We start from the raw sequence: 71326 nt of genomic DNA on the forward strand, positions 1-71326 counted from the left end.
AAGCATTGGAGGAAATAACAGAATATTTAAGAATTAATTTAAGCTAGTTTAAATAGTTACAATTGCAATGGTCACTTATTTGATTCAATTTTATTGTAATTAACTTTTAATTAATTTAACACTACAGACTTAAGAGACATTTTGCTTACTTTCATCTGGAAAAACAAAACAAAACAAAACAAACAAACAAAAAAAAAAACAAACAAAAAAACTCCTTGAGCCAGCAGTGGCATTAAAGTTGTTAAGCATCATAGGGTGTCTCTGCTTCTTAGGGTCTTTGCTGGAAATGATGACAGGGACAGAGGAATCCATGCCTTCCTCTTAGGACCAAGAGCACTGGGCATAGTCTGTAGTTTCTTCTGGGGACCATTTAAAAGGCAGACAGGCTTGACCCTCCTGTATTTCTATCGCAAAACTCCAGGTTTGTTGGTGGTCCTAGGGCTTGCTTATATAGTTCTGACAAGGAACAGCAAGGCGTGCCTCTGCTGCCAGACTTGGGTTTGGACAACACCCGGCCCTCTGTTGCTGTGTGGAGCTGGTGTTTCCAGGCTTGTGCTCAACCGAATACTGTTTGAAAGAATTGAATAGTGTAGGCAAACAGCAAAGCAGCAGGGATTCTATCCAAAGGTAGAGACAAAGAACAGAGCAGGGCATGGAACGATGGGTCATCAGCAAAGTGAATCCAGTGTGGACCTCCAGGCATCAGGTAAAGATCTGGGCGTGGTGGTTTGTGCCTGGAATAAATACTTGGGCCTAGAAAGCAGAGACAGGGGGCTCATGGGAGCTATCTGCCCAGCCAGCCTTGACAAAACGGTGAGATCCATGTTCAGTACAAGTCTGTCTCAAATAAATAAATAAATAAATAAAGGTGGAAAGTGATAGAGGAAGGCATCTGCATTGACCTCTGGCCTTCATGCAAACATGCACACACACAAACGAGCACGAGTACACACTTTATACATACTCATTACCACACACAAGTACAGGATGAAAACATGTCAAGGGGGAGACCAGCTTGAGCATGATTTGCTCAAGAGCCCCAGGTTCCTTTACAAGGCTTTTGGTGGGTCCAGCGGGAGGCAGAATTGGTTGTTAGGGAAAAGGTGTGGGTGGTTTTCTGCTGTGATTGAAAGGCTTGGGTTTTGTCAGCCCATGTTTACTGCACAAGCCATTTCCTGGGTTGTATCTGATGTAAATCATAGGTATGTTCAATCATCCATAAGGTCCAGACAGTAAGTAGGAATTTCCTCTGTAAGATCACTCAGAGGATATAGTTTGACTTACCATCTCCCTACTCCCCCAAACAAACCAGACTAGGCTAAAATGACACTCTGCCTCTAGTTCCCAGTGTGTATGATGAGAACAATGGAATTATTAGGGGCTTCTTAGGTGTCTTAGTTAGGGTTTTACTGCTATGAACAGACACCATGACCAAGGCAACTCTTATAAGGACAACATTTAATTGGGGCTGGCTTACAGGTTCAGAGGTTCAGTCCATTATCAAGGCAGGAACATGGCAGCATCCAGGCAGGCATGGTGCAGGAAGAGCTGAGTGTTCTACATCTTCATCTAAAGGAAGTCAGGATCAGATTGAACATCCTCAGGCAGCTAGGAGGAGTGTCTCCAAGCCCAGCCCTGGAGTGACACACTTCCTCCAACAAGGCCACACCTTCTAATAGTGCCACTCCCTGAGTCAAGCATATGTAAACCATCACATTAGGTAACTGTTAAGGTGTACTGACCTGTTAGCCTGTTTGGAAAGAATTGTGTGTAGCTCATTGGTAAAGGTTCCTGGCTGATTAGCCAACTGTCTCACCCTGCTTTGAGGCCTTGGGAGGTGAGTGGCTCTGTGAAGTTTGATACTTGGGGTTTGAGCAAGGGTGGTATAGTGGCTATTCCTGGTTATCAACTTGTCTATATCTGCAATGAACCACAATCCAGAATTGGAGGGCTTGCCTGTGATCTAGATTTTAAGGCTTGAAGACATAAGCTTCTGACCTGGATCTTGGAATGGAGATCTTGAGGCATATTGGCCATGAATCCCAGGAGACTAAGGCAAGGAGATCTCTGAGTTCAAGGTCATCTGGGACAAAGCAGGTCCCAGATCTAGGCGTGGTGGTTCACACCTTTAATCTAGGACACGCCTTCTGCTGGAGGCCTACTTAAGGACATTGGAAGAAGGAAGATTCATTCTTCTTTGCCTGCTTGCCTTGAGGGACTGAGCAACTGCTAGATCCTTGAACTTCCATTCACAGCTGATGTAATCGTTGTTGGAGAGTTGGACTACAGACTGTAAGTCATCATAACAAATTCCCTCAGTATAGAGAGATATTCCCTAAGTTCTGTGACTCTAGAGAACCCTGACTAATACAGGTGGGATTTCTTGACATAGATTCTGAGGTAGAAAACTATCATTGTTAATTCAGCGGGAGTGAAAGGAAGCAGAAGGCTTCGGGTGGGCTGTGGTACTTCTGGAGTAGAGTAGGCTAGGATGGCAGACGGCAGTTCACAGGGTAACACAACACCCCTCTTCTGTGGCCCCATGGCGGGATGGGTGTTCCATGAGGTTTTCTCTTGGGAATGGTTGGAGGAAGGAAGGAGGTCTACCCAAATTGAAGAGCAATGATAAATGGAAGCTGTGAGACAGAAGGCCACAGTCTGAGTTTTCGTTCTTTTTCTATGCATGGGAATGGTATTGTGGTGGTCATCTTGCCCGGCCCTGCCTTCCAGCTCCTCAGTCGCTTTATCACTCCTTACTATCTGTGCCCCAAAGCCAAAGAACATTCACGTGCAAGCGGGGATCTTCATCCGGTGAGGCAGAGCAGACAGCAGGCTGTAAATATTTTATGCTTTCCAGGATCATATTCTTTCAGAATATTAAGAATTCATGCCAACGTTTATTTCACAATAGATCATCCGAGAACTGCTTTGTGTTGTGAGCCATTTACCTTGGAGAAGGGTGACAGGCTCTGAGCCAATTCAGAGCAGAGACTTCAAACAGCAGCTGCATCATTTAACTGAGTCTACCCAGGGACAAAAATTGAAGGTGTCCCTGAATGACTGCTTTCTTGTAGCAGGTTTTTGGAACTAATTCCTTATAGCAGAAGTTGCAAGAGCCATGAGAGAGTTCTTTGTCCAATGGAATCTGGGAGCATGCTCTGTTATAATCCGTGGCACTGGCTCCTATGTCAACGAGAATATCCTACAAACTAGCATGCTCCTGGTTTTAGCAGCTAAGTTAGGACTCCTTTGCTCCACCACATTCAAGTGTGCAGTCTGAACTTTCAACTGCTCCTTAAGTGAACACATGTGGAGACTCACGTGAGATCAGACATCACTGGGGACTTTAACTCATTATGATTGTCCCCACAAGAAAAAGACGTTTGGGTGCAGCCAGAAGTACAGCTATCGAGGGCACAGTGCCAGGGAGAGGGGCCTTACAGGGAATGGGTTCTGCCACCACCTCCATCCAACGTCTAGTCTGCAACCTCTAGTGAGCCAGTCACACACTGTGCTGTTCTGCTATAGCAGCTCTGACAAACTAGGAAATACACACATGCCTGCATTCCAGTTGCCAGGAAACAACCCTGCTCAGAATCAGGGTTTTTATCTGGTAGTTGCATCTCTCCCGCCCCTTCCTGTTGGAACACTTTCTCGGTTCTATTTTCCTTGGGCTTTTAGGACCTTGGCCAGTCCAGTTGTAGGGTTGTAGTCCTGCACCCACTCCTTCCCTCCACGCTTGGGGAGGCAAAATGAGGGGAGTTTGGCACTTTCGCCCCAGCTATGCTGGGCCACAGGGAAGCCCCTCCGCTCCTCTTGGGGATGGGAAAGCCCGTTTGGGAGTCTCCAGGGCTACGAGGAGGTTGTGGCCCCTGAGGCTCTCAGACTCTTGGACCTCCTCACAGAAGAGCAGAAAAACAGTGGGGGCCGAGGTCCTCGGGATGTGCCTAGCCCGGGGCCAGGGAGTGGAGTGGAGAAAAGGAGAGCTCCAGCTTGTCCTGCAGGGATAATCCTAGGCTTGACTTCCGGTTGCCTTGGTGGTGGTTGTGACTAGGCTGGGAACACAGAGAGGACATCTGCAGGAGATTAGGCAGCAGCTCTGTAGGGGAAGGCCTTCTTCATGGCTCCCCATGGCAGATCTTAACTTTTTCAGGGAGGAATGTCTGGGAAGGGAAGCTTACTGGCAATGCCCTTTAGGCCTCTAGATAACTCATTAGCACAGAGAACTCTGTTTTGAGCCTATTTGACTAAGTCTTGTCTCTTTTCCTATTGGCTTAGTCTGAGACGTTAGGGATGCCTCATTTACATGTGAAGGGCTTGGGGCAATCTCCTTAGGTGACTGAGGGCCACAGATCTATTGGGCCTTGGCCACCTGACAGGGGCTTTGCTCCAGGAGCATTCGAAGGAAGCTCCTACCATCCCTCCAGAGTCTCTGGGGTTTTAGTCTTTAGCTAGACCTTACCAGGCTTCCTGTCACAGTTCACCACCTCACATCTAGTGTGTTGTAGTCTGATGCTGGGATGCTTGTCAAAGTTTTCCAAGCTTTGGCTGTCTTTCTTGAGCAGCTTCCTGTGCTTGACATGAAGATGATCTTCGCTCTTCTCCCAAACCCTGTCCTCCCCAGTCCAAGAATTTCTCAGTTCTCCAGGGAGCACTGATATGTACACATTGATGTGGAATTTCTACAGCCACTAGTGTGAACCAGCAGCTACGAGTTCTCATTAATATTTCCAGTTCAGGTCCAGAAATCTAGAGTTCAGATTGTTTGCTCTTTTCATATTTACAGCTCTCTTCTCTCATGTTCCTCATGTTTAGTAAGTGTTCCTATTGCCCCTCGTGTGTCCCCTCTCCAACCACCCAAACTCCAGCATGCCCTATAGTCCTTTCAGAGTACAGTCTCTCTCCTTGTCTGTGTTGGGATTCTGTAACCCCACTCCACAGTTACCTGGCAACACCAGGCATGCTCTTGAAAGACCCTCGTCCAGAGGACCTTTATCTGAGGGGACCCCAGGACCCAAGAATCAGCCAAGACCACTGGCTGCAATCAGCATGAGGGTTTATTTGATCAAAGTACACAGGTACCTGTGGGCACACAGTCTCTCAGAGGACTTGTGCGCCGGACAAAGGGGCTGTCCCCTTTTTATAGGGCTTGGGGGGCAGAAGCAAGGTACAGGAGCAGAAGCATAGCAACAGGGTTCTAATTGGTTAGTTTAAATGTGGCCAGGGAGTGAGCCCGAAAATATGGCTCTAAGGACACAGCTCCTGATACCAGCCGGGGTTAAGGCTTCCGAGAATAATTGCTTTGGGCTTATCTAAGTGTGGGAACTATGGCAGAAATATGGCTTTAAGGAGGCAACTCCTGGTACCAGTCAGGCTGCAGCTTATCTGAAAGCTGGGCTTGTCTGAGTGTCTTCTTTTCTTTGTCTATTGCTAGCTGGCCGCCCACCGGTATCTTGCTTAGCCACCTGGGACCCTGACCTAGCCTGCCCCGTGTGTGCACAGCCTTACAGAAATGGCATTTACTGTTGCTAAGCGGGGGTCTTTCATTCTGCCCCAGTGACCTGACACTAAAGGGGGCTGCGTGCTCCTCTTCTCTCTCTTTCTCTCTCTTTCTCTCTTGCCCTCTTGCTCCCCTACTCATTGTCTCTCTTCTCTCCCTTCCCTCTCCCTATGTGCTCATGGCCAGCCTCTGCTTCTCTACGCCTCTCTCTTCTCTCTCTCTATCCCCACTACCTTCTTAACTCTCCTCCCCGTGCCCTGAATAAACTCTATTCAGTACTATATCTGTCATGTGGCTGGTCCCTCAGGTGGAAAGGATTCCCAACCTGGATCCTCTAGAGGCATCCCTCTTGCCCCCAAGCCTCGCCGAACCTCCATGGAGCATATACCCCACCCCCACTCTCTTCATCTTTTTCCTAACAAGTCTGCCCCCTCCCCCATGACAACACATCCTGCTTGAGTTTTATACTACACACATTTCCTCCTTCAGAGATGGTCTCATCCTAGAAGGTTTTTGTTCCCATACCACCTTTTTCTAAGTTAGGAGCAAGTCTGCCCTGGGTCAAAATAATAGCTCCCCTTTCTTCATTTTGTTGACTTGACTCTTAATAACATAGCAAAGACTTCCATGAGTTAAGACTTGCACAGCATCCCATAAAATTTCACGTTTCCATGTCTCACTTAGAACCAGGGCCTAGGGGGAATCTAGTTAGTGTTTGAGTGGTTTCTTAGCACATGTAAGGTTCTTGGCTTGATCACTGGCACCACAAACAAAATAAACAAGAACCCAACAATAATAACAATTCCAAACTAAACCAAAACAATCAACAAGAGTATTTTGAGTTTGTGAAGTTGCTGGGAGACATTTACAGAACAGGCTTGGATCCTGAGGCTCCTTCCTGTGGTAATAGAAATTATCAGCTCCTCAGTTCTATGACTTCCAATAACCACAGCTCCAAGAAATAGCCAGCAACACTTCCTAGCAACTCTACACTCACAGGAGGTACCATCAGCCCACCAGGTCTTACCCCTAGGTAAAGAGTTGTTAGCAATTGATAGATGCTGGGGATGGAAGTGACAGTTTCTGGTTTCTGGGAGGTTGTTCATCCTTCATTGGACAGTACTGCACCATATACTTATGGTTGGCTTTAAGTCAGCCCAGTGGGTTATAAAGAAAAGAAAGAGAAGAGGATAGGAAGTTGGAAAGGAGCATGGAAGGGACTGGAGAAATTGTAGACTGGCTGTAGGGTCGTAGGTATGATCAAGATACGTTATGTGCATGAATAAAATTCTCAATGATCGATTAAAACAAACCTCTCCTAACTACTGTGCTCTGCCTGTGGTGGTTTGCCCTCAGAGCTGCCGACTTTATCAAGAACACCTTTGTGTGTCAGATGCTTTATATCGTGCCCACTGCCCATCCCTGTAACACCCCATCTCCATGAACGGAGTTCCCAGAAGGCCCATTGCTCTGTCTTCCCTCATTCTTTTCTCAGCACGTGTGAAGCACACGCCTGTGCTTCTGGGTCTCTTCTGCTCGATTCGCCTCTGATTCAGCTTCTTTGTTGTTTCTTGGGGCCACCATAGTGGTTAGGGGAATTTATTCTTTTGTAGTTCTGGAGGTCAGAAGTCCAAACTTAGCCTTCCGTGGCTTTGTTCCTTGTGAAGACTTCTCTTGGTTTGTGGATGCATCTTTAAATTTAACTGTTATTTCCTTTTATGAGTGAAGATGTTTAGCCTGCATGTATGACTGTGCACCTCTTGCATGCCCATGGGGGTTAGAAGAAGGCACTGGATCCTCAGGAGCTGTAGCTACAGATGGTTTGAGCTGTTATGTATGTGATAGGAACAACTCAGTTCTGGAAGAGAAGCCAGTGCTCCAAACCACTAAGCAACCTCTCCAGTCCCCACACGGTTTCCCTTTATCTGTGCTGTATCCTCTGTCTTAAAGATACTGTCACTGATGTAGTGCCACAGAATTCAGTATAATTTCATTACCAGTCTTATTTTAATTGCCCCTGCAAAGACCCAATTTACACTTAAGCTCACATTCTGCTGTCCTCTGTGAATCTGAATGTGGAGGGCACTGTGTAAGTGACCACAGAACCTGCGGGGAGGCTCGTCTTCTGCTTCATGACATCACTGTCCACTGTTGACTGAATAACAGCTAACAGTGCTCTCCCTCCCCCTCCCCCTCTGCTCCCCCTGCCCCTCTCTGCTGGAGCTGCAGAACTGCTTTGCTTTGCCACCCCCTTCTGGCACCATGACCTGAAACATTTGAAACCATGAGCAAACTCCATCTTCTCTTTTTGTCATCCCCCTCTTAGGTGCTGTATCAATGGCTAGAACCCAGCCCACACAGTAACCTAAACTGTTCAAAGCAGTCAAGATTTCTGAGAAGAAGGAAGGGGTCCAGGGGTGTGGACCTTTGGTTTTTTTTTTTTTTTTTTTTTGAGCTTCATATGGCCTGAGTTGTTTCTGGGGGTATTCAGAGCTTTCTGGGGGCTAGTATCCAATTATCAGTGACTGCATATTATTTCTGTTCTTTTGTGACTGGGTTACCTCACTCAGGATGATATTCTCTAGATGCATCCATTTTCCTAGGAATTTCATAAAGTCATTGTTTCTGATAGCTGAGTAGTACTCCATTGTGTAAATATACCACAATTTCTGTATCTATTCATCTACTGAAGGACATCTGGGTTCTTTCCGGCTTCTGGCTATTATAAATAGGGCTGCTATGAACATTGTGGTGCATGTGTCCTTATTGTATGTTGGACCATCTCTGGGGTATATGCCCAGAAGTGGAATAATTGGGTCTTCACCCACCAAACATCTTAAGCATCAGTTATTCCATAGGTTCATTGTCCTGAGTTTACCTTGTATCTTAGTTAAGGTTTTACTGCTGTGAGCAGACACCACAACCAAGGCAAGTCTTACAAAAGACAATATTTAATTGGGGCTGGCTTACAGGTTCAGAGATTCAGTCCATTATCATCAAGATGGGAGCATGGCAGCATCCAGGCAGGTATGGTGCAGGAGGAGCTGAGAGTTCTACATCTTTATCTGAAGGCTGCTAGTGGAATATTGACTTCAGGCACCTAAGATGAGGGTAGTAAAGCCCTGGCCTACAAGGCCACACCTACTCCAACAGTGTCCCTCCCTGGGCCAAACATATACAATTATCACACCTTGTCACTTAAAATGTGGTACTAGGAAGACAAAAGCTCTGCTCTGATATTTTCCATTCTCCCTAAGTATGAAAATTTTCAGATAAAAGTCATTTAAACTTGGAAGTGGTGGTTCACACTCATAATTATAGCACCAGAGACTGAAGTAGGCGATAAGGAGTTTAAGGCTAGACAGGACTATATATTAGCTTTTAAAGGAAAAATTTAAAGTAGTTAAAAGTAAAAAAAAAAAAAAAACAAAACAAACAAACAAAAAAACCCCCAAAAAACAAAAATCAAAGCAACTTGAGCAAGATCAACTGAGGTGGGGCAGGAGTGTGGGGGTGGGGTGGTGGTGAGGTAGACAGACTTCCTCTCAATGGACTACCATATTAAGAACCCATCTGAAACCTCACCACCCATTCCAAAGTTGGAAGAAACACCAGTGTAGAAACCCTACACTGTAGCTCCCGAGGATAAGGAAAGAGGTTTCTAGACCTTTCTAAAGCATAGAACACTTGTTTGTATGATCAAGACTTTCAAAGGAAAGGCCATGTTTAACAAATGCTCAGAAAACACTTCCAATAGAACAGGTTATATATTTTTGTTGTGAAATGTTCCTGCAAATATGTAAAATTAGAGCTTTGTTCAAACACATCAAAACACTTATTTGAGCCTCTTATACATTTATTCAATTCACTTATGATTTCCATTCTCCTGACATGTGAAGTATCAGTTCTGAAAGACATCCCTGGTGCACCAACAGTTCTGGGATGTCTCCTGTAACTCTGGCTCAGTTGCTCTAAGCTGCCTCAGAATGGGAAGTCTGACGTGCTGAGACCTATGAGGGTCCATGTATGTTGTGGCGAAGGTGGGGGGAGCCGTCCCCTGCTTATGCAGTGTGCTTTCTCCCTCAGCTCATGGGGGACAGACATTTATTCCCAGGATCATGAGTGCATGCAGCCCTTCCCCCAATGTATGCATCATCTGACTTACTACTCTTAAAGATTCCACATGCTTATCTCAAATTAGATTCCATAGTAAATAAAAATGCTTTTGACATTTTTATAGTTATATCTTTATTTGTAGATTATATAAAAGCCACACAATATTAAACAGCATAAAATACTGAAGTTTTTACTTATGTGGTGTATAAATTTTAGTAACAAAAGTTTATTATGAATGTAGAGCTGAAATACTGTCATGATTGGCAATTCAATATAAAATTTGCTACATTTCATGATTTTTCACAAGAAAGATCTGTTTGTCCAAACTTATGAACACCCACATTGCACTTCCTTTCTATGTGACATAATTTATTCTTGTTTTTCTGAACTAATTCTGAAGAGAGTTGTGAGGATCACAGTGAGAATGGATCTCTCCATTCTTGGCAGGAGTACCACTTTCAACTTTGTTGGGAACGGTTATCTTCAACAATGATAGATCTTGTAGGAGACACTTCCACAAATATGTATCGAAAATCAAACTGGCCACTCCCTGCATTCTGAAAAACAAGTAGATGTTATTACCCTCTCCAGAGCTCACTGGACCCCACTGACCCCGACTGACCCTGTGACCTGAGACTGGCATACCTCTTCCACTTCTGCATGAACCGTTCCATGCCTGCCTGGCTCAGAGCCCTCAATGTAGAATTTCACACGGATGCGTTTTAGCCCATTGTGTTTGTATTCAACAAAGCTGTTGAGAAAATGCAGTGATGCACATCCAAATCCCCTTTACTCAGAGATTACCCTAGAGTTCTCCTGGGGACAGCAATATTACCTGACATGTTGTCTCCGCCCACGTCTCGACATTTCCCCATAGCCCTTCACAGGCTCACCAAAGACACCGATCACCTGCAGGACAGAGACCACACTTACTTAGTGTGACCCTTTTCATGGCTCCTGTGTAAGTCAAGTCACACACTGTTTGCACATGCCAAGTGATTTAAGGGGGACAAAAGAATCGGTACTATGGGGGCCCTTGACTCAAACAAGGAAACTAGGAAAAAGGGCATCATGTAAAAATCATACTGTAAACAACTTAGGTAAATTGTTTCATGCATGGCAACAGAGACAGGTCACTTTGTGGTGTCACTTGTAGTTTTAGAATGATACGGGATGAGGGAAGCTCTCTCCTCTCCTTACAGGAAATAATCAAGCAGAAATTTGGAAGTATTTCTCTACTGACACCCACACTGAGAGATAAAATGAATGGGCAGTAGGTGAAATTATTAGCAGGTGTCTAGTATTAAAAGCCATGAGGTCAAAGTTGAAAATTTGAAGACCTGTGTACATAGAGTGAGGGCAAAGTATCAAGTAAAGACACTGTTAAAATGAATCAGGTGCAAATCTTTTCTTCCCAATGAGAAGATTTGTTTGCCATAGAAACAGTTTGTTTTGAATTTTCAAAGCAAATACTTTAGAATATGCTCTTAAAAACAAACTGAACATAAAATTAAACATACTGTATTTTGTCTTTTTGCTGAGTGTCCTTACTAGTGTAAGCATATATGAAAAGGAAAGTTGTCAGACACCTAAGACCTAAAAAAGGGAATAATATCCAAAGAATTTAAAGGTCAAGTCTTGCAGTGTTATATTAAAATCACCAATTGTAAGGTAGGCACATGGCCTCAAAAACTGGGGCAAAACCTGTTGAAGTCTAAGGACCAGTTAGGAAGCTATGATCCTAATAACACTCCATTCTTTCATGTATTCTGTACAGTTCTATTTGTCTTAATCTGAAAATGCCTTAGAGGCTGGCACTGCATCCTGACACAGTCGGGACGCCTGCTGGAGACCACACATAATCCCTGAATTCCTACTGACTGCAGCGAAGTGCCCTAAGTGTAGTCTCTGCCAACTTTTAACTCTCTCAGCGACACACTGTGGTTTAGGATGCCAGATACACCGACACAGCGGGGAGGAAAGCACATACAATGACCTTTGAGTGCCAGGGTCCTAAAAACAGAAAAACATGTCTCCAGCTGAGCCCTGTGTGAAGGCATGGACTTGAGAAGGGATCCATTCCTTCTCCCCAACACAATCACCAGAAAACTAACCTCAGGGTGTGTTCTGCATTTTCCTAAGGCTTTCCCATATATGATATTAGGACTGGATGAAGAAAATAGTTCTTTGAAGATTGTGTATAACAAGCCACCTGAAAGAGCAGAAAGAGGAGAGAGAGCAATGAACTGAAGCAGTGAGTTGAGAGGAGGTGGAAGATATTCAAGTGCTTGCTGGGTCTGTAACCTGTAATGCTGACTCCAAAGAGCACCACTATCAAGTAGGTGAGGTCTCTCCCAGCTTCTTTCACTGTGAAGAGAAAATGTCAATAGGTTACAAGTCTACCACAGAACCCTGACCCCTGGAGGCTTCAGGTGTTCCTAGTAGGTAGCAGTGGGGTCCGGATCCAGGGCACCATTCTCAGTAGCTCATCTCAAATGTTCCTGAGCTTCAGAAGAACCCCTCACCCAGTGTAAAACAGGCCTAGCTCCGCTTAGCTCCCAAGACCAGAAGAGAACAGACCTGTTTAGTGTGGCATGGCTAGGCACAGGGCTAGGGATCTCTGGATTTCTGTCACTGATTGATACTGCTTCCGTACTAGTAACAAAAACCCCTCAGTCTCTCAAGAGTGAGAATGGCCACAGATGAGGTAACATGTACACAGGTCTGTCCTGTCCAGATCAAGACAGGCAACTCTTAACCCACCCCAGAGACCACACTGACTTGTGCACAAAATCAAAGAACTGAGCTTGGAATTGAAATGTAGTTGGCTAGGAAGATCAATGAATCAAATAAACCCACAGACACTGTTTTCATTTTTTTCTGCACTAAGTATATGAACATATGAATTAAAGAGCAGTTGGGGGGTAAGGTAATCAAAGGGGAATGTATACAGACATTTACATAAATGCATGTTATGTGTGAAAAACTAAATTATCACAAGTACACGCTCACTAATTATGACAGTGCTTTACTTCTTAGGTACATTTATATGTATGCACAGTCATATGAGGAATCCAGATTTTTCTAACTTCAGACCTTAAAATTTTATTTTCCCAATAAATCAAAGTTTAACAGGTGGCATTTTTCCTTCTACTTTTTTTCACAGGTACAATGTAATATAATAAAATCACTTATTTAAAAGTAGTCATTACCATATTTTTGGTTTTCAGTACAGGTTTTGAACTTGAACACAGCATGAGACCCCAAACTGAGATCACATAACAGACTAAGACATGACCATATCTATTCCTGCTTTCCAAATCAGGTCATTGGGCTGGACGCCTCAAACTCTGTTCTGCAGTTCTCTGTCTCTCTTTGAATGTGTGCTATGCTGGGGTGTAGGCACTCCCAGAAGTGGGGAGCACGAGGAGCTGACAGTCTGAAGTCCTGGATATTTTTAATTAGTTTATTTTACCTTTCTGAGACCTTGAGACACCGGTTTCCTCTCTTTGATTTCTGTGAATGGATACTTGCTTGTTACCGTCTTCATCTGCTTTCCGGGGGTCCGGTCCTTGTGTCCAGAAGGCTTTCTGTGTGAACCCAAGGACAGTTGTAGGTTGCACTGTTTTCTTCTGCTCTCGCAGCCCCCATTTCAAAGGCTGGGTTTTAAAATACGCTTTGGCGAGCACCAAGTGTGGTAACAGCTGCCTGCCCAAGGAGCCGTGCAGCTTCTCCGCATGTTGTACAACTCGTAGGAAAGTACAAATCATGTTCACAAAAACTGAGGCTTCGGGCAAGCAACTTCTAAATGTTTGTATTCCACACACTCAGGCGGACAAGACATGAAACCAATTCATTCACATTACACACTGTATTAAGCGGATATCAAGATGAATAATGTACAACTAGATACACTTTTCTTTTTTTCTCTCTTGAATTAAAATGCCCTATTTACCTTAATACTGACATTCACATCTTGCCCGCCATGCTTTCGCAAAGCATCCCGGGAAACACCAGACGTCCCCGGGACTCGCAGTTTAAGGGCTTCACACTTTCCTATTTAACTGCAGGAAAGGAAGGGAGGATGGACTACATCTCCCACAATACCACCCAACAAGAAAGCGCTGATCCTTTTTTCCCAGACGCCTCTGCGCGGATCGCTGCGCGTGCGCGGTGTTCAGGATTTGGAGTGGATGTTACTGGTATCCCTGGTGTTCTTCCATGGCCGCGTGGCTTAAATAGAATTCGCGAAATCGGATTAGTTGCAATTTGTGTGTTCTCATGGCCTTTCTATAGAGTACTGTCAATTGGGAATTTCTTCATGTCGTGGGTTTGCCATAATTAAGAAAGTAACAATTTCAGTGTTTCCGTTTCTTCTCAGGAAAACAGCTAACAAACGTGGCTGAACTAGGCCACAACAGGCTCACGGACTAAGAACCAGCATCAGAATGGCCCGGGCGTGGGAAAGAAGGCGGGCCCCGGATCGTCCCGAACGTCTTCCACGCAGCAAAGACCGAGGTGTTCGCAGAGAAACTCAGTCCACGCATGCGCACGCCCGATTGCGGTCTTGCGCACGCGTGGGGGGCAGTGCCGCGCTTCCCCGTCGCTCCACTAGAAGGAGCCTTTGCGTCTCCATGGCGACCGGACGCGGTCGGATGCTGAGGTCGGGAAGTTTTGGCCTCCAGGAGCTGCGAGGGTCCCTTCGTGGTGGAACCACTACCCGGGGCAGCGCGGGGCTGGCTGCGGGGCGCTCCGGGATCAGGTGACTCTCGGGGCTTGCGGGTGGGTCTCTTCAGTATCCTACCCCACTGCTCTTTCTAGAATGTCTATCCTATTCTGACATGATACTCCTGTTACTTTTTAATGCGGGGAAACTTAAGAATAGCAGAGGGAAACCTCTCAATCCTGGAAAATAGGGTACCTCAAGTTAGGACACAAGTAAAGTTACTTCCTACGGAAGTAATGTGTATTACTACGTATTCCATTCATTCACTTGAAGGCTGTAAGGCGATTTCCAGTCCCTGGGAGACTACAGGAGAGCGCATGTGAAGACAGGCGCAGACCTACTGCTCGCACGGGATAAGGCTATCATGTAGTGCTCTTGCATTTTAATGATTTTAAAATGAGAATCAGCCATAGCCTTTAAAAACTTGGAATAGAATGTATACATCAAAACCTAATGCTAAACAGGACATTTTGTGCACCTCTCTCACCGTGCCAAGTGGTTTTCTAGACAGTCACATCTTGGTATGCAACTCTGTATTCTTATTACTATGGTTGTTCTGTCTTCAAGGTTAGTTTTCTATTTTTCTCAAGGAGTGCCTTTTAAACCAAAATATGTACCTCTTTTACAACGAGAGAACAGAATTTTAGGGCATGGGAAAAGGTCCTCCCTGAAGAATCTTCAGTCACCCAAATAAGTAACTTACTAAACTTATTTTCTTGTGACTGTTAAGAGCACTGTACCCATCGCCCAAGTCAGATCACCAGCTGGAGAGACAGTGCTAAGAATTTACTTTTTTTTTTTTTTTTTTTTTTTTTTTTTGAGATAGGATTTCTCTATGTAGCCCTAGTTGTCTTGGAATTCACTATGTAGACCAGGATAGCCTTGAACTGCCCACCTCTGCCTTGCTATTTCTGGGATTAAAGCCTTGTGCCACCAAGCCTGCCCTGCAAGAATTTACATTCCTGAGGATTTTTACTTTATTTCTAAGGCTTCTTGACTTACATGGATGTAACAGTCATGTCCTTTTTACTTTCTAAGGAGCCAGCCCCCTCAACTCCAAGGCCCTCTCCTATATCCTTTCTAGGTTACCCTGCTTTCAGAAAAATGACACTTCATTCTTGACTGAGTTTTCATAATGCTGGACAAACCGTGACAGAATGAATGGTGATAGCATTTGCAAAAGAAAGAGAAAGACTGGCCTTTAAATGGGACATTTGAACTTTAATTTCCCTCTATTCTTAAAATTCTTAGATTCTTGTTCTGTAGGACAAGATGAGTTTACTATGGGTCTCTCTGTTTCTTTGTGAGTTCAGTGAGCTTTCTAAAATGCTGGCATGGTGGTGGGGGACCTGCTCTCAAACAGTGGATGGTTCTTGTAGAGACTCTTATTGGTAAAGAAACGGCAGCTGCTAAGACTCAGATGACTGCCTGTGTTCTACCAAGTTAGTTATTACCTGAGTGTGGTCGATGCCTTTAAAACGAGTACTTGGGAAGTAGAGGCAGGATGATCTCTGAATTCTAGGCCAGCCTGGCCTAGTGAGTTCCAAGACAACCAGGGCTTATTCACTAGTTCCTCATTTAACACAAAATGTAAGCATTGCATGTTGTAAGAGATAAACATTATATGTTGTAAGAAATACAATAGAATGCATAACGAGTTAATTTATACCTTGTCTTATTTGATTTTTTTCATACTAAGGAATACAGTTTAAAATCATTTTTTATAAATATGTTGAACTTAATTCTAAGATACCAGGCCAAAATGTACATTCAATGTATTAACTGCTAGTCCCTTGTTCTTTGGTCTAGACCTTGAAACTTTAGTGGATTCTACACAGAGCTATTTGAAGGTATCCATGCAGCTCACTGATTGTTTAGTAGAGTGTCCTGTGTCAATGTGATGTCAGTGTTAGTAAGAAATGGAGATGTGCTTTTCAGTCATGCCAGCACTGAGTTGGTAAATATTTGAAATGGTAAATCGAAGCTCCTGGGGATGCTCAGCTGCCAGCTTGAGACCACACTAGCTTTAATTGTCTAGTTGGAGACATAGTGTGAAGTCTGTGAAATGAGAGGGGTTTTTTAAATTCAGAAACAAAAAAAGCCAGGAAGAAGTAACCATGTCATTTTTAGGAAAGTATTCAAAGCATGTCCATAGTAAAATACCCTTGACTTTTTTTTTTAATAATGTAGAATGCAATCAGTTTTAAAGCATTTAATACACTCCCTTGTGCAGTATATGTCATTAAGATGTATTTGAAGGATAAACTGGTAACTGAGCAGCAGTAAATGTTTTAGTCAAAGACAAACATATCTGTTTGAATAGGGAAAAGGCTTTTGTACCTTTTTCTCCTCTAAATAACTGGTCGTCTTTAATGAACTGGTTAGAGAGAGGATGGTTTTTGCACACATACTTACAAAAATGATGACTGCTCATGTCATGAGATTGTTGGAACAGGCTTATATAAATTGTTAGCAAGTGAGTTAACCTTGGTGTGAACTGCCTGGCTCAGGCTGCTGTGTTTCTTGAGAGCTAGGTATCTGGTAGAGTTGTGCTTCTCAGAAGCATGCACTCAGATGTGGGCCACGGTCATGGACATCCTCCTTCCGATATGTAGAATTAACACAAAGACTTTGGGAGGAAATAGTTAATGGTTTAAATAGAAGTTTTCATAAGACATATGTAGATAGAGTATTAAAAGAACATAGAAAATATACAGAGGCCTGCCTCCTGTACACCGCTACCAATAAACCTTGTTCTTATGACTATGTCTTAGCTATGGTATATTAGCTTTTCCTTTAGAGAAATAAAAAATACATTTAATATTGAACTGTGGCCTGCCGGGACCCCACCCTGACAGTCAGGTTTCAGTGGAAGGCAGCAAGAGGTGTGGGACCAGTGATACTGATGACTTCAATTTAGCCTTTTCTTACTATTCAGGGTCCAAAAGCTGATTCTGGCAGTTAACTGATTACAGCGCCGGAAAAGGGAAAGGAGACTTAGTTACTTGGGTTCTTTTCTCTTTGATGTAGTGACCTCCCACTGGCCAGGCAAGAGGCTCTGAGTTTGTTAGCTCCTCATGGGTCAGAGAGAGAAGACTAGAAGAGAAAAGAATAGAGTAGAAAATCAGACACATAGACACAGGCATCTTGGATAAAGCAGAAAAAATGACTAAATGTTACTTTATTGTTAAGATTTATTTATTTTATTTACATGAATACACTGTAGTTGTCTTCAGACACACCAGAAGAGGGCATCAGATCCCATTTATATACCGTGTGATATACATTGTGATATACCATGTGGTTGCTGGGAATTGAACTCAGAACCTTCAGAAGAGCAGTTAGTGTTCTTAACTGCTGAGCAATCTCTCCATCCCTGGGCATCATTCTTTGTTTCTGTTTTTTTTTTTTTTTTTTTGTGAGGCCAGCTAAATGGACTTGAAGCTTTTCTGCTGTAGAAATTGTTGTTTAAGCCCTGAGTTTGAGCAGAAGTGTGGAAGTATATGGTAGGATTCTTGAGTAAGCGGCTGGGGTGACATTCTTAGACTTTGCTCCCTTCTGCTCTCCAGAGCAGAAACTGAGAAGCTCTGTTCTGGCTAATTCAGAGACTTTGGCTGGAGAGAGATGAGATGAAATGCACACGGGGCTGCATTTGCTCGGGCTAGACTGCAGAGGCCATGGCCTTCACTCTGCAGCGTTACCTTCCAGGTTCTGGGAGAGTTGATCCAAATGTTCCAGCTGCTCTGCTTGTTGCTGACCAGGGGAGAGAAGTTCCTTGTGTTCCTGCTTAGACACCATGGGGCTGTTGCCTTTTTTAGCAAGGCAGCTGGGCCTGTGGAGGGTTTGTTGATAAGTAGTGGATAGTGTGTTGAACTCTTTGTCAGAAGGTATTCAGGCTACACCGCTGCCCAGTCAGCCGAGGTCTTGGTTAAGGATCTTTTGTTGCTTGTGCCTTCCAATAGTAGGGTGTGCTTGGAGTTGGGAGTTAGCATCTTTAATGGTCCATTTGGTATAGATTTTGTATAACAGCTTCCAGAGAGTTAATTAGCTTTCCATTGAAATTTGTAGGACAGCTCATTTTTGCTTCTAATTATATCCTTTTTTGATGTTAATCCAAATACATCTTGGGAACCAAGTTGATCCTGAGGGTGGTGAATGAAAATTGGGTAATAGGTACTTCATATTGCACCTTAAATTGCATGCAGGGTATGGGGGTATGTCAGTAGCTGATATATGTAAGTTGTACACTGCTCAAAAAGTAGCTTCTAGTAGGTTTTCTCTGTTGCTGAAACAAGCCAAGTCAAGACAGATTAAAAATGTAAAGTCAGTTTTAGTTGGGAACAGTTTTATTGGGAAGGTGGAGTGGCGTGGGGTGAGGTGAGGGGCACAGTCACAGTCAAACAAAATCAATCTCTAGCCATCCAGTATCTGGGAATCCACTTACAAACTTCTGGGCTCCTCCAAGGGCTTGAGTCACTTCTCCAGCTCTGCCCTTTGTAGCACACACCTTCTCTTCTAGGCTCCAGCTGCCGGTTCTCCACTGCCACTGCTGTTCTTGGTGGTCATCTCATGGTACTGGCATCTCCAAAACACCACTGTCAGTCCTGGGGCACTAATTGCCGCAGCTTTACCAATGGCCTTTCAAATCAGCTGAGGCTCCTTTCCCTTTGATGACTCCAGCTTGTGTAAAGATGACACACAAGCAGCCGGTGCACCTACCACACAGTTAATTTGCACCTTCTTTCCTTTCTTTACATTCTTTTCTCCTTTCCCCTTCTCTTTACTTTCAGATATGAAGTTTTATGTTGAATAATCTTTATAGTTTATTGACCCTTCAGAATATTGGAGAGGGGAAGAATAGTTTGCCTCATCTGATAATTGTACAACTTTCTCACTTTTACTTTCAGAAAGGATTCTGGAGTTAAGTCTGCTAGAGGCTCATCTGTCATGAGGCCGTATGCCCGGCGAGGCCAGCGCAGTGAGAAACCTTCCTCTGTCTGTTTTATATCCCTGGACAGGTAAATAGCCTGGTTCTCATGGGGTGATGGGCTTTAGGTATTGGGATTTTAGAGAAAATGACAGTGCAGCAGATACCAAGTTGCTGTTTTGAGCTTCTAAGAATAGGCTTGTGTAGGAAGAATGCGCAGCACAGTTTGACATGAGTCATTAGCTCGTCACCGTTATTCTCATGGAACTAGTTTTATGAAACTAAACTTGTAAAGGTGACAAGTATGTTGGATTTTCCTTTTATCAAATTGTTCTTGCTAATTACTCACTTCTCAGTAGATAAAGACTGGTGGAAAGCCAAAAGAAGATTTTGGTTCTTTTAAAAATGGACGAGTCTATGGGGTTACAGTTCAGCAGTTTGGAGCACTTTTGTCTCTCTGAGATCTCTGCTGAGACTTTTGGAACCAGAATCCATAGAATCTTTAAAAACATTGTGAACTTAAGCTAAGATGCCTATAGATGTGTGTTGTAATACCATCTGTGGGACACATAGACATAGTTAGTGACCTCTGAAGTCTTGCGATGTTTTTTTTTCTTCACGAAGAGACAGTTTTAACCCAGGATGCATCATTATAGTGATAATGTGTTCCCCATCCTCCAGTTTCTGCATTACAGCACAGGGTAACACATGCTTATGATGGAGGCATTGGCGTTCTGCCTGTTGATCATAGGCAGATGTGGTCCACATGCTGAGAGAACAAGTTCTCTATGTCGTTTGCTCTCTTAATTGGCCTATGCAGTGAGAACTGTAATAACCAAAAAATTACAATCAGGAAATTAATCAAGGATGAGAGAACAGTTTGCCTATTAAATGAGATGGAAACATCTGTAGCCCTCTCTTCAGAATGCATAGCCAGTTGTATTCTGGGTGTTTGTAGATTCAGTATTGGTTAACTTGTTTAATTTTTTTCTTTTCTCTCAGAATGCCCTCTGAAATCTTGCTGATTATATTTTCTTACTTGGATGTGGTGACCTTGCTGTACGTTGGATGTGTGAACAAACGCTTTTATCATTTGGCGAGTGACAAGTAAGGAAAATACTGTGTCATCTTTTATATGTGATACTAGAAATTGTAAAATTTAGTAGGCATCTTAGCCATTTTCTGAAAATTAAGAGAATTAATTTTAGTTTTTCAGACGATTTGCATTTGAGTATAAGATAAGGAATTCTTTGCATTGTACTAAAGATAAAGTCTATTATTATTGGGTTCTAGAGTAAAACTCTGTGATCCGGGGACCTGGGCTTGACAGATCCATTCACAGAGCCTCTCACCAGGTTCTGGTTTGCTGAGCACATGGCCTGTTCTCTGTACGTCATAGAGAAGAAGTGGCGCGGGGGGGTGGGGTGGGGGAGAGGTCCTTGTTAAATTGACTTAGATTTTCCTCTCAAATCTGTCAATCAAATAAATATACTTGCTATGTGGGAAGAGGGAAAGTAGGGAGGAGACTCAGTACTTCGGCCTTCCCTAGGGAGTCAGGAGGCCTCTCAGGTGGGCGCTGGGCCTCTACGGATAAAGAGAAGCCACTGTTTCTACTTTTCACTGAGAGCATGGCCTGTGCCTAGAAGTTCATCTTGTGTAGAGAAATGTACCAAGGACACACCTCAGCTTGGAGAGGGGTTCTGAGAAAGGGGTGCCTGGGGACGGTGAAAACAAATGACTTGAAGTCAAACTGTAGGTCCAAGCTGTTCGCTGTTTGCTTTCTCTGGAACTCTCCAGACAGCGCTCTCTTTTCTGCGGAAGACAGTACTGCAGCAGTTCACTGTTCTAACAGGTCCTCTGGATAGCTCATCGCCTGCAGGTCATAAGCCCACTCTTATTTTACATTCTAATCCTCTAATCCATTTACTCCAGGCTCCCATTTTTATTTTCAGTCAGCATCCCTTGACCCCAACCTCTTGATTCTTAGGAGACAGCAAGCAAACATTTTTTTTTCTTTTTCTTCTTTTACATTTCAAAAGAATTCAGAGATCTGTCTGCCTTTGTTAAGTACAGACAGTAAGCTAGCTGGGTAGGACCCCTTCTTGGAGTTACCTTTTTGGCCGAGCCTGGACTGAAATTTGCTTTGTCTGAGGCTGACCTTGAACTCAGGAATCTGCCTCATTTGTATCTGCCTTTGTATCTTTCTCACAATTTAGCCTCTGTTTCTTTATATCTGTGAAGATCTTTGTACAGTTCATATTGCATCTTCAGATTTTTGCATAGTTGAGAATTAGGTATTTTACAGCTCTTTCCACAGCCTTAAGGGCTCTCCTACAGATCTCAGCGTTTACCATTTTGCTGAGACATTAGCCACAGCTTTGCCTCCTGGACTCATGCTGTCTGAGGTTATCATGGAGTCACTGATGTTAACAGGGAGGACATTTCTTGGAGGACTGTGAAAATGTGTACATTATTACACAAACAGTCCCTACACCCACAACCACCGTCAGCCCTTGTGGAGGCCCACATCTTGCTGGATCTGTTCCGGGGGCAGGAGCCATGTCATGCTGTCTGTTACACAAGGCCAAGCAGGACATGGCAGAGGGGGAGGCACATTTTGTGTCCAGTCTTGACTTTTTAGGGTTCTTTCTTACTCAGTATCAAAAGATTATGCAAATACTGGCTTTATGCAGAACCCACAGATTGCTAGGAAAAACATGAAGAACATGAAAAAAAAAATGCAGGTCAGTTTGATTTGTAAGGTAAGGACATGGGGATGACTGACAGACTGAAGTGTAAGAGGAAGTATTATTCTCTGTGGTGGTTCTCAGACGCTAGGCAGTGAAAGACTATTTCACAATCACTTAGGAAAATGTAAATCTTTGGATTCTTACTCTGCATTTGTGAAGATTATATTATAATTCAGTGCTTTGAAAGATTGTACCTTAATGCTCTAGAATCAGTATTTCTGTAGTTTCTTCAGGTCTTAGTAATGAAAAATCTAGTTTTGAAATGACTGGTTTAATGCGTCTCTGATGCTCTGTGTTTGCTTTAAGTGAGGAACTCACAGTAAATGCTCTGACCTCACTGAGGCTGTCCTCTACCATCCTCACCATCCAAAGTGTCTGCCCTGATTAGGAAGGATAGTTTTTGTGTTGTAAGTTAAAAAGGTGCTTAAAATTCTTATACAAGAGGGTATATGTTTTATCTAAATCAACTAGTGGATATCATTTTTGACAATTTTGGAATGAATACAGATAATTTTTGCTTCATTAAAATACGTTGTATTCATATGCATATGCATATTTGAATGCACCAGTCTAGCTCAATTATGTCATCTACAATGGGGATGAAACCTAGCTACCTCCTGTGTCTCTTGGATGTGCTCAGTGAGTTAATGTGTGTGAACTCCTTAGATAACGCTGACAGATGTCTGCTTAGGAAAACAACTGTTGCTCTTAGTTTTTAATGATTTTAAATGTTCAATGTTAAAAATGTAAAACTAGGAAGCAAAATGGATGTATATTAAGTTTACTATCTTGACGTTTGGCACAGTGCTTCAGTGTATGTATACCCACAATAAACCCAGTTCCACTGTATAAACTTGTGACTTTTCTACAGTGGAACTTCAACTTAGTTATCTTGCAGAACGATAGTATTGGATGATCCTAAGTAACATGGGATTCTTAATTTAAACCTGACTCTGGGAGTACGTTTTCTTCTCTTTTTTATGTGTTTCTGAGAACAGTGGATCTAAAACATTTTGTTTCAGACTACGGTTTAAACACATATAAATATATTATAAAATATATGGACACTTACAATTTCATGAAATTGGACTATTAATTTCTAATGTAATATATTGCTGTTATAGGTTCTAGACTGATGTGTTCTTTTTCTTCCAGTCTTATCTGGGTCAAGATCTACTCAGCTGCATTTACACCACAAAGATCCCATTGGATAGTTACTTCAATGGAGGAGACAGCCAGACGTGTGCACTTACTGTCAGTTGAGGATAAAGAACTTGGATACTGGAAGAGAGAGTATATTATAAAGCAGATCTCATCTGTGAGGGCAACACTCGCCCACATTCTCAAGCCTGTCAACCCCTACACAGGTCTTCCTTTGAAAACCAAAGAGGCCGTCAGGTATGCAGACTTCTCTTGAACACTTGCTTCAGTGGCTCCTGGATAGAATCTTCCAGTCTCTAAGCAGATGCTGTCATCTGAAGGTGTCTTATGTATACAGTGAACTCACATGTCTTCCCTCAGTTTTGCGGTCTGAGGACTGAATGCTGTAGCAACATGAATACTATAACTGTACCCCTAGACCACACGAGCAGTTCAGAGGAAATGTCTTAGGTCTCATTATTATCATGATTTGTGATGTGGTGTTTTCAAAGTATACAGTATTTCGATACTGGCTTACATTTTCACAAACAGCAAAAGTAGCCTCCTGATCCTGGGTAAAGCTGGAGTGAGGAAGGCGGCCATCCTTGTGTATGAACTGCTAGGCATAAGACATCATAGACACTCTGGGAGGAGAGAAAAGCAGGCCTGGGCAGTGCTGAGGGTAAATGGAAATATGACAGATGTGTGCTGACGATTTTGACTTTTTGTACTTTAAGGAAGCTAGTATTATGGAAATGACATCTGATGTATGAAGTTGCTATTGTGTGTGTTGCTGAGTTCTTTCTTTGAAAGCATTTTTAGCTTTTCTTTCTTCCTCTAGAATATGTGGCTTAGGTTGGGCAATCATCTTAAGAGAAAAAAGCGGGAAAGAACACATCGTGCGGCATGTTGATGTCTCCTTTAATGAAACGTCTGTCACTGTTGTGTGGTATGGCAAGAACTGGCCACGTTTGTCCACATTGTCCACCCTGGACTTGTATGGTGTGACTCCAGTCTTTATGGAGCCGTATAAAGCCCCTAATACACACGGGTAAGTGCTGATTCAGCAGGTCATTGGTGAGGACTCCTGGAACCGACTGTTAGTTGGCATTCTACCGTACTTCAAAATGCCACTAGTGTATTTTAATTTGATTGTATCTTAGAGAACTTCCTGTCCTTCTGCATAGCTATGGAACAGAAGACACTGGGCGTGTTACACTTAGTATGTTGGGACCCAGTCTGTGATGGCTTTAAAGTCATTATCAGATGGAGCTGAGGTTTCCTGTTGAGTTCTCTCAAGTTTATACTTGTGTCATTAGTGCTGTGTTCATTTTCATCCAGGCAGATTCTGTAGGTGCTGCTTTTAGTTAATATGTCAGAGTCTCACCAACCATCTCTGCCATTGTCAGCATAAAGGTTCCTTTTGAGTGTGGTGCTGAGGACCCTGTCATGTGAGAGCGGCACTGTGTTCACTCAATACCTGCAAACTTTTAACTCATTTTCTTGAGTAAGCTCTGCAAACAGTGTCGCAGCACCTGAGGAACTTGGGTGCTGCTCTGGCTCTGCGGATTGACCTCTGAGATCTCACCTTTCTCCTTTCCTGAGCCACCTCTGCCTGTTCTCCTCATGTGCTGTCTGTCATGCAGTGACTTCTAGATAACATGCCCTTTGCATGGCTTTATTGAAGCCTTTCTGGAGTGTAGCGAAGGTATCCCCTACACATTCGAGTTTTTACTCTTGGGCACTAAGAGTTCTGTGTGACTCTTGCATAAAAACACTCATGATTTTTACTTAAATTCATTTTCTAATAGTTTTCACTGTCTCTCAGCTTCACTTTACAAAAACCTTGGAAAGAAAGGGACATTTACTCTCAGAGGAAGAGCGAAAGGGAGGGTAAGAAAAACACTGTAGGGTGAGAAACTTTGTTTCCCTTGTAGTTGTACAAGGTTCTATAAACTATGCTGTTTGGTTTGAACATTCTCATGTGTATAAGTTGTTCTTCAAAAGCATTTTTAGTTATAGTAATGTGACTTGACAAACAAGAAGACATATTTGAAAAGTTTATATCTTTCTCTTCTCTCTTGGCATGGTGTTCAAAGTCCACGATGGCTGTCTTTAATCGGAAAGTATGATTTGAGTAATTTAAATGAGTCTACTATGCTTGGCTGCGACAGAATTGTTCGGATATTCTGCCTAAATCCTGGCCTCCTGGTGGGACTGTGGCAGGTAAGATGAGCTCATGCACAGACTGTCATTTCCCCTTCACAGCCCCATGTTTGCACACTGCCTATCAGACTGAACATACACTCCTGGAACAGTTCAGTAGCTGTGTCTTGGTCTCTGACTTTTGGGTCTATTGAGTTGCTGTGCTCTCTGCTGATGTGGATGGCAGGTACCTCCTACCTTCCCATTTCTACACAGCGTCATTCTTTAATGTCAGGGCACCTTGCCACTTTCCCTCCTAGTCAGTCTATGAGCCACTGTTCCTTTCAAGTCTTCTTCTGCCAGAGTTTCTAATAGTACATGCCCAGCGTGGTGGAGGTCTATAAGAATGTTTCTGACTTGTGGGTGTAACATTGGATTGTCTGTGTATTTCTGTTTCACTAGGCCAAGCTGAGTTTTGATCCTTCTGGGGTTCTTTTTTGATTTTTTAATTAAAATGGAGTTCTGTCACCTGCCCCCTTGCCACTCATCCGGCAGTCCTCACAGCTGTTCCACCTTTGCCCCTTTTTTGCCCCCGCCACTCTCAATCTGACACTTCCTTATACTATTGTCCTCGTGTGTACACATGTCCACGTATGTGCACAAACATGTAAATACGGCTACAGAGTTCACTTTTATTGTTTGTATGCACATAGTTTAGGGCGTGCTATTAGATAAGCAACTTGGGGCTCGACCCCGGGAAGGTTAACTCTGTCTCTCAGCGCTCACTAGTTGCCTGTACTTTGTCTTGGCCTGGGACAATTCCCCACTTCCGTGTTACTATTTCTGTTGGTCCTGTTATTGATTGGTCTTGTCTGACAGCAGACTTACTGGTGCTCTGTCTTAGAATTTTTATGCTTCCTCCTCTGCGGGGTTCCCTGAGCTGGATGCTGGAGGTGTCATGTAGATGTTATCTATTAGGATGTAGCCAAGCAACCTGTTGATCTCCTTGAGTGTGTCCAGGTCCGGATTTCTGTCTCCGTTTGCTGTAAAGAGGGGCTTTTTTGATGCAGGGTAGTAGCTGTGCTTGTTTGTGGTTTGAGGATGAGACTTAGAATATAGTAAGGAATTACACTGCTTTAGCAAAGTGATTGTAGGAGATTCTTTTCTAATGTCCCAGACTTTTAGCCCTAGGAAGTTGGCTAGGTTTCTGGTACTTGGCATGATTTCCCTCCTGTTGCGTTTGCCTTAAGTTCAATTAGACAGCTGCTAGTTGCCACCCAGCATGTGAGCATCACATGTCTGTCCCTTTACAGATCTTACTGTGCTGGTCATTGTGGTTTATAGGTGTTGCATCTCTCCCTTGGCAGCTTGCATAGTATTCCCTTGGGAGATTGCATAGTATTTTCTGGTACCACAGAAGCTAAACCACAGGAAAGAGGCTTTTGGGTCTGATCCAGTACGAACCATTTAAATCCATGTGAGCTGTGTGTCCTAGGTGTGCAGTGTCTTCAGCAATTGAGATTTACCTTCAACCTTTGAGAGGTAACCAGAGGCAGCAGCAATAGTCTCTATTGTTTTGGGAGTCACTTAGACTTCCCTGACCAGCCATTCCACAGGTTTCTCATGGGACATTCTGGATAGTCTGGACAGCAGGGTAGTGTGGTGTACCTCTGTCTGCATCCACATTGGTTTAGCTTTGTGGCTTTGGCTCTCTAATGAGAGCGTTTTGCAGGTTAGGTGAGAGTAGCAGTGTGCCCCTGTGTACAGTGACTACACAGAATCACGTTTCCTGTTCTCTGCAGCATCATCCTCTTGTCCTTCGTAGCAGCTGACTGGTAGGTTGTTTCTTTCCTCTTTTAATCTCTGTGTTTGTGACTTGAGGTGAGGTAGCACTTTGCTGTCTGGTTTGCTTGGAGAGTGGCACCTTCAGGCTGACATTCAGGGTGGCTACAGCCATCAGCATCGGTTCCTACAATCACGTTTCTGCTGTTTAACCTGGTGGGCAAGTTAGTCATTCCCTCCATATCTGCCAAGCCACGCAATGCTTTGCAAAGGGAACGTCGTTCTGATGGGTCTCTGCGGCTGTGATAAGCACTAGGATCAAACAGGTCTCAGCAGATGAAAGGCACACTTCATCTCATCAAGCCAGGTCCTGCTGGCTCGCAAGTCAAGGAATGCTAAACCCAGTTACCAGTCAGAAAACTGCCCACAGACAGGCCCACAGTCAGATCCAGCAGTCCCTTAGTTGGAACTCTCTTGAGTAATCCTGGGATATATCAAGTTGATAGCTGAAGCTAACTAGAGGAAACATTATCTCATAATGTTCAATATTTGTGAAATTACCAGACATCTGTAGGGTCTTAGCAATATTCGTCATATCTTTGAAAAGAGGTTGAAATAGCCTGAATTCATTTCCTCCGCCATTCTCCCTCCTCCTCCTCTCTCACTTTTTCTCTCAAACACACACACATGCAAACTACATATGTATGCATATGTATACACACATACATGCAAATAACTTGGCAATCATTTCGTAGAATAGAACATTTTGCTATTTCACAAGTTCTAGGACATTCTTTTGGAACTGCATGCTTTGCGTGTTAGTCTTATGAGAACACTTTAGTAGCAGCAATAATGCATGTATCTTCAAGGTGATAAACAGTGATTTTCTCAATGAACTTGTGAAAAATTAAAATACTGCTATTCTAAGTTATGTTCTTTTAAATTAACTTTTCAGAAGGAGGACGGACTAGCTTTTGTCATGGCAAATCTTCATTTCCATCACCTTGTGGAAAGGAGCACATTGGGCACGACCACTCTGTATGTATCTGTATGTGGATGAATTTACTTTTGTGTGGTTGGGATAGAGGGTTAGAAGTCAGTTCCATGTTGGTATTCTCACAATAGCTATAAAAGCACTTTATCGTCAGTAGGCACCAACAGATACGATCCTGAGCCATTGCTAAAATAATTACATTATTTGTGACTATGTATTTGCTTGATTTATTTATAGAGGCAGGGTGATTTCATCTGTTACTGTGGTGCCATTCTCTACAACGTTCTCATACTTCATGTGAAGTTTTGAACTTTGAAAATGTGCAGACCTTTGGACCTCTGCTTGACTGTGTTTCTGTTGGTGTCTTCTAATATATTAGCATGTTTTTAGGCTGGAAACAATTTTTTTTTCTATCTCCCTTCAGCTTTTCCCTTTCTTTTTGGCCCCTGCCTTAGTCAGTTTTGTTAATATCTGAAAAGCTCCTATTTTTACGTTTGTTGCCTTCCGTGGTAAGGCTTTTCTTACTGAAACAATTGGTCGAGTGTGTTTGTTTACACTTGTTCACTTTACATCCTGGTCACTGCCCTCCCCCAATCACCTGCTCCCACAATCCTTTCCCCCATCTCCCCTCCCCTTCTTCTCTCTCTGAGGTGGTGGGGGCCCATGGGTATCCCCTCACCCTGGCACATCAAGTCTCAATGAGGCTAGGTGCATCCTCTCCCACTGAGGCCTTGAAGGCAGCCCAGCTAGAAGAACATATCTCACATATAGGCAACAGCTTTTGGGATAGCCCCTTTCCCCATTACTGTTGCTTGAGACCCACATGAAGACCAAGCTGTACATCTGCTACATATGAGCAGGGAGGCCTTAGTCCAGCCTGTGTATGCTCTTTGGTTGGTGGTTCAGACTCTTGAGAGCCCCAAGGGTCTAGGCTAGTTGACTCTGTTGGTTTTCCTGTGGAGTTCCTACTCCTCTGGAGGCCCCTCAGTCCTTTAGCTAGAGGTTTTGCTTGAGTCCCTGGTCTGTAGATCTGTGTTGATGCACCTCCTGCTGGGTGTCTCTGTCTTGGGCCACTAAAAACACTGAGGGCAGAGTGTTCCTTGTAGAACTAGTGTCCCAGGATCGATCTCATAGTCACTGTGGTAGTCTTATGGTTGCCCTTGGAACTCTCTGTATGTGCCAATTTTTGTAGAAGTTGGTGAGGACAAAGTTCTTTTGAGCTCATGGTATGAGGATTATGGAGATACTTTTAGCATGTCATTTGTGGGAAGGTAGTGTTTTGAATATATGACAATCTTTAGTAGTATTTTCTAGCCAAATATTTTATTTGTGATTTTGACCCAATTGTTCATGTTTTGTTTTGCCTTTCAGTCCCTTTACGCTCCATTTCCAACGTCCTCTTGTGGCTGACAGCCTGGAGTCTGGACTGCAAGGCTTTGAGATGCACATCGACGTGCACGGCGGTGGGGTTTTCTACCTCTGTAGTACCCTCCGAAATCCCTTCTCCAGGAGAGGTAAGCCTGCTGAGTGTTCCTCTCTGAAGTCAGTGGGTTGTAGAGAAGGGAGAATTATAATCTGTCAGCCCTGCTGTGCTCCCTGGCCCTTCTCTTTGCATCAGACTTGTGCAGCAGTGTTGGTCCTCCGCCTCTTTTCCCTCTCACTCTCTAGCCTCTAGAGGGAGGCTTGGCTCATCTTTTCTGATATTTCCTGACTGTTTTCCTTACTTCCGAATCTGAATCTTCCCTGCTTTTCCCAGGAATGTGGTAAATGTGGTCACAGGTGAAGGTCACAGCTGTACAGAGTGAGACTAAAATTAAACCAGTTTTTCTCATGTTTGCACTGCCTCATACTTAGCCGTTTGCTACATTTCCAAACCAAGAAAAGGTCTGGAAGCTCAAGCTCAGAATGCTCTGTCCTGACCCACCGCTTGTTTCCTTTCGGGAGTGTTTTGTGAATTTTTTAATTGAAGTCTAGGGTAGGTCTGCGTGGGCTCAGGCTTAACATGGTTGGTGAGTGTGTTGTAGGGAAAAGTGACCTGATTTAACATGGTTGGTGAGTGTGTTGTAGGGAAAAAGTGACCTGATTTAACATGGTTGGTGAGTGTGTGTTGTAGGGAAAATGTGACCTGATTTTGTTTCATTTTGTAAGACATGCTATGTCAGGCAGTCCTATCAGTAGTGTTGGGTTTTATCACTTGGCTAGGAGGCTCATTGTTCTTCCTTCTGTGTAGGCATGCTTTCTCAAACATAATGCCCACAATCCTCTTCCACTCGGTAGACTTGATAGCCACTAATGATCCTTGTCCAAATCAGATTTTTTTAGTTTTGAGTGTAGAAAATAACAAAACTAACCAACACAGGTGGCTATTGTGAATGTTATCTTTCCTCTGATTTGACAGTATATTTGTAATTGGTTTGCAGGAAGGTCATTGAGTTTTGTGTGCTAATTTTGCTATCTACTAAATTTGCTATTTGCTAAAAGTTTATCAGCTTTAAGACTTCATTTGAAGAGTCTTTAGGGTCTCATATATATATATATATAATATATATATATATATCATATATATATATATATATATATAAAATCATCTGCAAAGGAGATATATTAACTCCCCCTCCCATTTTTGTATTTGAATCCCTTTTATTTTCTTCTTTTATTCCTGTGGCTAATACTTTGAGTCCTGTATTCACTTGGAGCAGAGAGAGTGGGCACACTTGTCTTCTCATTAGCATGGTAGTGGTTAGAGGTTGGTTTTGTGTAGCCTTTATTATGTTGATGTGTGCTGTGTCCATTTATAGTTTCTTTTTTACTTATCGTGAAAGGCTGTTTGGTTTTTGCATCTACTGGGATGATCATAATCATGTGATGTATATTTGTGTCAATCTCCTAGGTGGGACCCTGTAGTATCTGCTCTGGGTGGCTGTCTTCAGGGCACAGGCAGCCCCTGCATGTGTCTGTTCCAGAGCAGCTGCTCACACTGCAGAGCTGGGACGACTCTGCTTTCACTGGGCCTCAGCTGATACCTGTGAACCTCAGTGTTCACCTCTGTCACATGAGGCTGTGCAGTTAAATCTCACCCTGGAATCCAGGTCTACACCGCTATACTCTGACCTACACTTTGTCTTTGGTGCTGACAGTGTTGGCAGAGAACTTTGTGTCTGTGTCAAGGTGCTTCCTTCCCCTTCCCAGCCAGTCCTTCTTTATCCATTGCCAGCATCCAGCCTATCCAGACCTGGCTTTGGTGACGAGTGATTGAGACCGGTGCCTTGTGAGGGATAAGGTGGGTTGCGTGGTCCCCAGAGTTCTCCTTCCATTGAACCTTGTGATCAATACTGAGGTCTGTAGGGTCCAGACGGCCTTTCCTGCCTGATGCCAGTACTGCCACCGTCCCTTCTCTGGCATCTGCACCGTCTTCTGCTGCGCTCTCCTGTGCCCACCCTGCTCTGGCAGTACTGACTTCCATGGTTCCGCTTCACGTCTGCAGTATTGCACTGCAGATCTCTGCACAGCCGCTCTCAGGCTCAGCTCACTGTCAGCCGCATGAGACTTGTTTATGTGCTGTGTCTGGAATCGCAGGCTTCCTAAGTTGTATTCAATTTAAACAATTAAGAATATATTAAAAGCTCTCCTGAATGCTGTGGTTTTTCATTTTGTGCCTAGCTATCTCCTAAAATGTCAGTCTGAGCACTGAGTATTTACTGTGTGTGCACACATGTGGTTTGAGATCCCCTTTCTTCATCTGTGCTGTCCTCATCTCCTTCTGTGAATGTGTTTGTGTGCATGTGGGTGTGGATTAGTGCTGGCTCCTGGAGGCCACACTGCTGAAGGGCTCTTTGAGAAACGTGTTGCTGTGATCCGCTTGTTTTCCTCGTCTCAGGGACTCTCGCTCACTGGACCACATCTCTAGCGGCAGGTCTTGTGCCTCCCTCAGCTCAGGAGGAAGAGGATGCTGCTGCAGTTTAGTGGCATTGCTGGGCCTCACAACAGAATGGCAGGGGTTTCAGGAGCATTCTGTGGAGGACGATTCTGCCTCCGCCTCTCTGAGCCAGGCAGCCTCGCAAGTCCAGTGCAGCCCCTCGGGTCGTGCCCTGGCTTTCTCATTTTCTCCTCTCCCAGCACACAGATGGGTAGAGCTGTTAGCTGCTTCACATGTCTTGCTCTCTAGAAGGAGGCAGTCCCATAGTGTCCCGAGTGCCCGGTTGTCTTGTGTCTGCCCACAGTAAAGTGTTTTACTACATGTACAAGTTCTTCACAATTTGCACGCAGCTCCTGTGTGTCGGTTTTGTCTCTTGCTTCCTCACAGCAGAGAAAACATCAGGCATGTGTTCTGTTGTTGACCTGTCATGACGTACACAGATTACCAACCATTGTATAAAATTTGTTTTATGCCATTAATTGCATTTAAAAATTTTAAAGCTCTAAGAATGTGACATAGTTTGACATTGAGGTCCAATATTGCCTGTGTGCAGAATCTACCAGTTTATAATTCCCTTTTCTTCCTTGTGATCCCTTATCTCCTGTGTGTGTGTCTGTATACATATACATATATGTATGTACAACTCCTCTGGCTACTGCTGATGGACCCGAGCAGTACTGGGACTATCTGGGAAGACTCTGAGCTGCAGAGAAGGAGGCTCCCACTTCCATTATTCTAAACAAATACAGCATAATAGCTTTCTCAGTCACGCATTGGTTATCCCTGAGATACGCCCTGAGTGTGCTACTGATCAGCTGCATTTGTGAGGACTCACTCCAGCTGCGGCTGCAGTCCCTCCCATGCCTTCAGTGAGTATCATGACACGATGAGAGAACCTTGCACTTCCTGTTCCTGATGTGGCATCTACAGTGATTAGCTAGCCACCTGTAAGATTACCAAAGGCCATCACATATGCGCACAGGTGCCGAAGTGAAGGTCCCGGGTACATAACCTCTGGGGTACGTTTGCATGTCAGTATACAGTTTAGGGTCCCTCTCCCCATCCCCCTCCCTTCCTTCCTCTCCCCCTCTCTCTAGTTGGGGAAGAGGGAGGATAGAGTGAGAGAGGAGGGAAGAACGGCTTGTTTGTCTGTAACTGTCTTTCCAAAGTCACTGGTCGTCTAGGTGTCATCACAGTGGGTCTGTTGTGCTGATGCTACAGTAACATTTACTCTAGCTCCCTATAGGGTGAGTAAATCCTTGTTCTACCACGCAGGAGTTGAAGTTAATGGAGGGAAGTGTGAGATCAGATAGATTGCCCTTCTAGGCTGTGTGCTCTGTGCTGTGCGTCTGCGTCTCCCACTGGGAAGGCTTTAGTCTATACAGTAGGAATACTTTCTCCTGTATAGATTCCAGTGCATTTCCTGTCTTCACAGGATTCTGTCAGCAGAGGGAGCTGTTGCCATCAGAGTGTATAGCATTTTTACAAGTACGAATGGATTGTCCTTTATAGTTTTTGAGAAACTCTCTTGGTACCATGTGGTATATTTAGTAAATTTTAGCTATGTCATTGAAGTTTGGATGAAATGTTTTGTCACCATGTCCCTAGAATGTAGGTTGCTCTATTCTCCATTTGTCCTCAGAGAGGCATGAGAGACCTGGTCTGACACTCATGACACAACCGTAGTGATCAGCATGTGGTCAGAGGGCAACTCGGCAGGTAGTGTCAGATTTAAGGACGAATCGGCACAGAATGGACGAGAGTTTACACGTACTCGCTGAGCCCGGTGCTTCTGCACACTGCGTGCTGAGAGGGCGCCTCAGGAGTCTGCAGCTCTCAATAGAGGCACCTACATGTTTTTATGGGGTGGGGGAGAAACAGGAGCAGTCTTATGTATCTAGGCTACTGCAGCCAGGGAAGGACATAACTCACGCAGCCTGAGCATGGCCATTGGTATGGCCGTTTCTGGTCTGTCTCTGAGTAGCGATGATGTGCATGTGTGACAGTTCATCCACAAATCAACTGCCATTATTTATTTAAAACTCTCAGTGGGAGTTTTAAAACTTTCAGAACTGAGTCTGAAATACCTTTGGAGGGGTTAGGATGTTGCTCAGTGGTAAAGCACTTGCCTAGAATAGGCCCATAGGTTCTATTTTCAACAGCACAGTGGACAGTTAGTTGGTAAGTAGGTAGGTATATAAATGAGGAAGTAAGTCCTTTTGGATAAAAATGCATAAATGGATGGGTGCAAAACTTGGATTTGTAAATTTAATGATGAACTACTAGAATCTTTTCTATACATGGTGTGGGTTCAGGCTTTAGATAATAAGATAATAGACTGTTGCCATGACAATTGAAGCCCCTGTGTGACCCTCGCTACTGCTGTCTGCTGTTCCTTCTGCCAGAGACAGCCATCTTTTCTGTATTAAGTTAACTTTCCTCTATCTGTTTTCTTTTTAAAATTCAACTTCTTTGTATTGTGAATTGATAACACTGAGTGAGATGGGTCAGCTTGGCATACACTAGCCACTGTCCTCCTGTCTCTAAGGACATGAGTAAGAAGAGACACTCCCAGTCACAGCTGATAAACCTTTACTTACATAACAACAGTCGTCACATTGTAACTAAGTGTAATATGGTAGTAAGACACAGTTGGGGGCTGGCTTTTCTACCAGTCAGCTCAACTTGCAGCAACCATGATATTGGGCATTTCTTCTTTCTTTTTGGTTTGTTGACTGTTTTTCCATGGAGCACGAATACTCATCTAAGGAACTGGAAAGCTGTCTTTCTGTGAAGGTGTGCAAGTGTGTGTGTGCTTGTGGAGGGCAGAGGGCAATGCTGTGTGTTGTCTCCTTTCTTCTTTACCTTGTATTTTGATACAGCGTTTTCCATTGAGCCTAGTACTCACGGTTGGCTAGAATGACTGGCCAGACAGCACCAGGAGTCCACTATTTATGTCTCTTTGGAGACACCGAGTTCATGCTGCTCCTGTTGGCATTTGTGTTGTTGTTTTTAAAGATGGATTCTGGGGATCTGGACCGAGAGGCACCTAGCCATTTCCCCAGCAAGACTTTCTTTGAGATTTTATGTGTTTTGTTACTTTGGCAAGTCATGGCTATAGTAAAGCTTTAAAAAAAAGGGATTTATATAATCTCTTTTCAAAGAACACTATGATCCCTAAACCTACATATAATTGATGACTGTTTTTGTATTTCCGTTTAAATTAAGCACAAGGGAAGATTAGGTGAGGATGTATTTGCTGTTTGAATTCAGTGAGAGGGTAAGAGAGGAAGAGGGATAATAATCATAGCATAGGAAATACCTCTAGAATAATTTTTTAATACTAGAGGTGAGTTTATAAAAGCATCTATGGGTTTTTCTATGTTCAGTTTGCTTCCTATTTTTTTTAAATTTTTTTTTTTTCTTAATTCAAATAGACCGACATCAGATGTGACTAGTTCTAGGATTATTGACTCAGTAGGACAATTCACAGTACTTGGAATATTGATGTATTAGTGAATACAATCAACAAAGAGGAAAGATATATGGGGTGAAGTTTTCAGTGGGAATTACCCAGTGCCTAGAGCCTTTTCACTGTTACCACGTAGGTATATCTAGTTCTCTCAGAACTGGAGAGCTGGTAAATCTTACAAGGAGTTCACATTTTTACTAGGGCTGGTATGTGGGTCTGTGTAACTTAGGTACTACTGTGACCTCATACTACTGTATTTCCAGACTCCTACAAGAAAACAGGTGCTTAGCATCTACAGCACAAGTGTTAAGTACAGTGAGCAGCTGCCTTATCAGCTAGGCAGAGAGATTCTCCTGGACATTCAAAGGCAATCCCTCTGAACAGACCTTGTGAGCTAATACTGCAGGACTCCAACCTGCTGTCTTAGTTCTTTTCTGTACCACTTGTCCATTAACATTTTGATTAGGTTATGGTACAGTCTGGTGAACAGTGGGAATAGTCCAGTTGTGTCTTTGAAGTGTAAATTGAGCTTGCCAAAGGGCCTTATCAGCAATGCAGAGGATAAAGGGATGTATACTTATTTGATCTTCCGTATCAAGCTAATTATTACCAATTTTCCGAAGCAGAAGGAGAAAGGTTTTGCACAGTATGGTATATTGTAGTCTTATCAGCATTGAGAGGCGTAGTTAGAGGAAAGCCGAGAGAAGTGATTTTAGTAGCAATGTATGCTGCCCCAGCCTTTGATTTTAAAAAAAGAATGCTTTCCTTTTTAGAGCATTTTAGGTCTGTAGTAAAACTGAGAGGAAGGTAAGACAGAACTACCCCATGCTAATACCTTCTGCCCCAATCCCTACCCCAGTACGCATCACCTTAGAAGAGCGTTAGTTACAGCTGATGACCACACATCAACATGACATTATTGCCCAAAGACCATAGTCTACATCAGAGTCACTTTGGTTGTGTGTTTTGTGGTTTTGGATAAGTTTTAATGGTGTGTATCTGCTGTTAAGTATTATCCAGAGTATTTTTTATTAAAAGTCTTCTGTGTTTTGCCTTTTGCTCCTTGCCTTTCCTCAAGGTCTGGCAATCTGTAATCCCTTTACTGTCTCTGTAGTCTGTTTTATCTGCACACATTTCACACAGAATGACACAGAGATAGAACCATGAATGCACACATTTAGTTAGGAATAAGTAAGGGTTTCCTTCTTCCTCTGTTCTTTGCATGATAGCCCATTTCTCAGCATTGTTTAGATATGCTAGCTTCTTCATTAATCTACTAAAGGATATCATATCTGTGTCGTGGATTGTCCTAGAGCTGCATGAATAATTATATCATTCACAAGGGTACCCTTAGCTATAGATTGGATCTGGTATGTTTCCTATAATCCCTATGCATTAAAAGCTTGATTTGGCTGTTGCTGTAGGAACATGATGTTAACTTTAAGAAGGGGATCCAGCGGGAGGTCTTGCGTCTACTGTACACATGCCCTTGCTGTAATGGGATAGTAGCTTGTCCCCCTTTTCACCTCTGGCCATGAGGTGAGTAGTTTTCTGTACTATATGCTACTGTTCGGATGCACTACCTTTCCCTGAGTACCAAGCACAGGGGCTAACCGATTATGAACTGGAACCTTCAACATTATTTGTCAAAATGAATCTCTTTTCTGTATAAACCATTGTTTCAGATATTTGCTATATTGATAGATGCCAGTGTATTTAATATTTCTTTTCCTTGTCTTTCTGTATTATCCCAGACTCCAGCAAGTCCTTTAAGTCTGCAATGAGAAGACACTCTGTCTTTTCACAGACCTTAGTGGGAATGGTTTGTTTCTCACTTTGTGTGACGTTAACTACCAGTGTTAAAATAACTTAGTTCCCTTCTCCTCTTAGTTGTTCATGGTTTGTCTTTTAATCATAAATGGGTGATACTTTGTTCTGGTTGTGTTAGTTTTCTTTATTGGCCTATTGATATGTAGATTATATTTGTGTTGAACCAGCTTTGAGTACTTAGAATGATTTCCATGTGCACATACTGTATACTTTCTGTTTTCATCGTCAGATTTTATATGTGATGCTTTCTCACAGTTTCCTATCTGTGTTCATGGGTGCTGTTTTTGGCCTCATGAACAGAGGGAGCAGAACACATTTGAACTATTAACTTTTTATGTCTTTTGGAAAAGCATTTTTTTAAAAATTGGCATAATTTCTTACATATTTTCCTATGAAATAATTTGATTTTGTGCTTTCTCTTTTGGAAGATTGTTAATTACTGGCTCAGTTCCTTTGGTAGTGATAGGCATAGTAAAATTACTTTCTCATAGAAATTCTAGTGGGTGATGTTTTTCAAGGATTGAACTATTTCACCTAGTCTATCAGATTTGTTCATAGTTTACTGCTGTTTCTGTGTTTCTTCAAGTCTGTACTGATGTTTCATTTTTCATATCTGATAATAAAATCATGTACCTATGTTCTCTTTTGTTTTCTTTGTTTGGTTAGATATATTGACTTTATTTTTTAAGTACCCCCGTTGGTTTCTTTGATTTTCTTTTAGTGATTTCCCTGATTCTTATTCTAATTTTTATTTCTTTTCTATGGATTATTTTGGAATTAATTCACTCTTTTGTGGCTTTCTAAAAGTATGTAGAAAGTGAAGTTGTTTCTAGTCTTCAGATGGTTCTTGTTTTCTAGTGTGAAGACTCAGGCTGCACATTTCCACTGAAGCCCCACTTGCCTTTCACTCTTGCCAGCTGTGAGCATCGATCATTGCCAACCTGTGTTCAGAGTCAGTGTGGAGGGTGGATGTGTCTGTAGGACTTTTCCAGAGGGGACATGTGGGTGATGCTCTGCATGTGCTGGACACCTGGGCAGAGTAAGGGGAGAGGAGAAAGCAGCATGGAGCAGCTGTCACCCTCTCTGCCTCTGCTTCCTTGTTGTACCACGAGCTGCTCTTCTCTACTGGCTGAACCTCCCTAGAAACCCTGCTGACGTCATTTTTTCTGCTCTAATTCTGTTGTTATTAGTAGCAGCCACCATAGCGTCCACACTTGCTAAACTTTGTTTGATGGTTTTGTGGCCCACAGCACAGCATTTCTTGGTGAGTGTTCTATGTGAGCGTGAGGGAAAAAAATCTGTACTTTGCTTTTTTTAGATGAAGTAATCTGTGGATGCCCATTATAGCCAGGCAATCAATGCTATTTAAGTATGCTCTCATGACTTTCTGGCTGCTAGGTGTGTCTGCTTCTGATAGAGAGATGTCGAAGTCTCCAGTTCTCTCAGTAGATCTGGAGGTCCATTGTGGTTGCTTACAGATTTGGTGCTATTTTGTTCAGAAATTATACTTTGAGGATTGTTAGATCTTTATGATCACTTTATCACTACCTAATCCCTACTTATTATCTCCTTTTCCCTCCCTTCCCCACTCCCTTTTCTTTTTCTAACTGGCTACAATGAGTTAGATCAAAGGAACTATAGAAAATAGGCATTTAGTATTGTGGTGTGTGTGTGTGTGTGTGTGTGTGTGTGTGTGTGTGTGTGTGTGTGTGTGTGTGTGTTTCTCTACTTTGGTAAAATCTCAGTTACCTCTTAGTTTTCTCTATCAACTGTTACGATGCTCAAGGAGGCTGTAGTTGATCTGTCCCTTTTCCCTGGGCAGACTGGGCTATGTTAAAACTTTGGTTGTCTTCCTACTGGGAGAACAGTTTGTTTGTTTATTTTGTTTAGTTTTTGTTTTTTCCCTCTGCTGTTGACTCCAAGAGGTGGCAAGGCTCCTGAGATAACAAATTGTTCTTGCCCAGGATGGATTTATCCTGGAGTAAGCTCAGGTTTGTCCACCCATCTCCAGCCATATATCAGCTACTGCTTGGGTTTCTAAGCTGAGTTAAGGACTTTCTGTAGTTAGCCTTGACTTCCTGTGTTCTCCTGTCCATTGTTACTTTGTAGGGAAGTGATATGCTCTGAGTCCTCTTTCCTTTTGATTTGTTAGTGGTTGTTTATTTTCCAGTTTGTTCACATGTGATTTTTAGGGCAGAATGCTGTCTTCCAGTGCTAATGCTGAACTGGAAACCAGAATCTCTTTATATTATCTGATTTCAAAATCTGTAGACATTTGTTAAAACGTAAATAAAACCCTCAAAGACAACTATTTGGCCCATTTTCAAATTCATAACACTTCTTCTGTAGAAATTATTTGGAAAATGTTTGCTGTTCCTCCTTGACACTGCACTGTGAGCATTTCCCAGTGTCACACATCAGTGTTAGAAAAGTTGTATGAATTCCAGTTAAGTTGATCCTGATCTATGGCCTATTCTCCCAGTTTGGCACTTCGGCCTTCATTTTTTGTGACTGGAGTACTTTTGTCATCTGGCTTCTCTTGAAAACCTCTAATAATCTGAGGTAAGAGTGCTCTCAGTTTAAATGAGGGTTATGCTCATTGTGGTGACCACATTGCAGACTCCTTGAGGAGGGAAGGGAGCTTAAGATCCAGCTTCACTACCATGTGGCTTTTCCTATTCACGTGAGTAGTTTACCATGGTGCTCATGTGGAAAGTAGAGCCTACTGATAAGACATTCATTGCAGTGGCTAGGGGGAGATTTTCATGTTTCTTTTCCAGTGGTATTCACTCCTTAGGTTTGGTTCCATTATTTTAAATGCTGTGATTTGTTTGCATATACTTGTTACAAGTAGTTCCTTCATTTTGTCTATTGCCTTTTAGTTTATTATATATAGATAGGTTTTCAATTAAATATAAGTTATTTTTTGCTATGATTGTCTTTTATAGAACACCTGACATCCTAAAATCAGACATACACTTGCTTTATTTCCTATTGGTTAATTGCTTCTCTTCAGTTCTCAACCTTTCTCTCAGGGTGATTGCCTCTGGCAGGGAAGCAGATAGTTCATTTATAAATAAGTGTTATAAAAATGCACGTACTCTAATCTAGTTAAAAATAGTGACTTATTATTATCTATTTGTGCTTATTACATTTACTCACTTGGCCATATTACCAAGTATTTTACAGAATTTTATCAGAGATCTGTTGAATTTGTACATTAATATAGAAGGAATTAAGGTTTTATTAAGATTGAATCCAGGGCCTTGATCATAATGCCTAGCAAGCACTCTACTACTGAGTAGAGTAGTATGTGCATTCCCAGTTCAAATATACTTCATTTTTATCTAGGGTTTATGTATGTTTCTTTCTTTAGATTTTACTGTATAATGTGTACTAGGATTCTCTAAAGGAACAGATAGAATAGAATAGATATAGAAGCACAGTAGAGGGGATTCACTAGACTGGTTGACAGATGTTCTGAGGGAAGTCCAGCATTACCTGTTTCACATCGGAGAGGCTGAGATCTGGAAGTTCAGACTATAAAGCTGAGTGCTTCAGTAATTGTAACCTCGAGGTGCAGGCCTGGAGGATTCCTGCAGACCTGCTGGTCCTCAGTCTGTGTTGGAGTCCTGGAGAATCCATAAGCAAAGGAATGCCATAGCAGGAGAGTAGAGCAGTGATTCTCAACCTTCCTAACATAGATCCTCATGTGGTGGTGACCCAACCATAAAATTATTTTTATTGCTGCTTTATAACTATAATTTTGCTACTGCTCTGAATTGTAATATTAACATCTATTTTCAATGGTTTTAGGTGACTCTGTGGAAAGGTCATTTGCCCTCCCCAAAGGGTTGATAATGTCTGCAAGAGATGACCTTGTCAGCAGGAGTAAGGGCGAAAGGCCCAAAGCAAGGCTTTCTTCTTCTCGATGTCCATCCTTTTATCTGGGCTTTCAGCCACAAGTGCTGCGTAGATTTGGGTAACATGGGCCATCCCGCTGTGGATGGTCTGATAAAAAAATCCTTCACAGGAGTGCTCGGCTCCTTGCATCTTACCTCATTCCAGATGCCAAGATTCATCACATCATCTTACTGGAAAGCCTTTTGATATTGATCCAGTACTTTCTCTCCTTATGAACATTTTTTTGTTGTTGTTACGAATAAGCTCTTTGGGATAATGTTTTCCTTTTATACTTATTAGGTTTGTTAAATATCTACATAGTTACTGTGACATGCTTTCTATTAAAACACTATGTAAAGCATCTTGGGCTTAGTCTATAAGACACAACAGACAATTTCAGTGAATTCAAAGAGGTTATCAAAGTTACAAATTCTCTTTTTTCCTTGTACCAAGAGTAGATTCTACAGCAGCTGAGAGTGAATTCTTTTGAAGTGTTTTTCCTTTGTAGATCTTGTGCATATATCATATTGTCTTATTTTTGTGGCCATGATCCTAAAAATAGGTGGCTTTTTCATTCCCTCTGTCCCTGATATTAATTGCTTGCTCTGTTTCTAGGTCAGGTTGCACTCTGTAAGCATTTGTCCTGACACGTGAGGTACTGGAAGCAGTGTTGTCCTTTCCGGGTGGTGATCATTTAGAAAGCTTAGAGTAGGCACTGCTCTATGGCATCTTCATTAAGAGGACATCCTTCTGATGACAAATGAGGTGCAAGCTTTGCAAGTGACTGCTGCACATGTCAAAGCTCGCCCAGAGGAGGCAGAGCCTAGTGGCTGAGCACACCTCTATAGTTTGAACAGCCTGTTGCAAAATTACTAATAATCTCAAAATGGCCACAAGAGAGCATTAGGTCCAGGTGTTTGGGACTACACAGGCTGCATCCCATAAAGACCTGCGTGCCACACAGATGATGCTGAAGATGAGCACCCATTACGAGGCCTGCTTCTTCTGCTGAAGCAGATTTAGTCCCAGCTTTTCAGTTGCTCTTTCTGGTGATTTGAATTCTTTGAACTATATTTGTTGTCAAGGAAATTTGTTTTAACAAATATTTTACAGATTAACAAAACCCCTGTATTTTAGATAGTAAGATATTTTTAAGACAGTTATGGAAGCAGGATGTCTTATTTAAAACAAATAATTTAGAGAACCTAGGTGTAAAAATTGTAAATGATAGGTTTTCTAATTTCTCCTTGGTGTGACTTTACTTGCTGTTAAGGTCATTGATCTCCCGGATATTGAGCTTAAAGCCTCTCCTGCCTTGGGTTGTAAATGTCTCAGCTGTCAGTGGTCCCACTTTCTGTACTCATACATTATTTTGGTGTCTGTTCTTTCTGGCTCGCCGGTCTTTCCTAGCTGAACTTGGATACTCAGTGCAGTCACACTGATGCCCGATCTGTCTTATACTCTGTGGCTGACAGACTTGTCTTTACTGCCCCTGCTTTCCCTCTAGCACTGATGGTGTCACTTCTTGCTATTGGAAATCTTTCATTTGTTCCTAGTTGCACTTTATGATTTGAATACGGTTTTCATGCAGGGTGCAGTGTCGCCCTCCCCCACTGACTCCCTTGCCGTCCGCTGAGCTTCCTGCCTCCTCTTTACTTGTGTGCACAGCTTTTCTCAGCCTTGCCCTTCCTGCTTCAGAGGAAAAGATGTCCCGCTTCTTTCCAAATCGAACTTCCATTCTCCGATCTTATACATAGCCCAGCTTGCCTACTTGAGACCTTGATTTAGCCATTTGTCTCTTGTCCCTTTCGTTGCCTCAAATCAGCTTCCCTGTGAACTCTCCTTCTACTTAAAAATTGTCTTTGCTTTCTGTGTCAAATTATTTTAGAAGAAAAACACCAATTTATGTGCCAGGTATTTTTTTTTTTTGTATCAAAAGTTTTAAAATTTTATTAAAAGCTACAAAAAACACAACTTAACATAGCTTGACAAAACCATTTAATACTGTTGAAGAGTTCAGAGGTACATCTGAGTTCAAGTGTGCTTTGATACAGGCCCATTGATGTCTGTCATGGCATAGGATGTCTGACTGACATGTCTCCTGTCCTGATTTGTCATGGTAAATTTAATTCCTAGTTAGCTTTCTTCCCTGGCTGTCATTTCCTGTGTCTGAGGTTCCTTTTACATTTCTGAGAGTCTCATCCCATCTCTTTGGGGTTTCTGTGCCATGAATTCACCCTGACTCAATGTGAGTCCACATGAAAAGGATCCTTGATAGCCAAGTTCACTTCTCTTACCTGCTGCCCCACCATCTTGACTTGTTGCAGTTGTGAATATGAGAGTATCTTAAGCAGGAACAGAATAAGACAACAAACTACCTGTGTATTTTCCCCCTAACCTTCTGATGAAAACTTGTCTAGAAAAATAAATTATACTCAGATGGACTGGGCTGATTGATATGGAATTGGACCAAAGCTGTAGAAAATAGAAGTGGAGAAGTAGGGAAATGCTGCTGGCTGGAGCCCTTAGGTGTAGCAATTAAAAAAAGCACGGTCCATACTCTATTGATTTAACCTATGCTAAGTACATATATTGCTCTCTTTAACCTGCAGTTGATTGTTGCCTATAACAACAGTCCTCCTGTGCATGCATATGTATTTTTCTATGTAGACCCAGTTAATAGGACAGATGAAGACATCACATATTGAGTCAAAAGATGTCAGCAGGTTTGACTGATTCTGTCATGTCACTGTGCCAACTAGTACAGAGAGTGAAGGTTGTACTTTTAGTATACTCTGTAGTCCCCATGAGGGAACATTCTTAATCCTACTGTGTCTGGAGACCCATCTTCCCAGATTTTACTATCTCTAACTGAGCTTAGGTATTTAAGTTTCTTCTCTTTTGGGGGGGTTTGGAAAATAATAAAGGTATCAAAAAATAATTAAGTAGGAAAGCTGAAGAAGGGAACTCAAGTGAGCTGCAGCCATGTTAGAAGAAACCGAGATGGAGACAAGTCTGTCTTTCATGGAGAGCAACTCTGGGTTCACCCTTGAGCAGTTCTTGGAGCTAATACAGCACTTCAAGACAGACCCTGAGACTGTCGAGGAGACTCTGGAGGCCTTGGCTGACTCACTCAAAATGACCAAAGAAGACATTAGGATTTTGTTCCATTATCGAAAGTGTGAGATGGAGCTCAAGCAGTTGTCTGAGGCCCACACATCTGACCTGGAGTCAAGGGATTGTACTTTTCGGCCTCAATTTGTCAGAAGCTATAGGTCAAACTTTGGCCTAGGAATAGGTTCAATGTGCCTCCGGCACAGGATTGGGAAAGGCACAGCAGCCCCATTGGGTTTCATAAAGCAGTGCCCCTAGGACACTTCGCCAAATGACCCTGGACTCCTCAAAGCTTTGGAAGCACTGGAGAGTCTCACACTCTCTTCTGGGTACCAAAGCAGGGATGGCATGTCACTGATTTCTGACTCCCTGGCATATCTAGCGTATGCTCTTTCTGTTAATGTTTTTTCATCTTCCTTGTTGGGGCAGGGGACTGTTGGGTCTTATGTCTATCGTTGGTACATTAATAATAAACTATTAGCTATTTCCAAGAAACAAACAAACAAAAATTAACTAGGAAGGGAAAAAAAGTCTAGCAAAACTATGCATATGCCATGGGGTGTTTTTGTTAGACACCGAACAGGGAGTGAGGAACACTAAAGTTACTCTTTCCTGAAGACACGGTTCTGACCAAGTTTGTTTGATCTTTTGACCTGACGATCATGCTATTGATTGACCCCTTTTTAGTATGTGTGCCTAGTCAACACTGGTTAATGTCATAAAGCAACTAGCTTTGAGTTCATTGTGTGAGAGGTGTTTACTATTACTCTTTCTATGTGGTTCTGAGTTACAGAGTTTGTTTCTTGGGTGAGATCTTGAGTTCATTTCTCCTATTGAGCTTTTCTCTTTAAGCAACTCTGGTGATTGATTGCTGCCTAGATTCCATCTAATCTGCTTGCTCTTTTGCCTCTGTGTGCATAAGAAAAGTCAGTTACCAATAAATCGATCCTCCTACACTCTTTATAGTCCACCTTTTCTATGTTCCATTCATTTCTGAAGCAGAAATGAGTCCTGATCATAGCTGAAAATGTGTCATTAATATGTTGTTAATATGACCTTTTACTTCCAAAGACTATTGATTTTGACAAGACAGATCTTGGAATGCAAAGATCTTGCATGGATAAAACGGCAGGGTACAGTCGAGGTTTCAAAAGGAAAGGTGATGGTAGATCTGTCAGAGCGGTGGCATTCATACGGGTGAGTGCTGAAGGTTTGGAAGACTGAATTGTTGGGCCCATCAGTCATAGCTGTATGGCACGTGTGCCTAATGTGGGACGAGGCTGACACAGCTCTTCACAGTGACGTCTGTATTCTTCTCTGTCGGAGACTCGTGTGGCTGGTCCTTTTTATTGCCCCACCACTAATTGGTTTCGTGTTTAGTTCATTGTATAAATGGGCTCACAGTTTCTGCTTTCTCTTCTGCTCTTTTTCCCTGTACTCTGTGGAGTGCTGCTCTGGCTTGATCCGTACAGTTGCAGGTGTTGGTAGTTCATTCCTGTGGATTGGCTGGTGGTGTTATATTTGTTTATATTTTGCTATACTTGCCACCTTGTTTCCTTGATGGAGAGAATACCTGATGTATTCTCTTGTGGGGTCTTCTACAAACTGTTAGGGTGCTTTGTGGAGTCTTGTTGGCCTGGTTTCATCAACCATCTAATTCAGCTGAGGGACAGCAGGGGAAGAACAGGAGGAACTTTTGTCACTCACATGGAGAAGGTCTGCTTTCCATTCAGCAGTTGTTGCTGTGGCTAGGGAGGCTGCAGACAGCTTCTTCTAGAGTTCAGCTGCACCTCCAACTGAGAATCCTGGGGAAGCCTTGGTTTTAACCCTTGGATACTTAGTCAATGCCATAGAATGTCTGGAATAGGGATCTGGTGTCCAAGGCGACTTAGCATCAGTTTTATCTCATTCTATTGTCACTGGTGTCAGAATCTAGACCAGGTATTTGTACTTCTTATCCAAGGAGTTGAAAGCCAGAGTCTGCAAAAGTAACAAGATAACTTTATTTGGAGGTAAGGGGGGAACAAAGCCACAGTGCAGGTTATAGAATGTATAGATATTGTCAAGACTGACAGTGGGTCCATGTGAGAAAGAATGCTCAGGGGCTTCAAGGACTGTTGGAGGTTTCCATGGTATCCAAGAGGAGGAGGAGTTTGGTTATTGAGGGGTGTGGTGGTTTGAATAGGATCCCCGTAGGCTCATATATTTGAATGCTTGATCACCAGGGAGTAGCCCTGTTAGGTGGTGTGACCTTGCTGGAGGAAGTGTGTCTTGGAGGTAGGGGGTGGGGCTTGGGGTTTCAGAAGCTCAAGCCAAGCCCAGTGTCAGTCTCCTGTTGCCTACTGAACTGGATGTAGAAATCTTGGTTCCTTTTACAGCACCAAGAAACCTCCAATGACACTGTTGAGTATGTTTTCTGTTTACCATCTCTACTGGACATGAAGGCTGCCTTTAAGAATAGTTGTTTCTCTAGTGAGATGCCCTGGTGAAAACTAAACTTTTATTTGGAAGTGGCAATTGGAGACAGCTTCTAGGTTAGGGTTGGGTTGTAGTGGTCAGGGTGTTTCTTCATAGCAATAGAAGCCCTAACTAAGAGTGTAGTGAGGATAATTCTGTTTTTATTGGTAGCTCATATATTCATTATGTATACAGTGATTTTATGTTCACCCTAAAAGGTTACTAAAACATAATAATAATTTTGTCTTATTGTATATGAATCCAAAAGCAGTTTATGCTGCATTGATCTTTCTGGTATTTATTCCTGGATACATCTGGAATGCACATGAATAGAAACTGTTTAAATGTGATTATTACCAGGATGGGAAAATATGGTATTATTTAGAGATATGGGCAGCCATGTGTGGGGTAGATGACTTGAGGGGGTTCTGCGGTTGCTGGATGTATTGTTTGGAGAGGGGAGTATGTGCAAGTATGTGCAGGAAAATCAACTAGAATGCCAAGTATAGTGATGTGTGTGTGTGTGTGTGTGTGTGTATAAATCTAAAAACCAAATAGGAGACCCATGGTACTAAATGTCTCCTATGCATGCCTGCTTCATCGTGAAATAACTAACGTGCAAACCAAAGAACATTTGCTTTTTCCTTCTGCCTTTGCCCACCTCACCTGCATGCAGACGCCTGTCTCTGAAGTCACCGTGTACAAGGATGATATTGCAGCATGAACATGCTTGATGGTCATCATTATTATGTTTTTTCTTACAACTTTATTTTTAAAAAAGAGGGATACATATACAGATTTTAAAAGGCATTTTGGCATAACATTATATGAATATTTTTGTCAGTACTTAATTCTTTTAGAGGTTTGATACCATGTATTGAATGAAATTCCACTAGTTACCATAAGCATAAAGTACATAACATGAAAACAGATTTCTTGTTGAGTATAGATTAAGCATAATGATCTGTGAATACCAAAAATTGCTACAAGGTTGTTATCTTAGCTCTTGGAGCATTAATGATTTAAGGTCCAGGCATACACACTCTGAGAGGGTGCTATACATTAATTTTTTTTCCTAAGAAGGACTGAGGCTTTCATTCTTTTGACCTTTGTTTTTCTTGAGCTTCTTATAGCCTGTGAGCTGTTTCTAGAGTGTTCAGAGCTTTCTGGGGTTAGTATCCAATTATCAGTGACTGCATATTATGTCTGTACTTTGGTGACTGGATTACTCACTCAGGATGATATTCTCTGGATGCATCCATTTTCTTAAGAATTTCATAAAGTCATTGTTTCTGATAGCTGAGTAGTACTCCATTGTGTAAATATACCACAGTTTTTGTATCCATTCATCTACTGAAGGACATCTGGGTTCTTTCCAGCTTCTGGCTATTATAAATAGGGCTGCTATGAACAATGTAGTGCATGTGTCTTTATTGTATGTTGGAGTGTCTCTGGGGTACATGCCCAGAAGTGGAATAACTGGGTCTTCAGTTAGTACTATGTCCAATTTTTTCTGAGGAACCACCAGACTATTTCCAGAGTGGTTGTACCAGTTTACAACCCCACCAACAGTGGAGAAGTGTTCCTCTTTCTCTGCATCCTCGCCAGCATCTGCTGTCATCTTAGCCATTCTGACTGGTGTGAGGTGGAATCTTAGGGTTGTTTTGATTTGCATTTCCCTGATGGCTAAGGATGTCGAGCACTTTCTTACATGCTTCTCAGCCATTTGATATTCTTCAATTGAGAATTTTTTGTTTAGGTCTGTATCCCATTTTTTAATAGGATTGTTTGATTCTCTGGTGTCTAACTTCTTGAGTTCTTTGTATACTTTGGATATTAGGCCTCTATCAGATGTGGGGTTGCTAACGATCTTTTCCCACTCTGTTGGCTGCTGTTTTGTTTTCTTGACAGTGTCCTTAGCCTTACAGAAACTTTGCAATCTCATTAAGTCCCATTTGTCAATCTTTGACCTTAGAGCATGAACCATTGGTGTTCTGTTTAGGATATATTCTTCTGTGCCTATGTGTTCTAAGATTTTCCCTACTTTCTCTTCTAATAATTTCAGTGTAGCTGGTTTAAGGTGGAGATCTTTGATCCACTTGCACTTGAGCTTTGTACAAGGAGATAAGAACGGGTCTATTTTCATTCTTCTGCATGCTGAGTGCCAGTTGAACCAACACCATTTGTTGAATAGGCTGTCCTTTTTCCATTGAATGTTTACAGCTTCTTTGTCAAAAATTAAGTGACCATATGTGTGAAGGCTCATTTCTGGATCTTCTTTTCTATTCCATTGACCAACATGCCTATCTTTGTACCAGTACCATGTGGTTTTTAATACAATTGCCTTGTAATATAACTTGAGGTCAGGGATGGTGATTCCCACAGATGTTTTCTTGTTGTTGAGGATGAATTTTGATATTTTAGGTTTTTTTTTTTTTTTGTTATTCCAGATAAGTTTGCACATTGTTCTTTTTAACTCTATGAAGAATTGGGTTGGAATTTTGATGGGGATTGCATTGAATCTGTAGATTGCTTTTGGTACGATGGCCATTTTTATAATGTTGATTCTGCCCATTCATGAGCATGGGAAATCTTTCCATCTTCTGAGATTATTTCTTGATTTCCTTCCTCAGAGATTTGAAGTTCTTGTCATACAGGTCCTTCACTTGCTTAGTTAGAGTCACATCAAGGTATTTCATATTGTTTGTGAGTATTGAAGAGTATCCTTTCCCTACTTTCTTTCTCTGCATGTTTGTTCTTTGAGTAGAGCAAGGCTCTGATTTGTTTGAGTTAATTTTATATCCAGCCTCTTTACTGAACTTGTTTATCAGCTGTAGAAGTTTTCTGGTGGAATTTTTGGGGTCACTTAAGTACACTATCATGTCATCTGCAAACAGTGATGTTTTTACTTCTACCTTTCCATTTTGTATCCCTTTGATTTTCTTTTGCTGTCTAATTTCTCTGGCCAGGACTTCCAGTACTATGTTGAATAGGTAGGGGGAGAGTGGGCAGCATTGTCTAGTACTTGATTTTAGTGAAATTGCTTCACGTTTATCACCCTTAAGTTTGATGTTGGCTATTGGTTTGCTGTATATTGCATTTATTATATTTAGGTATGGGTCTTGGATTCCTGTTCTTTCCAAGACTTTTAACATGAAGGGGTGTTGAATTTTGTCAAATGCTTTCTCAGCATCTAGTGAGATGACCATGTGGTTTTTTTCTTTGCGTTTGTTTATATGGTGGATTGCGTTGATGGATTTCTGTATATTAAACCATCCCTGCATCCCATGGATGAAGCCTACTTAATCATGGTGAATGATCATTTTGATGTGTTCTTGGATTCGATTTGTAAGGATTTTGTTGAGTATTTTTGCATCAGTGTTCATACGTGAGATTGGTCTGAAGTTCTCTTTCCTTGTAGGGTATTTGTGTGGTTTAGGAGCAGGGGTTATTGTGGCCCCGAAAAATGAGTGTGGTAGTGTTCCATCTGATTCTATCTTGTGGAATAGTTTGGTGAGTATTGGTATTAGGTAGTCACTAAATGTCTGATAGAATTCTGCATTGAAGCTATCTGAACCTATGCTTTTTTTGGTTGGGAGGCTTTTGATGACTGCTTCTATTTTTTTAGGTGTTATGGGATTATTAAGATGGTTTACCTGGTCCTGGTTTAACTTTAGTATCTGGTATCTGTCTAGGAATTCATCCATTTCCTCCAGATTTTCTAGCCATGTTGAATATAGGCTTTTATAGTAGGATCTGATGATTTCTTGAATTTCCTCAGTTTCAGTCGTTATTTCTCCACTTTCCTTTCTGATTTTGTTAATTTGGATACTCTCTCTTTGCCCTCTAGTTAGTCTGGCTAAGGGTTTATCAATCTTGTTAATTTTCTCAAAGTATCAGCTCTTAGTTTTGTTGATTCTTTCAATGGTTATTTTTGTTTCTATTTGGTCTATTTCTTCTCTGAGTTTGATTATCTCTTGCACTCCTCTTGGGTGTATCTGCTTCCTTTTGTTCTAGAGCTTTCAGTTATGCTGTCAGGTTGCTAGTGTATGCTCTCTCCGGTTTCTTTTTGGAAGCACTCAGAGCTGTGAGTTTTCCTTTTAGTACTGCTTTCATTGCATCCCATAGGTTTGGGTATGTTTTTATTTTCATTGGATTCTAGAAAATCCTTGTTTTTTTCTTTATTTCTTCTTTGACCCTGCTATCATTTAATAGAGCATTGTTTAGTTTTTATGTATATATGGGCTTTTTGTGGTCTTTGTTGTTATTAAAGACCAGCCTTAGACCATGGTGATCTGAAAGGATGCATGGGAGTATTTCAATTTTCTTATATCTATTGAGGCTCGTTTTGTGACCAATTATGTGGTCAGTTTTCGAGAAGGTCCCGTGAGGTGCTGAGAAGAAGGTGTATTCTTTTGTTTTAGGATGATATGTTATGTAGATATCTATTAATTTCAGTTGGTTCATAACCTCTGCTAGTTTTACAGTGTCCTTGTTCAGTTTCTGTTTCCATGATCTGTCCATTGGTAAGAGTGGGGTATTGAGGTCTCCCACTATTATTGTTTAGGGTGAAATGTATTTTTTGCGCTTTAGTAGGGTTTCTTTGATGAATATGGGTGCTCTTGTATTTGGAGCATATATGTTAAGGATTGAGAGTTCCTCCTGATAAATTTTCCCTGTAATGAGTAAAAAGTGTCCTTTCTTATCTTTTTTGATAACTTTTGGTTGAAAATCTACTTTATTTGATATTAGAAGGACCACTCCAACTTGTTTTTTGGGGTCGTTTGCTTGGAAGGTTTTTTCCCAATTGTTGAGATAGTATCTGTATTTGTCTCTGAGATGAATTTCCTGTAAGCAGCAAAATGCTGGATTCTATTTATGTATCCAGTTTGATAGCCTATGTCTTTTTATTGGGGAATTGAGTTCATTTATGTTAACAGATATTAAGGAATAGTGGTTGCTGTTTCCTGCTATTTTTGCTTTTAGAGGTGGAATTGTGTATCTTTCTTCTTTTGATTTTCTTGCTTAGTTGTTTTATTCTTTTTTCAAGGATGTAGTTTCCCTCCTTGTATTGTGTTTTCCATCTATTATTTATTATAGTGCTGGATTTGTGGTCAGATATTGTGTAAATTTAGTTTTGCCCTGGAATATCTTGGTCTTTTCATCTATGGTGATTGAGAGTTTTGCTGGGTATAGTAGCCTGGGCTGACATTTGTGTTCTCTTAGGGTCTTTATGATGACTGTCCAGGATCTTCTAGCCTTCATAGTCTTTGTTGAAAAGTCATTTGTAATTCTGATTGGTCTGCCTTTATATGTTACATGACCTTTTCCCTTACTGCTTTTAGTATTCGCTCTTTGTTTTGAACACCTGGTGTTTTGACTCTTATGTGTCGGAAGAATTTCTTTTCTGGTCCACTCTATTTGGAGTTCTGTAGGCTTCTTTTATGCTCATAGTCATCCCATTCTTAAGGTAAACAAGTTTCCTTCTACGATTTTGTTGAAGATATTTACTATGCCTTCTAGTTGATATTCTTCACCCTCTTTTATTCATATTATCCTTAGTTTTGGTCTTCTCATTGTGTCCTGGATCGTCTGAACATTTTGGGTTAGGAGCTTTTTGGTTTTTGCATCTTCTCTGTTTTCAGCCCCTGAGATTCTCTCTTCCATCTCTTGTAGTCTGTTGGAGATGCTCGCATCTGTGACTCTTGATTTCTTTCTTTTTTTTTTTTTCTTTTTGGTTTTCCACCTCCAGGGTTGTCTCTTTTAGTGTTTTCTTTATTGTTTCTATTTCCATTTTCAATTGCTTCATCTCTTTGGTTCTGTTTTCCTGTATTTCTTTGAGTGTTTTTCATGTTTCCTCTTTAAAAGCTTCTATTTGTTTATGGTTGTCCTCCCTTACTTAATTCCTGCTCTTCTCAAAGATCTCCATCATCGTCCTGAGGTATGATTTCAGGTCTGAGTCTTCTTTTTCTCGAGTGTTTGGCATTCCACTGCTTGCTGTGATGGGATGTTTTGTGGAATAGTTTTGTGGAGAGCTGGTTTCTGATGTTGCCAGGTTATCTTGGTTTCCATTGCTTATGTTCTTTCGCTTTCCTTTTGCCATCTTGTTGTTTGTGATTATACATGGTCTTGTTTTCAGTGATTGGTACCCGTCTGTCCCGTGGACCTGAGGGCCCGAGGTTTCAAGAAGAAAACTGATTCTGAGTGTTTGGCTTTTGGTGGGCGAGCAGTGAGTTCTGTTAGCAGTGACTCAGCTCTGTCTTTGTGAGCTCAGATGTGGGAGCTGTTGTGAGGCTGTTCTGGTAGCTCAGCCCTGTGCCCACAGGTCCTGAGTACTACTAGTAGGGACCTGGCTCTTTCTCTAGGCCACAACGGACCCTTTTTCCAACAGTACTCTCTGCTCTTTGAGGACTCCTGATTTGCTCTCCCTGGGCCTATGTGTCAAACGCCTCTCTAGTCTAGGTGTTAGAGGGTCTGTAGAGTTGCAAGCACTGCCTTTCCTGGGCAAACCCCGGCTCCCACTGAAAAGCACTTGTGCCTTACTGTGGCCCTGTGTGTCTAGACTTTGAGCCTGGGCTTTTCGTTCGTGTCCCGTGTCCCTATGCCAGAGTTCCAGCTCTACTGAACCGGAGGGCTGCGTTTTCTGTGTGCTCCACCTAGCCCTCTCTGCGCTTTGGCTACTCACAGCACAGTCTCACCAGGCCTGTGTCCCTGGATCTCTGCTGTTCCCGGTGGCAAATGGCCTGAGCGTTTGGTCCGCTTGCAAGGGCCTTCCGGGCGGATACCAAGTCCCTGTGCCAGGATTCTTGCTCCCCTGAATCAACCGGAGGTCCGCATTTTCTCTGTGCTCTGCCTGCCCCTCTCTGTGCTTTGGCTACTCACAGTGCAGTCTCGCCAGTCTTGCTCCCATGAACCAACCAGAGGGCCGCGTTGCATTTTTCGCGTCCTCGGCCAAGACCTCTCTGCGCTTTGGTTATTCACAGTGCAGTCTCACCAGGCCTGTGTCCCTGGATCTCCGCTGTTCCAGGTGGCAAATGACTTGAGTGTTTGGTCTGCATGCAAGGGCCTTCCGGGCGGATACCAAGTCTGATCATCATTATTGACTTGGCAAGGTGTGTGTTTATAGGAGCTGGTAGGTGTTGTAGGCTCTTTGTTGCCAGAAGCTTTGGAAAACTAAACACATGCACTACTTTGTGTGGTGACAAAATTGCCAGTACCCAGTTCTGGGCTAGTACAGTTTGGACTCAGACTATGGTAAACATTTATAGGACTTTCCCCTACTTATGAGCATACCCAAAGATAGGTTTCTTTCCTTCCCTCCTCTTGTTCACCTGCTCTTTAGCCCTTGCTTTGGTGGGTCAGCACTTGTTTCTTGATCCCATTTGATTTCCTTTCTTTGAGATAATTGCATCTCTGTCCTAAAGTTTATCAGTGTTTGTCCTTTTCTGTTTCCATGACTGATGGCATGACCAAGTTATGTAGCTTCAATCGGTATTGATGCCTCTTCCAAAGGCCTATGTATTTTACAAGTCTTGGTTTTCAGCTTATTGAGAGGTAGTAGGCCCTATATAAGAGGTGGGGACTATGGGGAAGCTTTTAGGTCTCTGGGGGTGTGCCCTTAAATGTCTAATGTGACCTCAGCTTGCTCTACATGTTTTCTATATGTAGACTTATCATGAGCCAAAAGCAGTGGGGCAGGCCTGCATGGAAATATTCAAAACTGAGGCACAGTAACCCTCCCTCCTTGTCAGGTTCTTCAGTGAAGGAAAACTGGCCAACGCACTCAGGGAAGCTGAGCCTTTGTCTTTCTAGCAGTGACATTGCATGTATTTCCTCGGCCATCTTCTGATTGATTTGACAATTTCTCTAGAACCCACACTCATTTTTTAGTGTCTGAGACTCAGGTTCATGACTCAGGCCTCATGGTAGAGCATACTGTCTCGTCAGTGAGTAACACTTTGCAGTATGACGTATCCCTTGGGGAATAGCCTGTTTAAAGACTCTTTTTTTTTTTTGCATTGAAATACAATAATTAAACTAACCTTAAATCATTTCAGGGTGCACTGAGAATGGATATGTGACGTTTGTGGTGATAAATTTACAAAATAACAGAGAACATCTACCTCTTGTTGGAAAAGTTGGCCTTGCATGGAGAACTAATGTTTTTGATGGCTTTATTGAGGTAAAAACAAAAAATTATTTTTTTTCTTCAAGTAACTTTTTGTATAAGTAAAAAAACAAACAAACCTGAAACTGTCTGTATAGATATAACCCTCCTGAAAAGTATTTTGGTTTCTGTAGATCTTCGAATACTTTTAGCAGAGTGAGATTTTCTCAAGTGTTTATTTAATATTTTGCTTTAGTTACAGTTCGACTATGGTGAAGAGACACCATGACCAAGACAAGTCTCATAAAAGAAAGCTTTTAATTTGGTCCATAGTTACAGTTCTAGAGGCTAGGTCCATGACCATCATGGCAGAAAAGCAGACAGGCATAGTCTGTGTCTGTATTGGTGAGCAGTATCTGAAAGTGTTCATTCTCATTCACAGGCAGCAGGCAGAGAGGGGTTGTGGGGGAGACAGAGAGTCAAAGAGACACACACACAGAGAGAGAGACAGAGAGGGAAATACTAGGTCTGGTATAGGCTTTTGAAACCTCAAAGCCCACCCCCAGTTCATACCTCCTCTAATAAGTCACACCTCCTTCAACAGGGCCACACCTACTAATCCTTCCCACCCAGTTCTACTGACTGGGGACCAATCAGGCATCTGAGCCTATGGGGGCCATTCTCATTCATACTACAGCAAATCTCTTTGCTCTCCATATAAAGTACCAAAGAGTGGGTAGGTAGAGTGTAGCTGTGTGTGAATAGCTTTCCCTGTATCATCCTGTACCCTTCACTCCCTCACACAGTCAGTCTGCCCCATGGAGAGAGTGAGGAGCTGATGCTGGCCACATTTTCACCCAGTTGAAGGCTGGTGATTGTAAGTTCCTGTTACAATTCCTAGCATCTTCTTGAGCAGCTAAATAAAAGTAGCCATATGGAGGGGAGAGTTGGTTTAGTGCTGGGAATTGTTAAAGAGGGAGGGAAGAGAAGTGTGTGTTCCATGCGTGTGTGTTTATGTGCCCATGGTTACCCTGGGCCTTCTTTACTGAATGGGATGAGTAGAGTCTGGGACCACCTGAGGACATCTGAGCAGAGCTCTAGTGACAGTGACCAGATTTGTTATCTATCCTGGCATGGCCTTTTATTTTTATATGATAGACTTAAATGACTATGAATTAAAATGACATATTAAAATAAAATATTAGGGTTAAAAAGGACCTCGAAGACCAAGAAGGACAGAATATACATATAACAAGCTTAAATTTAAAGTTACTTTGTTTTATTTTCTGTTCAGAGCAAGATCAAAGCAGGTATTCTCTCTAGGATTAAAAAGAAAGTATAATAATTATACCAAGAGACAAAGATTTCTCTAGCTCTAGTATTGAAAACAATTTCTCCCCTGGAAATGCACTTAAGGGAGACTTGACTCTAAAGAGTCCTTTAGCAACAAGTGTTCTGGAGACTTCTATAGCATTTCACACAGAGGCTACAGCGCTTGACCCTCCAGGAAGCCTGGGGCAATGTTTCAATAGGTTGCTCTGTCTAAAGGCAAGATTCTGAGTCTTTGACCAGGGTGGTGGATGACCTGTCCCTGGGGAGTTTCTCCAATAATACCTTTCCTTACAGGTAAAGAGTTTGTTGTCTCCAGAGTTGAAGGGTGGGTGGATCTGCACATGCATATATACATATATTCAGATTTATATATTATTACTAAGTTCCCAAAGAAAGTACTGAAGTGAGAGATACCATGTTCCATGTGTTTGCTATATAGCTCAGAGAGTTCCCTCCAGGAATCTCACCACCCTCAGCATAGGGAACAGTAAAAATGCAGATTGAGAAACTGGCTTTCAGGGACTTAGCCTCTGTTTTGTTTGAAGGACGGGCTTAGAGTAGAATAGGGTATTAGCTGGATATGCTTACTTATGCTACAGGAGTAACTAAGGCAGGAAGATCACAACCAGTACAAGGCTAGCCTGGGTAATAGAGTAATTACCCTGACTGAATAAAAACAAAAAAGCAGTAATTCTTAATCACATGCCTATTGACAGAGAAGTAGAAGCCAGTCTCTTTGCCTGGGAATTGTAGACACAGCCTTCTAATGACAAGGTGTGAAGGAAAGGCGTCTGATAGGAACGGAGACAGACAGACAGAGAGTGTGTCATTGTGAATCACACCGAACTTGGGCTCCTTGACACAGGACCTGGCTGGCCCACAGCACTGCACAAGAAGCACAGTGAGTGACCATAGATCACTGTCCTCAGCTACTACAGCCTCGGTAAACTATATGATAAGACCTCCTGTTGAACATCTGCCACAGAGGATGCTCCCGACTGCATCATTACCAGGCCAGCACGAGTTAGCTCCTTTTACTCCCAGTATTTCCTCTTGGGAATAGAAGCCCAGACCATCAAGTTACTTCAAAGGAAGCAATGCAACAAAGCATTGCTTTGTTCTTTTAACAGAATCAGATTTGGGTGACACACTTTATCAGCATTTATCCAAAGGGACATTTTATATATTAGAAGTCAGTGTCTACAGTTCCCAGGCAAAGAGAGTGTCTTGTATTTCTATTTTAGTAATCATGTAACTTTTTCTTCAGATTTTTTTTTTTTTTTTTTTTTTTTTTTTTTTTTTTTTTTTTTTTTTTTTTTTTGTAGCCTAGGTTTAGCAATCTCTGTGGAGCTTGACATTAGTTTGACTTTAATCCAGACCATGCAGCATTAGTTGTGGGCTACAGGTAGATGGTTGGAGCGAGAGGAACAAGGATGACCCCAGACATCAAGATATAGCTGACATTCAGTGATGTCACTCTAGGACCCACCCACAGTGCAGTTCTAGTCAGTTCTGCTGGAATGATCATAGGTCTGACTAAGTCACTCCATCCTCTGGGTCATCCAAGGTATTGAGTAGGACCTTGGATATTTAATTCCTGAACCCTGAAGGAAGTTCAGCCTGGCGGCCCACTTTTAGACACCTAGATTACTGTTTGAGTTGTGGATGTAGACAAATTCCATCCAGAGAGAGAGTAATTATATGTGATAAAACCAGTGCTTTAGGTCAGGCTGTGAGGACCACTAGTAGTAGGTCTGGTGGAAGTAATGGTGGTTCTGGAAGCACTGGAAGGTAGTGTTTGAAGCAAAGAATAATAAACAGTGCTAAACCTGCCAAGGTGGAGGATACCTAGCAAATATTAACTGTGCTTAGAGACCTTAGGAAGAGGCTCTAAGAATGGGCTGAAATGTGTGTAGGACTTAAGGCTCTGGACAAAGGGGGAAGGAAGTTTTGCCTGCTAAGTGAAGAGAACCAGGTCACTCTGAAACTGAGAGTTTTGGTTCTCTCTGGGTATCTGTGTCTGTCTCCCCTCCCCTCCCCTCCTCTCTCTTTCCCTCATGAGCTCTCCTGAGCTCTTCCCTTCTCATTCCCTCCCTCCCTCGCTCCTTCCCTCCCTTTCTTCAAGAGTTTCATGAACATGTTAGAAAGTTAAGGGCTGGTGGACAAGAAATAGAGGCTTGTGTCAGAGGCTACCTCCTTGTTAGTGGGCTGCCCAAAAGCACACAAAACACAGACATGTAAGTGAGGAACTGGTAAAAACACACTTGTGTGTTTGGTGTTGGAAACAGAGGTGATCTCACACTTCTCTGAGGAGAGTACATGATGTGTAGGAGCACCCTGTGAAGAAAGACCGTCCTGGGAGAGAGTGAGGTCAGACAGTTGGGGAGGGTGCCCTGCAATACACAGCAGGCTCAAAAGACTTGAAAGCATGGTTGCTGAGATTTGGGGATAGCTCCCTGTGTGGCTCTGCTACCTTGCCTCTAACTTCTGCTATATACTGACAGTGCCTTGGTCATATGCAAGGGTGAGGATGACTGCTGAGGAGACCAGGTAAGGACTGATTCAGCAGCTGTGAGATAAAACGTAGGCCCCATGATGTGCAGGAGAGGGTTTTGGAATTGGATGCCACATGAAGCATTTTCAGTCTGCTCGGCCACAATTCCCGTGGAAGTGAGCATTTATCCTGACCCTTGTGAATCTCAATTACAGAATTGCTCTGTAGTGGATGTGACTCTTCTGGATGAAAACAAGAAGCCCTTTTGGTGTGTGAGTTCTCCAGTGTGCATGAGACCCGTGGCCTGCCCCTCTGGTCCTAATTTCCTGGGGCACAAGTACTATATCGACTACATGGATGTAGATGGAGGAGTGCACGCAGAGCTAGTGAGGATTGCGGAAACTGAAGAATACTTCATTATCAACCTGGTCCTTTACCTCAGTGAAGCAAAGATAAACCACTGGTTTGGGACAAAATACTGAATTTTAGCAGTAGGGAGTAAAGTCTTGTTACTAATAAGCTGTTTGTTTTTTACAACTTTATTTTTATTGAAAGTTAAAATAAAGCATATTCATGGCCGTCTGTCTGTTGCCTCCTTATTTTCCAATACAAATTATGGTTTGTGACTACAGTGTTTAGAAGATTAAATTTTAATAGAGCATGCCCCAGTGAAGAGCCATGCAAGATAAAAACAAACAAAAATACTTAGTTAAAAGACAAGGAAGTCTCCCTGAGCACATGGTCATGTGGTCCGTGTGAACGTGCGCCATTAAGTGAAGGAGCTTCAGAGTGGGGCTCGGGGGAGGGGTGCTAAGGAACAGCTGTGGCAGTTGAGGCAGAGCCTTAGATTAGACCACAGTCTTCAGAGTATTCTTTTTCTAATACCAAATTCCATGTATTGACACATGGTGGATCTGAATGAAGGGCAAATAGGGGGTCTTTGGCTACTTTTGCAACCAAAAATATGTAGTTATTCCAAGATGAAAAGTTAACCGTAAAAATTAACACTTTGTCACCATCTGCCTCATGTCCTCTGACCTAGGACCACTTTGTCAGCTTGCCTTGATCATGGGTTTTCCACCAAAGTCTTGCTCTCTGCCGTCAATGGCTGGCCAGGGATATGCTGAGACATGAGCTAGCATATTACCACACCATGGGGCAGTCCACTGCTTGGGTGTCAGATGGGCATTACATGAGAGTATTGGTGACACCTGAGCATCCATGTGATGTCTTCCGTGGGCTTCCAGTTTCTTGGTAAGATGGTCGCTGGACCTTAGGAGTCCAGGCTATGTAAGAGAATGTTTCATGAAGTGAGTGGAGAGGAATTTGCTGTAGAAACCTGGTCTCACTGGGCTGGGAAGGGATCAGCATGTTCAGGTAGACTTTACTTTACTCATTAGATCTAAAGCTCCTAGGTATTTTGCTTTGCTTTCTACATTGCATTGGATATGAAATATATTTGTTTTACATATGACTATATTATATGCAAGTATATTATATGGAATTTAATAAAGGAATACATACATACATATATATATACACACATATGTTGTGTAGAACCCTCTGTTAATGCTGACTAGAACCTCAGAGCTAATTAGTCTCTCCACACACACACACACACACACACACAGAGAGAGAGAGAGAGAGAGAGAGAGAGAGAGAGAGAGAGAGAGAGAGAGAACAAATGTGCAGAGACATCATGTGAATATTATATGTGTTGAAATTAAATTTTCATATACGTGAAACAAAGCATTTCCCAATCATACTCTTGTCAAGAAGAAAGCCCTTTGTTTGCAAAGCAAGAGGATTGATTATGGTGGGGCATCGGGTACAGAGAGTGCCACAAAGCTTGCCCATTAAGTTGAATCAGTTAAAGAAAAGTAACAGGTGCAGATTCTTAATTATTCAGTTGGCAAAGAAAACAAGTTTGAGTTCCATACCAGAAAAGCATACCCATCCCTAGTGGGGGATAACAGGTGTTTCAGGTGAGCTCAGATGCAAAATATTGTCTTTCTTGAAGCCAAGTCAAAGATCTAATGACCTTTTGCTGAGAGATTTATATAAGCAACTCAATAGTTGTCTTATTTTCAATAAACTGTGCCTATAAACATAAAAATTTCAAGTGCTCCAGAAGCAAATGGAAAAGTCTATGTGAAGTATTTTCTCGGGGCTTGCAAAGTAATTGTGCCTTTGACAAGCTGTTCTGGAGACAATAGTGCATTTTGGTATTAGGAAAACATTGCTTTGGTCTTCAGTCTAAAGATCCTGTTTGGCCTCTGTGACATTGAGGACTAACACTTGGATTTCTTTAGTGGTAGTGGGCATGACTTATGCTGCTATTGGACAGCTGTGAGCTGCAGAAATCTCAGGCAGAAAGGCATACCCAGTCGGCACCATGCTGCAGACTTACCAGTAGGGTTAGACCAGAGGAGGGAAGGACAAGCGGTTGGTGGCCTAGGGAGTGAGATGCCTAGAAGAATGGAGATGTGCTAGAGCCCTGAGTAGTGGACCTTGTGTCTACCATGGCTGAAGTGCTGAGCTATGCCGAGGCTGGTCAGGGGCAAAACAGGCTGAAGGCACAGGAATTGGTGAGCACCCACATTTGTCAGTTCCAGACTTCAGATGGGCAGCACAGTGCCCCTTTGATTCTGGAAGAGGAGAATGTGTGGCCAGGGAAACGTGCAGATGTTGAAGAGTTGCCTGTGGGGCCAGTGTAGAGATTGCAGGGTGATGTCAGGTCCTTGTGCACGCATGCTTTGCTCGCCTTTTTTGCCCTCTGGCTTTTAGGCAATTATGAAAAACAACATAGACTTTTTTAGAGTCCAGTGTGCTTACTGGCTTGCCACGGTGCAGTGAGTTACACTCATCTCTAGGAATGTCATTATGAGACGTGCTCTCAGAAGTAAGGTGAAGCACAGGTTCTTTCTCACCAGACTGGCTGGGGATGAAGTGGAAAATTCACCATGAAGTAACAGTAGCTTTCTGGTTAAGTAATCAAGAGCTTACTGAGTGCCAGGCACTACGCACAAGCATTGCTTACAGCTTTAGAGATTCTTCCTCAACCTTATGGGTACATGGTATAATAATGATATTTCGGCACAAGGAGCCGAGCTGAGAAGTTACATACCTGGAGGAGAGCACATCTGGTGGCAGGAGCCAGTGTCTGCCTGATCCGGAAGCCTAACCTGATTCCTAAACACTACTTCCACACTGCTCTGGTGACATCCCTCAGGAACATTTACTCCAGGAGGAACTAGAACTACATAGGTTGTTTAGTAGTGTTAAGAGTGTTGTGAAGCTAATTGAGCAATAAACTTGTTCAAATAATTGTGTTGTATAAAACTAGTGTGTGGGGAGCCACCGAATTCGCCATTACAAGATGGCGCCCAGCCTAAGGGAGGGTGGCCAGTTTTGAGATAAACAACCTAAGTGCACATGCACACATGCCTGTTTTGCTGACTCATGCTGACTCTGAGTATGCTAATTAGGGCGCACAGAATACACCAATCAGGTAGCGACACAGTCCTCCTAAGCATATATAAGGAGGGTTGGTTTCTGGGCTTGGGGGTCTTTCGCCACTGCAATCAAACCCATAATAAACGCCTGTAGAAGGATCCTGTTGTGGCACGTGTTCCTTGCTGGCGAGATAGGCGATCGATACACTAGTTTACACTACCACAACTGAAAATATCTAAGTCAGGTGACAGCTTGGGGTGACTTTCTAAGTTCTACATTTCCCTCTGGGCAAGAGGGAATAGACAGAGTAGACCCACAGAACAGGCACATGGTGTGGCAAAGCTGAATTATTTTTCAGTAGATGGCGTGGGATTAGTTATAGCAACATCTGTAAGGAAGAATACTCACTTCATGCCATGCCCAAAGACATGTTCCAGGTAGACTATGGACCCAAGTGTGTAAAGCCAAGTCAGAAAGCAGTAAGATGACAAAGTGAACAGTCTAACTCTGCAGTGAAAGGACAATTTGCTCGAATAAAAGATAAAATCAAAGCAGCTGGGGAGGTGGCTCAGCCAGGGGCAAATGCTTTCTACCCAATCATGACCTGAGTTCAGATTCCTAGAGCCCATGTAAAAACTGAGTGTCATGGCATAAGCCTGTGACTCCAGAGATGGAAGAGCCTTTGGGTTGGTGGCCAGGAAATGCAGTCAAACCACAGTAAAGTACCCTGTGTAACTATAAATGCACACAATACATTAACACAGTGGCTCTTTTTATTATTCCTAGCTAATACCCCAATAACAACACAGACCAAGATTTATTTTCAACTTAAAGCACAATAAGTGGGCATTATGTAATTTTATTCCAATCCTCTAATCTAATCTGGCTACTTTCCAGCCCAAATTCCCCGAGATACTTGCATTTTTATATTGGCCTCTCTCTCTGGGCCTTGGGTGTATTCTGGACCCCTTCCTCATGCCCACTTCTCTTTTCTTCTTTCCCTTCTCCCCAGGTTGGCAGAAGTCCCACCCTATTCCCTCTATTGCCTAGTTATTGACTTTTCTAGCTTTTATTGACAAGGCAGAGAATAGGTGATGGATATTGTTTACACAAAATTGAGACTAGAGATTCTCAATATAAGCACCATAGTGCCATGCCCAGATCAAAACCAGATAGTGGGACAGAGAAATCCCTCCCCTCCCCTCCCCTCCCCTCCCCTTCCTCCCTCTCCTCTCCCCTGCCCTCCCTTCCCCTCCCCTCCCCTCCCCCCCCTCTCTCATACACATGTGTGCTGAAATATTTTGGGATCTTGAAAAAACATGGATGGACTTAGAAGACATTATGCTGAAGTGAAAACTTCAGGGTTCTTTGGAAAGTCGGTTATTTTGGCTGGTGTTTTGCTGGGGCAAGCACACAGGTAAAGAAGTTTTTTCCTGAAGCAGACACAGGAGAAAGGATGTTCTACTAAAACAAGCAGGAGAAAGGACACGTGTTGAAGGATTCTTCAATGACAACACACGTGTACTGGTCCACCTTACACTGTGCAGTTGATCTGCATTTGTCAGGACTCCATAGGAAAGCATCGAAACAAGCAAACAAAACTGAACTAAAAGCCCCAAACGTCTGGTGGTGTGCCAGAGTTTCTTGCTGTTTTCACAGATTGGCTGATTGGCAAAGTGATGTCAGCTGAGATGAACACACTGCAGCAAGCCTCGTGGAGACACGTGATGTTTGGAGGTATAAATAAGACTCGACAGTGAGAGGCTGAGCTGGGCTTGCTTACAGAGCTCGCTGTACAGTGTTTGTTGGTCTTCGCTTTTCTGAGAGAGGGACAGTCTTGAACTTATCCTGACGTTTCTGCTCATCCCTGCTGCTGACTAGTGCCAAGGCTGAGGCCTGGCTGTCTCTGCTAGGTAGTGCCACGGTTGCTGATTTGTGATTGCTATCCCAACTTGACCAAACTGGACAGCTGGTGTATCCATGAGGTGTTTGTGATTGGACCCAGCTGCAGCTGCTAACCTGTGACCCAGACTTCTGATTTCCAGACAGCATAGGTGGGAATTGTTCCAAAGAACCATTTCTGAACAGGTCCCTTTTCCCCATATCCCTTCTTTCCTACTACCTCTGGTGGGTAGGCTACAAGGGGGGGGGGGTTAAAGCATTTAAGAACCATCATTAAAAATAAGCGTTGAAAAAAATTAAAAAATAAAGTTACACTATGCTAAGTGAAATAAGCTGTAGACAGACAAGTTCTGTGCTGTATTATTTTACTTGTGAAATAGGAAAGATGGAACTCATAGACGCCCTACAATGATGGTTGCCTGGAGCCGCTGGGAGGAAGAAGTGGAAACTTGGTCTTCAAAGGCGCAGAGTTACAGTTATGCAGGATGAATAGGTTCTGAAATGCCTAGTACTTAAGTGTAGTGCACTTTAAGGTAAGTAAAGATTACATATTTTCCATATGGGCTAGACAGAATAATGAGCAAATTAATGTGATTGGATTTGTTGATATCATACAATTATGAATGTTTCTTACTTGTAATTCTATTAACATTACTGTAATTGATATAATATCTAAAGTCAAACATTTAGTTCATGACTATATTAACTCCATTACTAAATTCTGATATGGTTGAACTGTGGAGCCTTCAGTAAGAGCTGTTGTAATTATTCACATACAGCCGACATCCCAGGAACCCTCAGTTCCTCTGGTTCTTCTTGTGCTTTTCCTGGACAAGCAGATCTTTCTGCATTTAGGCAAGAACTGTGGTTGTCAGGGAATGAGTTTCTGTGATAATATGCATATACATTTACAAACTGCACCTTCTGGTTTTCCTGGAACAAGATACTGCCTTTCTGCAATGAAATTCTTGTTGGCCACAGTTCTGCCACTAAAGTGCTAATTTCCCCCAATACTGGTTCTCCTTAAGTGGTGGTGGTCATTCAGGAGACTTTGTGCTTGAAAGTGGTGGCACTGACATTCCTGTTTATCGCTCGCTCCATTGTCTGCAGTAACGGCCTGTGCAGGGTTGACCTCTGTATGCTCTTCCCAAGGAGCTCATGGGAGCACACAGACAACTGAGTCAGGGAGCTTCTCAGACCTCTGTAGTAGGAAGAAGTCCCTGGATACTGAAATATGTTTCATGCAGGGGCAAGATAAAAAAATTTCCACACCAGCATTAGAAGTACATGACCTTGGAGCAAGTGACCTACACAGTCTCTGTGTTCATGTGAACATTTCTGGTTATTCTTAAGAATTCTAAAAATTAGGAGTTATGTCAGGATTCTATAGATGCTCATAACTTATACAATGCATATATATGTATGCACACATATGTATATATACATATGTACACTGTATATCTATCTATCATCTATCTATCATCTGTCTGTCTGTATGTCTATCTACTTATCTGTCCGTCTGTCCACCCACCCACCCACCCACCCATCCATCCATCCATCCATCCATCCATCCATCCATCCATCCATCCATCCCTCGCTCCAGGGAGGAGATCCATTACAATGCTTTGCAGGCTGTGGTCTAGCTAGTCCAGCGATGGCTGTCTACCAGTGAAAGGTCCAAGACACTAGTAAGTTGCTCAGTCCATGAGGCTGGACATCTGAGCTGGTCTTCAGTATGTGTCAGGATCCTGGAGAAGTCGGTTCTAATGCTGGTTAAGGAATGGATGTGAGAGCAAGAGCAAGCAGGCAGAAAGTTTCCTTCTTCCATGTTCTTTATATAAACTACCACCATAAGGTGTGGCCCAGATAAAAGGTGGATCTTCCCACCTCAAAAGATCTGGATTAAAAATGGTTCTTCCCACTTTAAATGTTTTAACTAACAACAAAAATCTCTCACAGGTTTACCTAGCCACCTGTGTTTTAGCTAATTCCAGATATAGTCAGACTGATAACTAAGAATCATGTTATCTTGAGGTATACCTGTGTATTTTAGACATTGCAATTTATGTTTTAAAAAGTGTGTACATGTGTATATGTATGTATGTTTGTTTGTGTCTCTGTGTGTGCATGTGTATATGTATGTTTGTTTGTGTGTAGGGGGAGAGAGAGAGAGAGAGAGAGAGAGAGAGAGAGAGAGAGAGAGAGAGAGAAGGATTCTTCAAGGAAAGCTCCCCAATATCCAAAATACTTGGAAACAGAGCACTAAAGTCCCATGATACCCGTTTCTTCCCACCAAGAGCCTCAGGCACTGAGCAAAGCCAAAGTCCCTTTTTTGTTTGTAGACACTGACTGGCAGACAGGACCTGAGAAGAGGAGGCTGTGCTCTTGACCTGTTCCAAGCAGAATAATTTAGTCATTGACTTGAGGACATGAGAGCATTGGCAGTGCATGCTGGGATTCTGGAGGAGGCGGAGCTCAAAGGGAATAGACAGGCAGCCAAACATTCTTTTCCATCAGAAGGTTTCCCTAAAGCACAGCACGGTTCTGTTTGCTCACAAGACTCAGAAAATGTTCATGGGTTAAATACATGGTATTTCCCACCCACCCCCAAGTCAGCTTTGGATGTGAGACTACAAGGCAATGAGAAATACTTCATCAAGGCAGGGAGACTCTTGGCCTTGGATCTACTAAGTGATGCTTATACAACTTCATTGAAAAATTAGCTAAAAGAAAGAGCTATATTGCTAATTCTGCCCAAGAGGATCACAGTCACCCCATACACCCACAATGCTCTGGCTAAGGGGCCATTGCATGGCATTATGTATGGACATTGACCATGTTTCCAGTCCTTCCTGTGTTCCAGTCATGCACAGCCTAGCCAGACACGTTCATATCTGAGATCCCGGTACAGATAGTATCGATGCTCTGGCTGAGCTGAGCAACCTACAGAGACTCTAGTAGGACAGACGAGCCCTGGCTACTTGGCAGGAACTACATTGCCTCCTCACACTTGGGAACATGGTACCTGCTTGGCTGGAGTCAATGGAAGTGATCATCGTCTGTTCAGTACCAAGAGTGGTGTCTGTCCTGCTGAACCGGTGATCATGTTCTTTGGAATACAATGGGAATCCTCACACCTCAGGGGGTGGGGGTTGGGTGGGGGTGGGTGATGTCATCAAAGTACCAGGATCACTGCACAGGACAGGGCCACTGCTGCAAAACATCTGCATGGGGGTGGTTGGGGTTGACTTTAGCACCTTGGGATGACAAACATATTATGAGTGCAGAAAGATGTGCCCTCTCCCTTTCTTGACTTCAGCAGGGTTATTGTCCTAGAAAATCAGTCCTTAAGAGTTCTGAGTCATTCTGAGTCATAAAAATTACCAGGAACTCTCCCTGAGGTTAGAGCACTGTGTTCCTACAGTCCTGTGGGTATGTCGTACAGTATGAGAAATCACTCAGTAAGAGGAGTAGAAATCCATGTTGGAGCTGGCATATGTCCCCAAGATGGCTGCTAGAGGACAGTACAGAAGTGCACCAGAGATCAGGGCCATCTGATAGTCACAGAGGTGCTAACACTAAGACCCCTTCCTGTGTCCCTAAGCCCAATCCTACAAACATTTACTGAGTAGTCCATAGGTGGTATTGGGACCTGCCTCTGGGTGGCCTCTACCCTAGCACACTCTCTAAGAGTGGTGATCCAAATCGAGTAGCGGGTTCCCTATTTCTCCCACCTATATGGAAAACTTAGAAAAGTTTTTGAAAAGCTTAGACCCCCAAATTAAAGTCCTCGGATAACTCAACTTTTAGGCAGTAAATAGATACCTCTCACAAATAAAAACTTTTTTCCTTCACTGGCTGCATTGCATGTGGAAGGATATTACTTATGTCTATCTGATTGTATATGTATATGTGTATGTGTATATGTATATGTATATGTATATGTATATTTACATGTCTACGCATATGTATAACGTGTATATATATCAGCAAGCAGCTGCAGTTGGTGCTGAAGGCGTTGCTATCACTCCCCTTCTCAGCAGCTAGAGTGTGGTGAAGGAAGACTTTAGATGTGTATGTGAGGAAGACAGATGTAGCTGAAAGTGTTCAGTTTCATAAAGTTAGGATCATCATGGCAACATAGAGTCTGGGTTTGAAGGAGAGAGTGTGGGTTGTCTCTTGTATCGAACTTTGCAGTTCACTCCAGAATGACCTTTAAGAGTGTCATTTAGTAGACAGTCTTGCTGACCACATTGACATGCTAAGCAAAGCCCATCAAGAGGATACATTGAACTGACAAAGCTTCAAACTTCATTAAAGTTTGCCCAGGGAGAGAAGTTGTGGTAATACATGGATGTTATCCTTCACTAGAGCATCAGCAAATGTCTACCCAACTGAGTTTGTTGAAGTGAATGCAATTACACATCTTTTCCTGACTTGACTCAAATAATTAAGCAGTGAATATCCACAAGAAAAGTCTTTGTGTATGTGATTAAGCAAGTTATTTTTAGAGGCAATTGAAAACTAGGACTGTGTATGTGGTCTCTGCCCACAGAACTTTTTACAGCCATGTGTGCAGGGATGTTAATGGCTTCACTTTGGCCATGTAGCTTTAGCAAAACTCCTTAGCCAGAGGTCAGGGCATCTATATAGCAGGAAGTAAATCCACTAACAGACACTGGTTCTCTTCTATCTGTGATCCTCATATGACAAATGACCATGTCTATCACTTGTAAAATTACAATTGCATTCACCTCTCAACAGCTATGTGAAATAGGAAAGGAGAGAAATATGTGGAAAATGTCTGTGTCTTGTGAGAAGTGACAGCCACATGCTGCCTCCTGAGGATGCTGGTTTTCATTTGTATGTGAGGCACAGTTTAAAATGAAAGATGATGATGAATTGAGACCATGTCACTATTTGCAATAAAATTGGGATGCAGTTAAGTGGTATGACAGGTATAAAGTCACATATTGATAAATGAATTCTGCTTAAAAGCAAATGAAATAATTTTCCTTACATATTGTATTCCTACAATCTATCACAGAATAATAGGGTGTTGTGAACAACGGCTTAATTTACACGATTCCATTGGGAAGAATTGCCTTCCTAAATATGTTGTCAAAATTTCATTGCAGATACTAGCTGCTCAGATGATCCCATGGTGATTGAAAGAATGTACCATTTTGTCTTCAGAATACTAATCAAGTGAGCAGATAGGGTGAGGTGGTTTATATGTTCCATTTTAATACAGGGAGCCTAAAACTGAAAACATGCAGAGCAAACAATCATGACAGAATGACATTATCACATGGACAGGAGGGGGTGGCACATTCTATTAATGACTCTAGATTTCCATGAGTGAAATATTAACATTATAGTTCCCATTTCACACAAGAGGACAAAATGCATATTTTAGGGAGACCGACATGTATGTAAGCATGCCAACAGGGAAGCAAGAAGCTAGAGAACATTTCATCTAAATTCAGAGAGGGGTTTTTAAGGTAGAAAAAGTGATCAGAGCAAACAAGGAAAACCTACAAGCTATGGGGAAAACCCTTAGATCAAACTGAGTATTCTCAAGCAAAACCTAAACAAATGTTGGGAGGTATCTAAAAAGCACGCGGTTGATAAAATGATTGGGACTCAGATATGTTTTCAGAGTTTACAGGCCAAAGACCAGGAACTTGAGAAGATTAGAAAATAAGTGAGCAGGGCCACAGGGAAAGAGCATGGTGGGCACAAACCAGCAGACAGCGCTGTCCGTCAGTCTTCAAGGACGTTCAGAGGAAACGGGGGTGTCAGTTTCGCATCCTCAAATTGGCAAACATTGCAAATCCTGATGATTCCAGGCTGGCCAGGATGGACAGCTTATCAATTGTTGCAACGACTGAGTGGGAATCATTTTTCACGTTTTCTAACAAAGTTGAACTTGTACTAAATCTAGCATTTGGCAGTCCCATCAGATCGTGTTCTTGTTTGCTTTCTGTTGCTGTGATAGAGCACGCTGACCAGATGCAGCCTGTGTCCCTGGTCACGGTCCATGGATGGATGCCAAGGACTGCTTGCTGCCTTGCTCCTCCTGGCTTGCTCAGATTTCCTTCAGTGGGCTAGGCTCCCACATCAGCCATTAATGTCTTGTTTACAGGCCCCTCTAATGGAGATATTTTCTTAAAGTCCCTTCTTCTAAGATGACCCTAACTTGTATCAGGTTAACACAAAACCAAGCATCATAGTAAGTGTGGAGCAGTAGAAGTCTTATGTACATGTGCACAAAGACAGATGCTTAACATTATACAGTTTTTATTTGTTCTGGGTATAAATGGTAGATATGGCATACTCATCCATCACAAATGCCTTGGGTGGGGCGTGGATCAGAAGCAGCTAGAGAGCTGATATGGTCCTCAGTGGGTAAGAGCAGGAAGAAGCTTAAGTTGCAGAGCAAACAGTCAGGATGACGTGTTTACATATGAGACTTTGAAGAGAGAATGACGGGAGATGGTTGTAGATGTGGAAGAGGAGGCAGTAGGGCAGAGGGAGGAGCTAAGGACAAATGAAAGACAGGTCTCCCAAAGCACAGACTGCAACTTCAGTAGCGAAGAGACAGGTATTTATAAAAGAATAAAACCCATAGAGTTTACAGAGTGGGGAATGCAAGTGCTCCATCATACTGTGTGCATAGGGCGGTGTGGAGGCCGAGAGGAAGGAAGGAAGGAGGAAGGAAGGAGGAAGGAGAAAGGAAGAAAGAATGAAAGAAGGAAGGAGAAAGAAAAAAGCATGGAAGGAGGAAGGAAGGAAGGAGGAAGTAAGGAGAAAAAAGGAGAAAGGAAGAAAGGAGGAAGGAAAGAAGGAAGGAGGAAGGAAGGAAGACTGGTTTTTAGGAAGCACAGGTTTCAGGACACTGCCCATCTGACAAAGTTCTCTTGTTCCCAGCATTGGCTGTGGCACATAGGAAGCCATCTCTGAGTCTCTGAATTTGTGGTCAAAGTCTTGGCATCATTGTGTTTGGGAATTCACAGCAGAGCCTCATGGCTGATCGCGAGTGTGTAGGCTTGGAGAGCAGGTTAGCGTGGACGCTTCTTCCTGTAAAGAAGCTGTATCTGCAGTGGTGGGTGACAGATCAGTGCTTCTGTGAAGTGGAGGGGTGGGAATGTTGCAGGTCCAGAGGCTGATTACCTTTTCCCAGGCTAGCTTAGCCTCCTGAAGCTGTTCTTGCCCAGGAGTACCAGCACCAACATCCTGCGACTAATTAAACCCCTTTGA

At 42.6% G+C, this 71326-nt stretch overlaps 2 protein-coding genes across 3 annotated transcripts; one reads left to right on the plus strand and one right to left on the minus strand.

Moving 5' to 3' along the window:
• Positions 1 to 9739: 9739 nt before the first annotated feature.
• On the minus strand, positions 9740 to 13616 carry TIMM21 (translocase of inner mitochondrial membrane 21). The gene is made up of 6 exons (XM_080920192.1): positions 13092 to 13616; positions 11921 to 11983; positions 11731 to 11828; positions 10452 to 10525; positions 10262 to 10367; positions 9740 to 10173 (listed from the first exon to the last, which is right to left on the minus strand). Exons 1-6 carry the CDS (start codon positions 13384 to 13386, stop codon positions 10075 to 10077), a joined length of 735 nt encoding a protein of 244 aa, XP_080776318.1. The 5' UTR covers positions 13387 to 13616; the 3' UTR covers positions 9740 to 10074.
• A 177-nt stretch (positions 13617 to 13793) lies between these two features.
• On the plus strand, positions 13794 to 59284 carry FBXO15 (F-box protein 15). Of its 2 annotated transcripts, XM_080920318.1 has the most exons (11): positions 13809 to 13887; positions 13998 to 14378; positions 19250 to 19360; positions 20272 to 20376; positions 23175 to 23417; positions 24001 to 24210; positions 25259 to 25385; positions 28042 to 28124; positions 29452 to 29594; positions 54830 to 54954; positions 58921 to 59284. In XM_080920318.1, the coding sequence occupies exons 2-11, from the start codon at positions 14065 to 14067 to the stop codon at positions 59185 to 59187; spliced, it is 1728 nt and encodes a 575-aa protein (XP_080776444.1). In that variant the 5' UTR covers positions 13809 to 13887; positions 13998 to 14064; the 3' UTR covers positions 59188 to 59284. The 2 variants fall into 2 exon arrangements, with proteins under 2 accessions (XP_080776443.1, XP_080776444.1); XM_080920317.1 differs by having other exon boundaries at positions 13794 to 14378.
• Positions 59285 to 71326: the final 12042 nt, after the last annotated feature.

Source organism: Micromys minutus (genome assembly GCF_963924665.1).
Source record: "Micromys minutus genome assembly, chromosome: 8".
NCBI classification, from domain to species: Eukaryota; Metazoa; Chordata; class Mammalia; order Rodentia; family Muridae; genus Micromys; species Micromys minutus.

What these genes read in the sequence shown, in the direction of transcription:
- TIMM21 (XM_080920192.1), bottom strand. Translation starts at nt 13,386, where the DNA reads ATGATTTGTACTTTCCTACGAGTTGTACAACATGCGGAGAAGCTGCAC. An exon ending in AATGCAGAACACACCCTGAG is followed by an intron (nt 10,526 to 11,730) that starts GTTAGTTTTCTG and finishes TCTGTCCTGCAG; the next exon opens with GTGATCGGTGTCTTTGGTGA. An exon ending in TTCATGCAGAAGTGGAAGAG is followed by an intron (nt 10,174 to 10,261) that starts GTATGCCAGTCT and finishes CTTGTTTTTCAG; the next exon opens with AATGCAGGGAGTGGCCAGTT.
- FBXO15 (XM_080920317.1), top strand. Translation starts at nt 14,065, where the DNA reads ATGGCCCGGGCGTGGGAAAGAAGGCGGGCCCCGGATCGTCCCGAACGT. An exon ending in GCGGGGCGCTCCGGGATCAG is followed by an intron (nt 14,379 to 19,249) that starts GTGACTCTCGGG and finishes TTTTACTTTCAG; the next exon opens with AAAGGATTCTGGAGTTAAGT. An exon ending in ACATTGGGCACGACCACTCT is followed by an intron (nt 28,125 to 29,451) that starts GTATGTATCTGT and finishes TTTGCCTTTCAG; the next exon opens with TCCCTTTACGCTCCATTTCC.